Source organism: Schistocerca serialis, chromosome 9, assembly GCF_023864345.2.
Source record: "Schistocerca serialis cubense isolate TAMUIC-IGC-003099 chromosome 9, iqSchSeri2.2, whole genome shotgun sequence".
NCBI classification, from domain to species: domain Eukaryota; kingdom Metazoa; phylum Arthropoda; class Insecta; order Orthoptera; family Acrididae; genus Schistocerca; species Schistocerca serialis.
In genome coordinates, this window is record NC_064646.1 from 379,418,214 (window position 1) to 379,490,302 (window position 72,089).

Below are 72,089 nucleotides of genomic sequence, written 5' to 3' on the forward strand. Positions count from 1 at the left end.
CATCGACGGGGAACCATCGATTAGATCTGGTATGTAGCTTCTGACTCTCCAGATCAATGGTTCTAAAGAGATGATGAACAGTATCATCAATAAAGGGAAATCCGACGGAACATGGGATTGGGGAATGCTTTCGTGAGATGTCCATTTATTCACATATTGGAAACCATTTGGTAGCAGTAAGTCTATTGTTACTTCGCGAAATTTGAATTCCTATAACACATCCATAGGTATTTTATGGAAGGCTTTCTCTCAATTAACGTTAAGTAGCCCATAATGTTTACGCCTGATGCTGCCAATAGGAGAAGGTTGTAGATAGGATATTACCAATTCACCTCTGTTTACAGTTTTTCCGTTGCTTTGTAAGAAGGTAAATGCTTCACTTCTTAAGACGGAGAAACCAACAATAACTGGCTTCGCTTCTCATTCGGCAGGTACACGTAAGCCTTACATGTGATGATTTTCTCTTCTAGTTCGCTTTTCTGCAGTTCTAAAATTTTCTTTTCGATTTTCTTAAATCGCTTGCTCCGTCTTCTCCATTATCTATTTTCGGTTGCAAGTCGTGAGTTAGAAAGTAGTAATATTCGATAATCTCTCTGAGATCGTTATTTAGCTTGAAGGTTACTTTTTTATTGGTTCAAATGGCTCTGAGCACTATGCGACTTAACTTCTGAGGTCATCAGTCGCCTAGAACTTAGAACTAATTAAACCTAACTAACCTAAGGACATCACACACATCCATGCCCGAGGCAGGATTCGTACCTGTGACCGGAGCGGTCGCTCGGCTCCAGACTGTAGCGCCTAGAACCGTACGGCCACTCCGGCCGGCTACTTTTTTATGTACGAGGGCTATCCACAAAGTACATTACATTTTGGAATTAAAAATAAATAAAGTATTGGAAATGTTTTTTATTATATACAGATGAAAGCCACACTTAAATACTACTTTTCTACATAGTTGCCATTTAAATTAAGGCACTTATCGTACCGATGGACGAGCTTGGAAATTCCTTCGTCGTAAAATTCGGCCGCCTGCGCCTTCAACCACGTAGTTACCTCTTCTTGAAGCTGTACGTCGTCATCAAAACGCTGCATAGCCAACCACTTCTTCATTGCTGGGAATAAGTGGAAGTCGCTCGATGCCAGGTCGGGACTGTACGGCGGATGAGGAAACAACTCCCACTTAAAAGATTCGAGAACTTCACGAGTGGCATTTGCCGTGTGGGCCCGGGCGTTGTCGTGAATCAGCAAGTTCTTTGAGCCCAACTTTCCCCTGCGCTTGTTTTATATTGCTCTTCTGAGGTTGTGCAGCGTTTGGCAATACCTTTGAGAGTTTACTGTAGTGCCTCTTTCCAGAAAATCCACAAAAATCACACCTTTTCTGTCCCAAAAGACAGTCATTACGTGGTTGAAGACGCAGGCGGCCGAATTTTACGACGAAGGAATTTCCAAGCTCGTCCATCGCTACGATAAGTGCCTTAATTTAAATGGCAACTATGTAGAAAAGTAGTATTTAAGTGTGGCTTTCATCTGCATATAATAAAAAAATTTCCAATATTTTATTTATTTTTAATTCCAAAACGTAATGTTCTTTGTGGATTGCCCTTGTATTTTCTGGATACCAGGTTTCACGAGGTTTTTTTCACCAATCAACTGGATCACGAAAGAAACATTCTCAGTTGATCCCCAAATGGTAACGTGCTCCAAATTCTAACGCATTTTTTTTTTTTGAGTTATCAATTTTTTGACTTATTTGATGCAGTCCACCACGAATTTCTCTCCTGTGCCAATCTCTTCAGCTCAGAGGTCCGCCTGCTTAGCTGATTGGTTATGTGCTTGCCTCCGATGCAGCGGGCCCGGGTTCGATTCCCGGCCGTGTTGGACTAGGTGGTGTGTCCGCTAGTGGACTGGGTGTTATGTTGTCCTCATCATCATTTCATCATCTCCTGCACGCAAGTCGCCAATGTGGCGTAGACTGAAATAAGACTTGCACTCGGCGGCCGAACTTCCCCGGATGGGGCCTCCCGGCTAGCAATGGGACACGCTCATTTCATTTCATCTCAGAGTAGCACTTGCAACCTACGTCCTCAGTTATTTGCTGGATGTATTCCAAACTTCCTTTTCCTCTACAATTTTTACCCTTTAGCATCATGAAAGCTTTTCTGTGAAGTCCTTACATCCTATACTTCATTCCTTGCCTTACCAGTCCACCTAAATTTCAACATTCTTCTGTAGCACCAGATTTCAAATTCTTCGATTCTCCTATGCTTCGGTTTTCCCACAATCCATTTTTCACTAGCATACAATGCTGTGCTCCAAACATACATTCTCAGAAATTTCTTCCTTAAATTAAGGCCTATGTTCGACACTAGCAGATTGCTCTTGGCCAGGAATGCCCCTTTTGCCTTTACTAGTCTGCTTTTTGTGTCCTCATTGCTCCGTCCGTCATGGGCTATTTTGCTGCTGAGGTGACAAAATTCCTTAGTTGATCTACTTCGTGATTGCCAGTTATGATGTTAAGTTTCTCGCTGTTCTTGTGTCTGCTGCTTCTCATTACTCTCGTCCTTGTTCGATTTGCTCTTAATCCATATTCTGTACTCATTAGACTCTTCATTCCATTCGGCAGGTTCTGTAATTTTTCTGGACTCACTGAGGTTAACAATGTAAACAGTTGATCTCATCACTGATATCCTATCACTTTGAATTTTAATTCCACTACTGAACTTTCTTTTATTTCCGTCATTGATTCTTCGATACACAGATTGAAAAGTAGGAGCGAAATACTATAGCCCTGCCTTAGACCCTTTTTAATCCTAGCATTTTGTTCTTTTCATCCCTTCTCCCTGAACAATCCTACCGAGTCCTGTACTCTGCATCATTCAACGCTTGCTTTTCAGCCGAGTTCTGAGAATCAGCAGGTGGCCCACTACACCTCAGTGAATTCCACCAAAGAGGTAAGCTTACAGCTGTACTTCTTACTCCCTCTCAGGACACAACAATTTAAGGAGCATTTGTTTCAGTAGAGTGGTAAACTACGTGGATATCGATTAAATGGGCTCCAACACTATTTGCAACTTGTCGACCAATTTACTGGGGTCAGAACCTTGCTAATGTACCGAGTGAACCAAGACTGTTTCATATGTTTATTTCCAGTGATGCACTAGTAACAGCTCCACATTTCCAGAGGTTATTGCTACTGTTACAGACAATCGTCATCAAGAAAAAAGCATTTGCTAGTGGTAAGCATCCTAATCATGTTGTTATGCTAAATCCAGGCATCGGAAAACGTGGCAATGGATGGCGAAGAGAAGATAGTATTAAGCTTCGATTTAAAACTGCAGTGTTTGATCTTGCACACAAAGAAAATGTTAATACAGTTGAGAGAACTGACAGATACAAATGGTGTGACTGACTGATGTGGGATCGAAATCAGGACCTTCCGATCTATAGGCTAACACAGTTGTCTGCGCTACTTTGGTGGGAGCCATTAATAGACACATTTCAGTTTAAGCTGTATATGAGCACAGCAAAATGAATGTAGATCGGCACTACAGCTTTTGTGGAATGACGATCAAGGTATTAAAATGTACATATTTTATATGTTTCCGTATCATCCGATAACAGACGTTTTATGATGAGAAAGTATCATCACGGAGACAACTTGTACATTTCGCTACCCTATTAATGACTTCATGCTACAACTGAATCTATAGACTTGAGAGAAGTACCTCTACTACCAATCAAACCCATATGTCAGGATAATTTTGCAATTCCCAGCTATGGAGACGGCTACGGAGACAGCATGTACGGCTATGGAGACAACCTTTGAATCCATGGACCCTGCATGTCAGCAGGGGACTGTTTAAGCTGGTGGAGGATCTGTAATGGTGTGGAGCATGTGCAGTTGGAGTGATATGGGACCCCTGATAAACCAGATACAATTTTGACAGGTGACACGTACATAAGCATCCTGTCTGATCACCTGCATCCATTTGTGTCCATTGTAAGGTGTCAGAATAAATGGACAGATTCGCACCTTATATGAGACCTTTACAAATTGCAGTGAGATGGTGAAGATGACAACTAACACAAATCGGCGGTTATGAGAACATTTGCCTGTCAATATGTAATGCAAAAAGGGATGACAGTCATTCGATGGTAATTAACTCACCATTCCTATACAATGCATGTATTTGAGTGGAAGGTAGAACAGGGAACACGAATCGAGTCACTTTTAGCTTTGAAAAGCCAGCTCCACAATGGCATAACGAAGCCGCGCTGTGGGAGCTCCGCCAGAAACCACTTAAAGGGGTGGCAGGGAGGACAGCAACCCCAGGCCAGGTGGTTCAAGCCAGAGGACCACCTGTAGTGGGGCATCTGCGCAAGGGCAGAGAAGAAGCTTTAGGAAACTGCATTTTTGAATTCCAACAGGGTACAAACAAAAGAGTGACGCATTTTCGTCCAGCGAGTGTGACATATGGAAAGGTCAATGTCCTTTAGGCGTCTAGAACTGGCACACAACGCCCAATTGGCGAAAACGCACTAGGAAGGAGAAATATACTGAAGTTTCGATGCAGTTTGATATAAGGGATGTTGTGATTGTTAGAGTGTGTGTCTACAAAATAAGAGGAACGCTCCTATTGGTCGAAAACAGCTGTGACGTAAAAAAGGAACCCAAGTGGAGGGAGGCAGTTCTGTCTTGAGTATGACTAGAGAGAAATTTTTGAGTGGACTCTTCTCTGAACTGGCGTCAAGTGCAGAACGGAGCGTTTAACACTCTGTACGACACAGAGAAGAAATTTGTGTGGACACTGCGTTCACAGCGGCTGCACTCCAGCTAAAGAATTAGCTGTAGCAACGTTTAGCTCCAACTGTGGAGAAACGAGAACTGAGAGGGCACTATAATATGCGCGCTGCTCCAACCATGCGCATGTATATCGCCACATAATAAGACTAGGGCTGAGTACATGTTCTCTTGCATAACAAGAAACATAGGGAAAGTTTCTGCTGGAAAGTTCGGCAAAGGCCATATTAGTTTTGTAGGAATTTCAGTGGGAGAGAGTGCAACAAATTGCAGCTAAATGTAAATACCGCGTGCAGAGGCGTAAACTTTGTTGGTCCACCAGCTTTTGTGCACTGTAAACTCGAGCGGCCTTGGGTAATCTTGCACTCAAATTTGTCACTTGACTAACCATCCACCGTAGACTTGATTGTCATCCTAAATAGCACCGAACTTTGAACCGGAATCGGACGATTTTCATAGTACTGACCAACATCATAACGTATGTGTAGGAGCAGTTTTGTGAAGAAACGTCCAATTAAACTTTCATATTATTGTGCTTAGAATTAATGTAACGAAACTTCCAATTAAACTTTTATAATATCGTGTTTAGGATTAATGTACTTTAAGAGAGTTAATATTTAACACTGTTGTTGGTAAGATGCGTTATCCATTGCGCTGTTTTTATGTTGGCGAGTTGAAAACTGTGTGAAAGCTGCAATTTTGTGAGAAATAGTGCTACATTAAACTTGTCATTACATCTCACACAGTTGTTCTCAATTCTAGAATAACCAATCAAAAACAAACCACACCCTTACACCATTGTGCATTCCGTCGGACTTGGTCCATTTCAGCAGGACAATGCGACACCCCACATGTCCAGAATTGCAACAGAGTGGCACCAGAAACACTCTTCTGCGTTTAAACAATTCCTCTGGCCACCAAACTCCCCAACGATGAACATTATTGTGCATATCTGGGATGCCTTGCAACGTGCTATTCAAAAGAGGCCTCCACCTCATCGTACTCTTTTGGATTTATGGACAGCCCTGCAGGATTGATAGCGTCATTTCTCTCCATCACTACTTCAGACATTAGTCGAGTCCATGCCACGTTGTGTTGCGGCACTTCTGCGTGCTTGCGGGGGCCGTACACGATATTAGGCAGGTGTACCAGTTTCTTTGGCTCTTCGGTGTATTATAGTAATTCAGTCGCGCCTCAGTCATGCACTGTAATGTCGAAGTATTTTACTTCGTAAATTATGGAATATGTGCCGCCATTTTTAAGTAGGATAACTCTGCTGCTGATGGTCCTTCCACTATTCTGCACAGGCTTCGAATGACGAGGCCCACCAAATTTCTCTAGTAATAAAGGGAGAAAGGTGGGGGGGGGGGGGGGTGAGGAAAATGGGGAAGGGGAGAGATATCCCGCTTTGGCGGGACACGTGACTGGGATAAGTTTACTTCCTGACCTTTAATGTACCACATATAATTGCCCAGGATGTGTGGGCAGAGGGAGGGGAGTTCCCTCTGATCTTGCGATAAGCCATATTCAAGTGCCTGACGAGCGGGTGTGGGGGCATCAGATTACACTGTTATCTTATCTCGAGATAAGTGTCACTTTAAATCTAGAAATAATAATCGTCCTGTACTTACCTAATCTCCCATCACGTCGTTGATACCAAAATTTCAAATATAGTAAAAACTTTATACTACCAATGGCACACCTTTGGTTTAATCACGGGAGATTATGGCAACATCTCTACTATCTCAACATAGAATAAAGTTGTGAATGTGGCAGTAAGGAACACATTACCCATATTTTCTTCAGCTGTGACAGAAATCAAGAAACAAGCGTGTGATGTTCTCCGGCAATGAATTACCAACGAACATTCAAGCAGTTTTAGCGACAGGAGACCGAAAAGTGTATAAAATCCTATACGATTTTATAGGACAAGGACAAATTAGAGTATAGGGAAAGACTTTTTTGTGTACATTTTAATACAGTAAATGAATAAGTAGGCTTTGCGTTATCAATCCTCGTTTTATATTAATGTATGTACTTTGATTTTCTTGGATCGTAGACTTAATTCCAGGTAAAAGAATGTAAATCGTAGTTATTGTTATAATGTTGTATGTATCATTTGTTTCCTTTTAACGGTTTCAGCTTGTTACGCTCTTAAATGTAAAAAGATTCTTTCTGCGACTGACTGTGTAGGTGATGTCCATAGGCTTTTAATATAATTAAAAAAATGTGATTTTGTTCGCTAGTATCACTTAAAAAAGGTGTTATCACCATGAAACTCGCAGGAATACTATGAGTATGTGTCCTGCATAGAAACAGTGATTACGTAACATGTCAATGGCAATGGACATAATGAATTGCACATTTAATCAGTTTCGTTTTTCCCCGTGTTTTTGATGCATGCCAAGACCAGTTACAGGCTATATTTCCAGTGGGTAAATATTATGTGCGTTTAATGCTGCGGTTTACTTTGCCATTTGGATTTTCATGCATTCCATCCCATGGGCAGAAGGGTATCCCGGACCTCTGTTTGTGCTTCCACTTCTCTGACAAAGTCATTGGTAGATTAGGAGTAAATGCTTATACCAGCAGTATCTGGCCACAATAAATGATTACTCTTTATTCATAATCAGAGCAGCGATTGCGATGAAACACCAGACATTTTGATAAATGGTCAAAGATGCTCCCTTACATGACAGGACCATTTCGTTAATACGTGCATGAGTAACGCTGTTGTGGTATTTCCAATGAAACCATTTCACTGTGTAGTGATTCACTAACAACGGAGGCCAAAACAGTGACACTGGGGAGAGCAGTATGATACGTAAGGGGCAGTCAAATGAAAGCCAAACACCCACCGCAGTAGGACCACGGAATGGTTCCATTCAAAAGTTATCCTGTTGGGAGAAGAAACGATCAGTTCCTGTTTCATAGAACATGGTCGGCTGCTGATGGATCCATAGTCACACCATCCACTCGTGCACTTCCTCATCCAACTGAAACCAACGTTCACGTTTCTTTTTTTCTCCATGGCGCCAAAGATGTGAAAATCACATGGTGAAAGACGTGGGTGGTATGGAGGATGCTGCGGTGTTTCCCAAGCAAATCACTGAAGCATAGTCTTCGTCCGATTGGCAGTGGGGGCAGGCGTTATCGAGCAACAGGATGATTCCACCTGTCAGCATTCCTGGGCATTTTGATTTTATGGTGCATCACAGTTCCTGCAAAGTGTCTTCGCCCGCCGCCATTCTGCCAATCGGACGAAGGCTACGCTTCAACGATTTGGATGTGAAACACTGTGACATCCACTGTACTGCCCGGGTCTTTCACTGAGTGATTTTCACATCTTAGGCGACCTGAGGAGATTCGTGGATGGACGTCAGTTTCAGCTGGACGAGGAAGTGCATGAATGAGTGTGGTTGTGGCTCCATCAAAGGCCGACCACCTTCTATGAAACAGGAACTGATCGTCTCGTCTCCCAGCGGGATAAACGTCTTAATTCATGTGGTGGTTACTTTTAAATGGAACCATTCCTTGGTCCATTGTGGCGGGTGTTCTATTTTCATTTGACTGCCCCTCATAATATTCCATGTAACCTGTGCTTGTACACACTTAAGATATTTTATTTGTTCCATGTGTTGTACACGTCAGTCACTTTATGTGGGCAGTTTCTTTCTGCGTTTCATTAAAGGAACTATAGATGTGTTTCCTGAGCACATTACCTTAAAACGTCACGCTCCGACTTTCCAAGGCAGTTTCGTCATTCGGCGGATGGAAAGAGGTGCTAATCCATAACAGTAGAGACAGCCTGTGCATTCATTGTGAAAACCTGCAGGAAGCAGCGAGAATAGTGGGAGTGGTGTGCACATAAGAAGGTGGATGCATGATGGGTTGCGCAGAGAGAGGCTTCATCAGTGTGTTTTCCGTGGCTGCCACATGCAACATGCTCCAGCCATGGTCTGCCCTGCTAACTGGCAACGCTGCAGCAAGCGCTAGAGTGGAGTATTGTTTTCCTTCTGCTGACTCTCCCTAGAGCAATTTAATTTCTAGAACAATTAATATGCTCGAAAACTGTCGCTCCCGCATATTAACGTGACATTTCTCTTGCCTGCATTATGCTGTTCATAATGAACACTACACTGGCTAAGTGCCCCCACCACACGTGGACTAAAATGAAAATCAATGCCGAAACTTCTGCGCGAACCTCAAAGTGCCTGCAACAGCAGAGGCGGTAGGATGACGCTATTGGTTGCCATGTCAAATGGCACACCGCTCTTCATTACCGATTCTACGCATCAGGCTCCCCAGTCATCTCTTCAAGTGCCCCACACACGAGCAATAGGCTGTAGCGATCCGTCCGAAGCGATATCACTGCAATCGGCCACTCGCCTCGGTCCCACATACACGCGACTAACCAAGCAAATAGAAATGTGGCCAATAGCAGCACTATTGGGTACTACAACTACTGTTATACATTGTATGATGGAGAACTAGATTATATGAAATTACTAGAGTCGTGAGTATGCCTGTACAACAGATTTGCCCTAAACATTGAAATTAAAACACTGACTTGATGTTATTATATGTCATCCTGTTAAGAAGTTAGAAACCTTAATGATGCATAAAGTTATTTAATAAATAATTCAAGTCATCAGATGGGGCTTAGTATACTGTGACTATTATGTTTCATTAACAATTCGAAGTCATCAGATGGAGCCTAGCATATTGTGACTATTACAACGAATTCTTTTGCAGCACACGCTCTAAAATGCTAATCACTGCAAAATCAGAGGGCGTCGTTGTTGCTATATTTGTATTACATCTTAATATAAAAGACAAATGAGGTCTCAACTTCATTTCTCAAAGTTTTCTGTGGTCCCTGAATTCACATCATCTTCCTTTCAAGGATTAGGCTGTTGCCTGTTGTAAATCCACAAAAAATCATTGACCCTTTTTTCGATGTCTTCCAGTATCTCATTTCCCACGTGGCTTGTAGTCCAGGAGAATTCTGTGACCTGGCACTATCGTGAGTAGTTGTCTCCAATCTTTGCAATAATTTTGAATGCTTTCATTCATGTTGAAAATACTTAATTCTATTCTCCCCCCCCCCCCCCCCCCCTGAACCATGGACCTTGCCGTTGGTGGGGAGGCTTGCGTGCCTCAGCGATACAGATAGCCGTACCGTAGGTACAACCACAACGGAGGGGTATCTGTTGAGAGGCCAGACAAACGTGTGGTTCCTGAAGAGGGGCAGCAGCCTTTTCAGTAGTTTCAAGGGCAACAGTCTGGATGATTGACTGATATGGCCTTGTAACAATAACCAAAACCGCCTTGCTGTGCTGGTACTGCGAACGGCTGAAAGCAAGGGGAAACTACGGCCGTAATTTTTCCCGAGGGCATGCAGCTTTACTGTATGATTAAATGATGATGGCGTCCTCTTGGGTAAAATATTCCGGAGGTAAAATAGTCCCCCAATCGGATCTCCGGGCGGGGACTACTCAAGAGGATGTCGTTATCAGGAGAAAGAAAACTGGCGTTCTACGGATCGGAGCGTGGAATGTCAGGTCCCTTAATCGGGTAGGTAGGTTAGAAAATTTGAAAAGGGAAATGGATAGGTTAAAGTTAGATATAGTGGGAATTAGTGAAGTTCGGTGGCAGGAGGAACAAGATTTCTGGTCAGGTGACTACAGGGTTATAAACACAAAGTCAAATAGGGGTAACGCAGAAGTAGGTTTAATAATCAATAGGAAAATAGGAACGCGGGTAAGCTACTACAAACAGTTTAGTGAACGCATTATTGTGGCCAAGATAGATACGAAGCCCACACCTACTACAGTAGTACAAGTTTATATGCCAACTAGCTCTGCAGATGACGAAGAAATTGAAGAAATGTATGATGAAATAAAAGAAATTATTCAGATAGTGAAGGGAGACGAAAATTTAATAGTCATGGGTGACTGGAATTCGAGTTTAGGAAAAGGGAGAGAAGGAAACGTAGTAGGTGAATATGGATTGGGGCTAAGAAATGAAAGAGGAAGCCGCCTGGTAGAATTTTGCACAGAGCACAACTTAATCATAGCTAACACTTGGTTTAAGAATCATGATAGAAGGTTGTATACATGGAAGAACCCTGGAGATACTAAAAGGTATCAGATAGATTATATAATGGTAAGACAGAGATTTAGGAACGAGGTTTTAAATTGTAAGACATTTCCAGGGGCAGATGCGGACTCTGACCACAATCTATTGGTTATGACCTGTAGATTAAAACTGAAGAAACTGCAAAAAGGTGGGAATTTAAGGAGATGGGACCTGGATAAACTGAAAGAACCAGAGGTTGTACAAGATTTCAGGGAGAGCATAAGGGAACAAATGACAGGAATGGGGGAAAGAAATACAGTAGAAGAAGAATGGGTAGCTTTGAGGGAGGAAGTAGTGAAGGCAGCAGAGGATCAAGTAGGTAAAAAGACGAGGGCTAGTAGAAATCCTTGGGTAACAGAAGAAATATTGAATTTAATTGATGAAAGGAGAAAATATAAAAATGCAGTAAATGAAGCAGGCAAAAAGGAATATAAACGTCTCAAAAATGAGATCGACAGGAAGAGCAAAATGGCTAAGCAGAGATGGCTAGAGGACAAATGTAAGGATGTAGAGGCTTATCTCACTAGGAGTAAGATAGATACTGCCTACAGGAAAATTAAAGAGACCTTTGGAGAAAAGAGAGCGACTTGTATCAATATCAAGAGCTCAGATGGAAACCCAGTTCTAAGCAAAGAAGGGAAAGCAGAAAGGTGGAAGGAGTATGTAGAGGGTCTATACAAGGGCGATGTATTTGAGGACAATATTATGGAAATGGAAGAGGATGTAGATGAAGATGAAATGGGAGATACGATACTGCGTGAAGAGTTTGACAGAGCACTGAAAGACCTGAGTCGAAACAAGGCCCCCGGAGTAGACAACATTCCATTGGAACTACTGACGGCCTTGGGAGAGCCAGTCCTGACGAAACTCTACCATCTGGTAAGGAAGATGTATGAAACAGGCGAAATACCCTCAGACTTCAAGAAGAATATAATAATTCCAATCCCAAAGAAAGCAGGTGTTGACAGATGTGAGAATTACCGAACAATCAGTTTAATAAGCCACAGCTGCAAAATACTAACACGAATTCTTTACAGACGAATGGAAAAACTAGTAAAAGTCGACCTCGGGGAAGATCAGTTTGGATTCCGTAGAAATACTGGAACACGTGAGGCAATACTGACCTTACGACTTATCTTAGAAGAAAGATTAAGGAAAGGCAAATCTACGTTTCTAGCATTTGTAGACTTAGAGAAAGCTTTTGACAATGTTGACTGGAATACTCTCTTTCAAATTCTAAAGGTGGCAGGGGGAAAATACAGGGAGCGAAAGGCTTTTTACAATTTGTACAGAAACCAGATGGCAATTATAAGACTCAAGGGACATGAAAGGGAAGCAGTGGTTGGGAAGGGAGTAAGACAGGGTTGTAGCCTCTGCCCGATGTTATTCAATCTGTATATTGAGCAAGCAGTAAAGGAAACAATAGAAAAATTCGGAGTAGGTATTAAAATCCATGGAGAAGAAATAAAAACTTTGAGGTTCGCCGATGACATTGTAATTCTGTCAGAGACAGCAAAGGACTTGGAAGAGCAGTTGAGCGGAATGGATGGTGTCATGAAGGGAGGATATAAGATGAACATCAACAAAAGCAAAACGAGGATAATGGAATGTAGTCGAATTAAGTCGGGTGATGCTGAGGGTGTTAGATAAGGAAATGAGACACTTAAAGTAGTAAAGGAGTTTTGCTATTTGGGGAGCAAAATGACTGATGATGGTCGAAGTAGAGAGGATATAAAATGTAGACTGGCAATGGCAAGGAAAGCGTTTCTGAAGAAGAGAAATTTGTTAACATCGAGTATAGATTTAAGTGTCAGGAAGTCATTTCTGAAAGTATTTGTATGGAGTGTTGCCATGTGAAACATGGACGGTAAATAGTTTGGACAAGAAGAGAATAGAAGCTTTCGAAATGTGGTGCTACAGAAGAATGCTGAAGATTAGATGGGTAGATCACATAACTAATGAGGAGGTACTGAATAGGATTGGGGAGAAGAGGAGTTTGTGGCACAACTTGATCAGAAGAAGGGATCGGTTGGTAGGACATGTTCTGAGGCATCAAGGGATCACCAATTTAGTATTGGAGGGCAGCGTGAAGGGCAAAAATCGTAGGGGGAGACCAAGAGATGAATACACTAAGCAGATTCAGAAGGATGTAGGTTGCAGTAGGTACTGGGAGATGAAAAAGCTTGCACAGGATAGAGTAGCATGGAGAGCTGCATCAAACCAGTCTCAGGACTGAAGACCACAACAACAACAACAATTCTATTCTAATATCTTCATTTCTAACCATGTCTCTTCTTGTGCAGCCCATTGTCTTCCTGCTGTTTGATTTTTTTTTTTTTTTTTTTTTTACCCAGCTTTCGCTTCCACAGGATTACACAGGAATCGCCACCACTTTATAAAATTTCATGAATGTCTCTTTTTGTACTTTGTGGCCCAATGATCTGCTGGTGGTACCACAGCCAGATTGGGATTTGTGTATTTTATTTTCGATATCATAGTCCAAACCAAAACTTATATCACAGGCTAAATAAGAGATTTGAGAGACTTATTCCTGGATATTTTCCTCAGAATACAATTATTTTCTTTTTATTACTAGAAGTTTTAAAGTTCACTTCTTCCACATTTTCAATGTAAACATTCTTTCTCAATGAGGGCAAAGTGAATCGGAACAAAACTACACAACCCAATAACTAGACAGACAAATCACAGCCAGGCATCCATACTGATACACGTCGCAAGCTATTCATTAGACTGCATAAGAATTCGTAGCAATGCGTGACTGACTGGTGTGATCTGTGATTTTCCCACACACGTGCGATCTCCAGACAGATCGCACAACCTTGTAACAGATTCCTGCAATCCATCGCTTGTCTCTGGGGCACTTCTATAGTGGTGTGCACATAAGACGACTGGCACTGGGATCAGCAAAAGGGGCGGTGCACCACGTGACACACCAGCAACGTTCTGCCTGTGGTATGCACTTTGGAGTATGTGTAGAAGTTTTAGTTCAGATGGAAATGCCGTGTGGTTAGAGCCTCCCGGCGGGTAGACCGTTCGCCTGGTGCAGGTCTTTCGAGTTGACGCCATTACGGCGACTTGCGTGTCGACGGGGATGAAATGATGGTGATAAGGACAACACCCAGTCCCTGAGCGGAGAAAATCTCCGACCCAGTCGGGCATCGAACCCGGGGTAGTTCAGATATAGCAAGGGTACTCAGCCACAGCAGTGTTCACTATATGTTCCATAACGAAAATAAGACAAGTATTACGTTAAGAAGCGACAGAGAATATGTATATTTGTAGGAAGAGTCAAAAGTAGAAACAGCAGCCCACTGTGTCATTTATCCCAGCGTTGCCAGATTAGGAAACTACCGGAAAGTGTGGCGCGGTACACAGACTGAGAGCACACTGACGACATTGCAAAGTATTGTCCCGTCTCTCTCTCTGCACCGAACATCTCGTGCAGCCGCCTCTTTAGTTGCGCACTACCGTAGGAGGCGGTCAGGGTCTGGGGAAATGAGTGAGCGAGAGTTAGCTTTGCAGACGGACTTTATTAAGCCTGAGACCGGCGTGTGGCGGCTACTCGAGCTTGCTGAGGAAGGGCGCAATGGAGGCGGCGTCCTCGCAGTCGGGCACCATCTTGCCCTTGAACTTGAGGCACGCGTCGCCGCACAGCTGGCCCTCGAAGTAGGGCCCGAACATCTTCTTACACTGCGCGCAGTTGCGGATGCAGACGCCGACAGCGCTGGCCGCCGCACTCGGCGGCATGCAGACTGCTGCCACCAGCACCAACAGCGCCACCAGAGCCAGCGTCAACAGCCGGGGACGGCAGAGGGCCATGCCTGCAACAGCAACGCTCTGTACCAGACCTGCGCTCTGCGCACAGAAATGTATCTGCTGGCAAATCAAATTAAATCCTTGTATTTGTCTGAAGACGACATTGCTGTTGCAAGATGCATCATCTGGTGTAAGTTACACTACTGTCCATTAAAATTGCCACACCACGAAGATGACGCGCTACAGACGCGGAACTTAACCGACAGGAAGAAGATGCTGTGATATGCAAATGATTAGCTTTTCACACCGTTCACACAAGGTTGGCGCCGGTGGCGATACCTACAACGTGCTGACATGAAGAAAGTTTCCAACCGATTTCACTTACACAAACAGCAGTTGACCGGCGTTGTCTGGTGAAACGTTGTTGTGATGCCTCGCACCATCACGTTTCCGACTTTGATACAGGTCGGATTGTAGCCTATCGCAATTGCGGTTTATCGTATCGCCACTTTGCTGCTCGCGTTGGTCGAGATCCAATGACTGTTAGCAGAATATGGAATCGGTGGGTTCAGGAGGGTAATACGGAACGCCGTGCTGGATCCCAACGGCCTCGTATCACTAGCAGTCGAGATGACAGGCATCTCATCCGCATGGCTGTAACGGATTGCGCAGCCACGTCTCGATCCCTGAGTCAACAGATGGGGGCGTTTGCAAGACAACAACCCTCTGCACGAACGGTTCGACGACGTTTGCAGCAGCATGGACTATCAGCTCGGAGACCACGGCTGCGGTTACCCTTGACGCTACATCACAGACAGGAGCGCCTGCAATGGTGTACTCAACGACGAAACTGGGTGCACGAATGGCAAAACGTCATTTTTTCGGATGAATCCAGGTTCTGTTTACAGCATCATGATTGTTGCATCCGTGTTTGGCGACATCGCGGTGAACGCACATTGGAAGCGTGTATTCGTCATCGCCATACTGGCGTATCAACCGGCGTGATAGTATGGGGTGCCAATGGTTACACGTCTCGGTCCCCTCTTGTTCACATTGACGGCACTTTGAACAGTAGACGTTACATTTCAGATGCGTTACGACCCGTGGCTCTACCCTTCATTCGATCCCTGCGAAACCCTACGTTTCAGCAGGATAACGCACGGCCGCATGTTGCAGTTCCTGTACGGGCTTTTTTGGATACAGAAAATGTTCAACTGCTGCCCTGGCCAGCATATTCTCCAGAACTCTCACCAATTGGAAACGTCTGGTCAATGGTGGCCGAGCAACTGGCTCGTCACAATACGCCAGTCACTACTCTTGATGAACTGTGGTATCGTGTTGAAGCTGCATGGGCAGCTGTATCTGTACACGCTATCCAAGTTCTGTTTACTCAATGCCTAGGCGTACAGGCGTATCAAGGCCGTTATTACGGCCAGAGGTGGTTGTTCTGGGTACTGATTTCTCAGGATCTATGCACCCAAATAGCGTGAAAATGTAATCACATATCAGGTCTAGTATAATATATTTGTCCAATGAATACCCATTTATCATCTGCATTTCTTCTTGGTGTAGCAGTTTTAATGGCCAGTAGTGTATGTCCAATGTTACTTTGGAATATATTCTTACAAATTTAATTTACACAAATCTCAATCTGTACTTGTATATTACACAGCTTATATTGTACAGCATTTAGTTGACATTATAATTAAATTATTAACTCGTTTACACTATTAGACATGCATTCCTCATCATTATAGTTGGCGATTCTTTTTAGCCATGATTACACCACCATTTTAAATTCATTGTGTGGCAGTTTCTTAACACTTTGATATACTGTTCAGAAACACCATGCCAATGTATGAACAATGATTTTTAGACTTGGGTAGTCTAGTGCAGGGGCCATTTATCAGATAACTGTGAGCCGTGCACGCCACGCGTTTATCCCATTTATTATTTGTCATCTTCTATTACGGTACTGCCGCCTCGTTTTCTTATTCCATTTACTGGCGTCACTAACTTCCTGCCTTACTTGCCCGTGAGCGGCAGCAGCAGTGTGCATCGATAAGTGCACTGTCGTACCATCTCTGGAGCGACCGATAGTATTTCCGGGTCGTCGTGTGTCTGCGACTCAGATGGAGACGGACCAGCAGTGCAGTCGGGACGCAGCAGCAGTGAAGTCGGGGACGGAGCGCCGGTGAGGCGCCTACAGCCAGTGCTCGCCGACCGCTGGTGACACACATGAACTGTCCGATGGAGGGAGATTGGAGCGGGACGACCGTTGGTTGGTCGTTCGGTTGGTCGTCTCATCGGCCGACGTATATTTGGTCCTTTCACCGTTTCCGGGCCTGGGCAGTTGGTCGCTTGGCGTGGAGCAGCGAGGAAGTCTCCGTGGCGCGTGTCTGGCCGGCGCCGCTGTCGGGGTCCACTCGCAGTCGGAGTGTGAGGGGCTGTTCCCATTGCTACGAGGAGCGTGGCTCACCGATCCCGGGCACGAAAATTAAGTCGTTACTTTATCTACCAGCCAGCCCCAATTGTTCAGATTGTGTTGTTTGAATTTCGTTGTGGGTTGTTGGGACATCCTGTGGCTTGGTCCGACGACTGTCTGTCGGTTGGGTTCTCGTCGTATCGTGAATGGTTGCCCCGACTGCTTGTCTCATCTATGCGAGCGTTAGTGTTTGAATTCCAGGCCGACCCTCGAACATCTGAGCGCCCTTGGGTGTACTGCCCTTTTTTTTATTTGTTCTTTTTGTTTGTACTTGTATGGCTTCTAGCCGATTTTTTTAAATAATTAAGGTTGTTTTGCCATTAAGACGTAAAATTATTTAGGCCTTCAGCCTAAATTATTAAACTGTTTCACGTAAGGCCTTTGGTATTTAGGAAAAATTAATGTTATGGAGTTTTAAGTGTTAGGCCTTCAGCTGATTTTAACTTGTTTGTTCTTGAAGTGTCTGATTCCTTGGGCCTTTAGCCTAAATAAGGAACTGTTTTAAGATAAGGCTTTGCCTTTAAATTTCTGATTATGTTTGCGTTTTAAGTTATTGGCCTTCAGCCGTTTTTAAAATTAAAGTGGCTTTCAGCAGGTAATTAAGTCCCAAAGATTAAAGCTGTGTGTTAAAAATTTTTTTTTGGCTCTTGTGATGTTTGATCAAATAATAAAATTGTATGTTCGAGTGTAACTGACAGCCCCTTATTTTGGTCGCTTTCCACAATTTAAGCTCTGTCCTGCGGGTTTAGCAGGGCGTATCAAACTGTTCGTAATTTCATCAGTGTGGACATTAGCCCTAGTTTTATAATTCTCTTTGCTACAGACAGGAGCTTGAAGTATGTACAAGCTGGAAACAGAAAGTATTTTGTTTTGCAAGAAGTTGTGTTTTGTAGGCCAAAATGCTTCTTATTACTTTCTTCTGCCAGAAGAAGACAATGTTAGCTCCGACAGAGTTTCCCCACAGCCCATAGTTCAACTATGTACGCAAAAATGCATAATAGGCCTTCACAAGGAGGTCTTGATTGACACAGCTTTTTAATTTTCTTGTCGGGGCCAAGACTCTAGATGATTTATTGTAAACCTTTTTTGTTTGGGTATTTCAATACAAACTTATTGTCTCTAGATGGATGTCTAAAAATTTCAGTACCCATGTGTCAATGGTTTACACGCCAAAAGACAGACTGGGAAAGTCGTTAACATATACTAGTATAACGAACAGGAGAGTTTACATTCAGAAAATAAGTTTTTTTTGCTTGAATTTATGATTTTTATATTTTTGGTTATACGAGTGATTCTATTTACTGCCAGGAACTTGAATGTGAATTGCAGAGTAGTCAGGTAGATGTAGATGTCCTAATCACCAATGTATGATACATCTTGACAGTGGCAGTTCATGGGAAAGGAATAGATATTACTAAGTAGTAGTACTAGCATTAGAAATTTATCGGAGATAATTCAGATACTATAGAAATCAGGCAAGGAAAGGGACTCTCATCTCTAACTTTCAATTGTGACTTGGGAAAGTGATACACGATTGGCGAAAAGGAATGAGGGCCAAAGGTGTTGCAAATGGATTCAAGTTTGGCTATAGGAACATGAATTTGACAGTTGACTTCCTAGCCTTTGCAGATGATCTAGGATTTTTTCTGATTCGCTAGACACAGCTGCAGAACATATCAGTGAATTGGAGACACAAGCAGCAAAGATGATACTCAAGATCTCCTTCCAGCAAACTCAATTACTTACAAATATCAAGTCACCGCCCAGATTACTAGAGAGCGTTACTATTTGGTGTGGTTCAATGGCCATGGGCAAGCCATTCAATTGGGTGCCACTGCAGCAGGTTGCGTGTCCCTAATTTACTCTAGTTATCCAACAGCGGAAAGGGGTCCTACACTCTAACGTGGAATTCAAATCATACATCGTTGAAATGTGAAGGCTAGAATAAAGACAAACTGAGAAATTTCCTAAGTCTGAGCGGAATTCTATTCTGCAACCTCTCGGTTTCCAGATACGCGCTTTACCATTAGACCATCAATCCCGACAGTACTAGAGGGAGACGAAGGAGGAATCAAACGGGCAGAGAAACTTAAATATCTAGGAGAATGAATACAACCCGATACCTCTGAAAAAGAAGCCTTTGCATGAGGGATCAGAAAAATCGAAACAGCAAGCCTACCAGCCAAAAGAGTCTATAAAATAAATCAGTATCAGATGATGACAAGATGCGAAATCAATGCACAGTAATAAGATCGGAGGTCCTTTATGTCGCAGAATGACTTGCTATGGATAGAAACGGTGTGATGAGAAATTAGAAATATGAGTCAAATCTTGAGGAACATCTCAGGTACAGAAAAGAAAATGATAAATGCAAGGGGCCCTGAACTCTGCGGACATGCAGCTAAGATCATAGACACAAGTAGGAAGAAGATTTTCTTTTGTGGGCACATGCCATTATGAGTCCTTCAAGGTTGAGCAATCGGATCTTCCGTTACTTTCTAAGAAGGAAACCAAGGATGGTTGATTCGCAAAGACGTGCAAGAAGTGGGGATAACGCTGGAGGATATCCATTAACCCATTCAGCTCAACAATAAGCTGTAAAAGCGCCTCGGTTTCCAAGAAAAGCCAAAGTAAAAAAATAGGAAAACCATAGGCTGAAGCGAAGAAGGAAAGTACAGGAAACGAATATGGAAATACTGGGCCCAGACATTAGGAAAAGGAAAAGTGCAGTCGAACTAACACAGTCCGGTGAAGTCAATATGAAAAGAACTACAAGCAGAGTATTAGTAGTTTTACTGATCCGTGTTTCTTTACAGCGATTTTGTTAAATCTTTCAATACAAATACGGTGTTTATATTTGCACGTATTACGAGAGAGTGCAGGGAAGTAATGTCTCCGACGTTTTCAAGTGAGAACTTCTTAACCTTTTTAAACAAAACAAACATTGATGACATTCTACATCCTTATTCTTCACGTCTACATATTTGCAGCCCTCTGCCGGTAGAGAGCTCCGAATTGTATAATATGACAGTATGTAACGTGACTATGCCGGTGCGTGCGAAATAGCATGCTGTAATCAAGTTCGAATTCGAAGAGTTCGTCCGCACATAAAACACCCTCGTCTTCAGCGTGATAATGCCAGACGACACGCGAGCGCTGCTAGGTCTGCGACAATTCGACGCCTTGAGTTCACTGTCATCGATAGTCCTCATAAAGTCCCTACTTGGTCTCAGCAGATTTTCATCTATTTCCAAAACTTGAAGAACACCTACGAAGCTGTGCAATTAGAGATTGACAAAAAAGTCAGATACTCTCCAGCGACACTATCCATAAACCGATCTCTCGTTGGGAGAAATGAATAAGTCTCCAGGGTTACTATTTTCAGAAATAAATACAGGGCGTTTCAAAAAGAAAGAGCAGATTTCAAACATTTATTTCTCAAAAATTACAAATGATAGAAACACAATTCAAACGTTTCTTGTCAGAGAAAGGTTCAAAGTTTTTCAATGGTCCGCGCAGAAGTTCCATGCAAATCCGCAGTGGCGCTGGCGTTTGTTTGTAGGAAAATGGCGACGACACCACAGGAACGATCATTTTGTGTGCTGCAATTTGCAAAGTTAGAGTCCATTGTTGGTGTGCAACGTGCATTCCGCCGTCAATTCAACAAACAGCCGCCTCGTCATAAGCAAATTTATGAGTGGCATCACAGATTCGTAGAAGATGGTTGCATCTGCAAGCGAAAAAGCACGGGTCGTCCACGCACATCGGATGAAAATGTCGAGCGTGTCCGTGCAGCTTACGAAAGGAGCCCTAGAAAATCCACGACACGGGCAAGTCACGAACTAAACATGTCTAAAACAACGGTATGGCGCGTTCTGAGTAAGCGTCTGCACATGAAGCCGTACAAACTGCAGTTATTGCAAGCATTGCGTCCTGACGACCACAACAAAAGGTTCGAATTTTCAACTGCAATTCTACAGGACATGGAAGAGGACAATTTTGCCGAACGATTAATTTTTTCAGATGAATCAACGTTTCACATTTCTGGTAAAGTTAATCGGCATAACGTACGAATTTGGGCGAGTGAAACTCCGAGGGACGTTATTCAACATAAAAGAGACTCACCAAAGGTTAACGTCTTTTGTGCAATTTCGGTAAACAAAGTTTATGGACCTTTCTTTTTCATGGAGAAAACTATCACAGGAACCATTTACCTGGACATGTTAGAAAACTGGCTATTTCCTCAACTTCAGGAAGATTCAAATCACTTCATCTTCATGCAAGATGGCGCCCCACCACACTTCTCTGAACCTGTACGACGGTACCTAAATAACACCATTCCAGGACGGTGGATTGGAAGAGCAGGAGCACAAGATCAATGTCATCGTCTGTGGCCTCCCAGGTCACCAGACCTTACTCCCTGCGATTTTTATTTGTGGGGGTACATAAAGGACTGTGTTTATGTCCCACCTATGCCCGCTACTCTTCAAGAGGTACGACATCGAATTGTTGCGGCCGTGAATTCGGTAACTAAAGACCAGTTGCGTCGTGTGTGGCAAGAAATGAGATACCGGTTTGATATTTGTCGTGTAACAAATGGTGCTCATATTGAGGTACAGTTTTGATATTTGTTGTGTAACATTTGGTACTCATATTGAGTGAAGGACCGTTGGAATTGTGTTTCTATCATTTGTAGTTTTTGAGAAATAAATGTTTGAAATCTGCTCTTTCTTTTTGAAACGCCCTGTATATAGACGTAAAGAAATAAAGATGTAGAAAGCTAATAACGTTAGTTTAATTTAGGAAGTTTTAAGAGCTTTCAATAAAAAAATTCGTAGGCATTACTTTTCAGCATGCCGTGGTACAAAAGGTTACTCCCTTGGTATGTGGTAGGCTCGAATCGATCTTTTAAGATCAAACATATTTGCTTAGGACCTGATGCGCCGTTCCTCGCTCACTATATGAAGACAGTAATGCGGTCGGGAGAAAGTAAAGCGCCTGCCACAACTGCTCAAGAGAGAGTATATACCCTCCAGCATTGGTCTCTGATAGACAGGACACGAGCGGGTCGACGTGGGAACACATGGATGTCCAATGATCGCTTAGTATGGGCCAGAACTTTGGCTGTTTAGTTCTGGAAAGGAAATTTTCTGCTGAAGACGTCGCTGAGGGTCTTGGAGTCCATCCTTTGGCTCGTGTAAGGACGCTGTCAGACGAGACGCTTGGAATAGCACCGTTGGAACCGCACCATGGCCATTGCTTCTGGTGAGGGTTTCTGTTCAAAGCTCATGATGGTGTAGGTCGGTGATTCCTACTTAACTCCTGGTCGTGCTCGCTTTACCGTGACGCAACTACTGGTATTAGCGTTTGCTGATCTGCTCCGTGTGTCTGTGACTCGTCCTGATTAGCGGTTAACTTGAAGCTAACTTTAAGGTGTGTTTTACACGCTATATATATATATATATATATATATATATATATATATATATATATATATATATATATTATTTCATTATATCCAGTCGCTGTGTTACAGAGACCTTTTCGCTGTGTGTGTGTAATTGGAGTTTTGATGTGTTATTGTACCAAGAGCTGTTCACGTAATTGTTTATCACTGTCAAGCTTCTGTTTCCATTAAGTGAGGCACAACCATTGATGTACCGTCGACAATCATCTTGTATTCTGTTCTGTAGAGGCTGATTCTGCCTTCAATTATTTGTTTCTCTTTTAAAAGTTATTAAATTACGGAATTTTGGTGTAGCAAAACATTTATATGACCTTGTCAGATTTTAAGTCATTAGAGATTAAATTCGTTCCTTTTTTTATATTGATTGAATTTAACGTAGAGATTAAGATTTGTTTTGATATTTTATCTTATGAGCGCTGTTTTTCTAAACTTGATACTTCAGAGTTGCTGTAACAAGATTTCACGTAAAATTAAATTCTCACATTGCGTTAGATCATCCACGACATTAAATTCAGTGCATGTACATTCGAGTCAGTTAAAGTCTAAGATAAATAGTACGGATTCGATCCATGGTATCTCTTTAAAAGTTATTTCACTTTCATGTGTTGCAGTTGCAGTAGTGTTAAAGTGCCATATTTCCTTGTAATACGTATCTGGCTAAAAATAAATGTTTTGTATACATTAAAGATTTTGTTCTGGGTAGCCAGGCCTTACCACTCCCAAGCAACCTCTGCTTTTGCTTTTCGTCTGAATGATCAATTAAAACGGCTCACCTGTGTTACTTAATTTTCTAGTTGCACTGCACCTGAATGTTTTGTGTACGTCTTGTAACATCCAGATCAATACCTATGCACTGTTTGCGCCTTTACTCCCTTTGTTTCCATCTGGTGTTTGCTTCTTCTCGTATCCACACTGACTGGAATTCCTTCACGTGAATGCCGTGAGAGATCATCTTACATCTCTTTCCGAAATATTGTGTTTGACATTTTTCGTCCGGTCTCATCTAGGAACACTTATAACGCATTCACAACAACACTGTTGAAAAAACATCGAGTGCCAGCTTCCGAAACCATTTAACGGTGTTTTTCTATGGACTGCTATACCCTCATCTGATAAGAAAGGGCAATAACAGTTTTTCCCTTCTTACATTCAGTAACAATTTTTTGTTTCCATAGACCCGTTTTTTGGCTGTCACGTTTTCCATTTCATTCGAATGTTTGGTGTGAAAAAACGAAATTATCTCTTTTGTCTTTTCATTTCAAGACGGTAGCTAACTATTCTCTTTTGCAGTCCCTTCCCAGCGTTTGAATCTGGTCGTTACAAATTCTCTGCGAATTATTTTGCGATTTAATCGAAGATTTCCATTTTTTATTATGAGTTTGCTTGCCAAATCTACACTGGTATACCTATTTTCGGTACATAATGTACAGCTTTTACTGAATACGTCTTAACACAAATGTATCACAACTTTTGGTAGTGTGGTGTTTCTCCGGTGAAAATACCAAAACTGTAGCAGTACCATTATCGCAGCATAGTTTAAACGTTTCAATGTCATACTAGTATCTCTTTTGTTTAAAATACTGCCAGAATATATTTCTCCCTCTGAATAGTATTAGAGACTCGTCGATACAGTATTTCGGCAGGATCATAACACTTTTTTTTATTTTTTGTTCAGTTTGTCGATGGTGAATTGAATTTCTGAGAGACGATGTAAGGCCTCAACTTTTGTATTGTCTGTGAAATACAGCATTCACTACAAAATTTCGAAACAATTTCTACTCGTTAGCTTTCCTGGGAATATTTAAATAAACAGTGTATCCTGGGACCAATATAAATGTGTGGATCGAGATTTCTTCGCCTTTCTCACCCATTTGCACATTTTTATCAATAGCTTTGGTACCGGTACCATGTGCACTCGTAAAATGTACAACGTTCTGTTGGTTGTCTAGAGGATAAAACCACGAACTTTGATCACTTATTCAACCATCAGATGAATTCTCGTTTCGGATTATGACGCATTATTCGACGACGTTTACGTGATGTAAGTGACGCATTTGCTGAATCACTGTCTCCTCCTCGCGACATTTTTGCTGCTACGAGCAACAAAGCTTTCTGACAATAATCGTTTTAAACGTAGTCCTTTCCAACATAGTTGTCGCTTTATGTAACTGGTCGTTCCTCGGAGGTTCTCTTCTTACAACACCACGTCTGTTTATAATCCGACTCAAAACGGTCAAGCAGTGTACTTCATTTTGTTTACTTAACCAGCTCGGCGATAGTTGCAGAGCGAATATTATTTTCCACGGTAACTCCTGTACACTAGGCTGGAACCATTGTGTGGCCGTCGGGCGTGTTGCCAGCCCGCAGGCGCACCGTTAAGCATCCGTTTATACGCGTAACACACGCACAAGTGGTCGCCGGCATGAGGAACTGCCTCGGTGGAAAGGACAGTAAGATCGGCTCCGCTCTAACGTGTTAAAAATAAATACGAGGGGCGTTTGAAAAGTCGTGCAAAAATAAATACTACCAACGTGTTTGGGATGAACCTTTTTTATTTTTCGGCATAGTCTCCTTTTAGACTTATACACTTCGTCCAACGCTCTAATTTGTTGACCCCTTCCGAATAATAGATATTGCCCAAATCTGCAAAATAGCTATTAGTTGCTGCAATCACCTCCTCGTTTGAATAAAATCTTTGTCCTGCCAGCCATTGGGGAACAAATAGTAGTATGAGAGAGCCAAGTCTGGAGAATAGAGGGGATGTGAAACGAGTTGGGATCTTATTTCCATTAATTTTGTGACCACAACTGCTCAGGTGTGTGCTGGTGCATTGTCGTAATGGAAAAGGACATTTTTGCGGTCCAATCGCCGGCGTTTTTCTTGCAGGTTGGTTTTCAAATCGTCCAATAACGATGAGTAATATTCACCTGTAATAGTTTTACCCTCGTCCAGATAGTCGATGAGGATTATCCCATGCGAATCCCAAAAGACAGTCGCCATAACATTTCCGGCCGAAGGACTGGTTTTCGCCTTTTTTGTGCAAATTCTCCCTTGGTAATCCATTGTTTAGATTGTTGTTTGGTCTCAGGAGTATAGTAATGTATCCACGTTTCATTCACAGTGACGAAACGACACTTAAAGTCCTGCGGATTCTTCCTGAACAGCTGCAAACGATCCTTGCAACACTTCACACGATTCCGCTTTTGGTCAAGCGTGAGTAGTCGCGGAGCCCATCTTGCGGATAGCTTTCTCATGTCCAAATGTTTATGCAAAATATTATGTACCCGCTCATTCGAGATGCCCATAGCACTAGCAATCTCACGCACCTTAACTCTTCTGTCATCCATCACCACATCATGGATTTTATCAATGATTTCTGGAGTCGTAACCTGCACAGGGCGTCCAGAACGTTCAGCATCACTTGTGCCCATATGGCCAATCCGAAAATTTTTAAACCACTTATAAACTGTTCTAATTGCAGGTACAGAGTCACCGTAATGTTTATCAAGCTTCTCTTTAGTCTCCTGAGGCGTTATGCCTTTCATAAAAAAATGTTTAATCACCAGATGAAATTATTTTTCGTCCATTTTTTGACAATCACTCGACTTCCTTGATTCACACGAATGCCAAACACAAAGAAATAGACCAATATGGTTGAAACTTGGTGTGTGCTCTTTCCAAAGACGCTAATAACTAAACATGACCTCGATACGCGCCATTGGTGCCATCTCTCGGACTTTCATGGACTTTTCAAACACCTCTCGTAGAAATATCGTGATCGCGAAATTCATTGTACTTTCTTTTAAAATACTCATAAATAGTACGTAGTAAATGGTAGGTCCAGAATGGAAGGGTCGAGAACAACCAGTACCTTGGACCTCAATCCACTACACAAGGTCAGGCAGCTAAGACAGTCCACCCCAAATTCAAATAAAAGCGAGCTAGAGTTATAACGTGAGTCAATGCAGAAATATTATTTTAGCTTCTGAAGGGCAGCTGAAAATAAATTTATGTGCCATATGCAATGCAGTAAAGTTAGACTTCAGCTTGTCAAATGATAAAAAAGTCGCAGGCACAGCGAGCATACCAAAAAACAGCCCTGAGAAACCGCTAGTGGCAAGAGGTAATGGAAATGGGCAAACTAAGAAGTAAAACTGATAAAAGCTTCAGGACTAAACAAAAGTCTGATAATGTACATTCGTTAAAATTATAAAAGGTAGTGCCTAGAAGTAGTCTGCAACATCTCCAATACACAGGTAAGCGAACTGAAAGCAGCATATCAAAACTCTTCATAAAGGTTCGGGCATAACAGACTAGCCGAAACCGAAGCAAGAAAAAAATTGGAGGCAGGGAGAGGAGCAGAACTCTGTGAGGATAAAATACCTATAATACCTTTCGGGGAGTAGGAAAAAAAATATGGGTCCATTAGAGAAAAAGCTAATAGGAACCGTAAATCGGGGAATATAAATTACAAAACTTACTTCCGAACATCAAGAACTTTGCTATATTCACCGCTATAACTTGGTCAAAACCGCACCTCAATGTATTTATTCATTCTAGACATCTTTGCCCCCCCCCCTCCCCCCCCTGAACAATGGACCTCGCCGTTGGTGGGGAGGCTTGCGTGCCTCAGCGATACAGATAGCCGTACCGTAGGTGCAACCACAACGGAAGGGTATCTGTTGAGGGGCAGACAAACGTGTGGTTCCTGAAGAAGGGCAGCACAGCGTTTTCAGTAGTTACATGGGCAACAGTCTGAGTGATTGACTGATCTGGCCTTGTAGCACTAATCAAAACGGCATTGCTGTGCTGGTACTGCGAACGGCTGAAAGCCAGGGGAAACTACAGCCGTAATTTTTCCCGAGGGCATGCAGCTTTACTGTATGGTTAAATTATGATGGCGTCCTTTTGGGTAAAATATTCCGGAGGTAAAATAGCCCCCATTCGGATCTCAGGGCGAGGACTACTCAGGACGACGTTGTTATCAGGAGAAAGAAAACTGGCGTTCTACGGATCGCAGCGTGGAATGTCAGATCCCTTAATCGGGCAGGTAGGTTAGAAAATTTAAAAATGGAAATGGATAGGTTAAAGTTAAATATAGTGGGAATTAGTGAAGTTAGGTGGCAGGAGGAACAAGACTTCTGGTCAAGTGAATACAGGGTTATAAATACAAAATCAAATAGGGGTAATGCAGGATTAGGTTTAATAATGAATTGGAAAATAGGAATGCGAGTAAGCTACTACAAACAGCATAGTGAACGCATTATTGTGGCCAAGATAGATACGGAGCCCACGCCTACCACAGTAGTGCAAGTTTATATGCCAACTAGCTCTGCAGATGACGTAGAGATTGATGAAATGTATGATGAGATAAAAGAAATAATTCAGATAGTGAATGGAGACGAAAATTTAATAGTCATGGGCGACTGGAACTCAACAGTACGAAAAAGGAAGAGAAGGAAACGTAGTAGGTGAATATGGAATGGGGGTAAGGAATGAAAGAGAAAGCCGCCTAGTAGAATTTTGCACAGAGCATAACTTAATCATAGCTAACACTTGGTTCAAGAATCATGAAAGAAGGTTGTATACATGGAAGAAGCCTGGAGATACTGGAAGGGCTCAGATAGTTTATATAATGTTAAGACAGAGATTCAGGAACCAGGTTTTAAATTGTAAGACATTTCTAGGTGCACATGTGGACTCTGACCACAATCTATTGGTTATGAATTGTAGATTAAAACTGAAGAAACTTCAAAAATGTGGGAATTTAAGGAGATTGGACCTAGATTAACTGTAAGAACCAGAGGTTGTACAGAGTTTCAGGGAGAGCATTAGGGAACGATTGACAAGAATGGGGGAAAGAAATACAGTAGAAGAAGAATGGGTAGCTTTGAAAGATGAAATAGTGAAGGTAGCAGAGGATCAAGTAGGTAAAAAAAGAGGGCTAATAGAAATCCTTGGGTAGCAGAAGAGATATTGAATTTAATTGATGAAAGGAGAAAATATAAAAATGCAGTAAATGAAGCAGGCAAAAAGGAATACAAAAGTCTCAAAAATGAGATCGACAGGAAGTGCAAAATAGCTAAGCAGGCATGGCTAGAGGACAAATGTAAGGATATAGAGGCGCATATCACTAGGGTTAAGATAGATACTGCCTACAGGAAAATTAAAGAGACCTTTGGAGAAAAGAGAACCACTTGCATGAATATCAAGAGCTCAGATGGAAACCCAGTTCTAAGCAAAGAAGGGAAATCAGAAAGGTGGAAGGAGTACATAGAGGGTCTATACAAGGGCGATGTTCTTGAGGACAATATTATAGAAATGGAAGAGAATGTAGATGAAGATGAAACAGGAGATATGATACTGCGTGAGGAGTTTGACAGAGCACTGAAAGACCTAAGACGAAACAAGGCCCCGGGATTAGACAACATTCCATTAGAACTACTGACAGTCTTGGGAGAGTCAGGCCTCACAAAACTCTACCATCTAGTGAGCAACAAGATGTATGAGACAGGCGAAACACCCTCAGACTTCAAGAAGAATATAAAAATTCCAGTCCTAAAGAAAGCAGATGTTGACAGACGTGAAAATTACTGAACTATGTGTTTAATAAGCCACGGCTGCAAAATACTAACGTGAATTATTTACAGACGAATAGAAAAACTGGTAGAAGCCGACCTCAGGGAAGACTAGTTTGGATTCCGTAGAAATGTTGGAACACGTGAGGCAATAGTGAGCCTATGACTTACCTTAGAAAATAGATTAAGGAAAGGCAAACCTACGTTTCTAGCATTTGTAGACTTAGAGAAAGCTTTTGACAATGTTGACTGGAATACTCTCTTTCAAATTCTGAAGGCGGCGGGTGTGAAATACAGGTAGCGAAAGGCTGTTTAAAATTTGTACAGAAACCAGATGGCAGTTATAAGAGTCGCTACAGTCGCAGGTTCGAATCCTGCCTCGGGCATGGATGTACGTGATGTCCTTAGGTTTGTTAGGTTTAAGTAGTTCTAGGGGACTGATGACCTCAGATCTAAAGTCCCATAGTGCACAGAGTTTTGAGTTATAAGAGTCGAGGGGCATGAAAGGGAAGCAGTTTTTAGTGAGGGAGTGAAACAGAGTTGTAGCCTATCCCCGATGTTATTCAATCTGTATATTGAGCAAGCAATAAAGGAAACAAAAGAACATTCGGAGTAGGAATTAAAATCCACGTAGAAGAAAAAAAAACTTTGAGGTTGGCCGATGACATTGTAATTCTGTCAGGGACAGCAAAGAACCTGGAAGAGCAGTTGAACAGAATGGACAGGGTCTTGAAAGGAGGATATAAGGTGAACATCAACGAAAGCAAAACGAGGATAATAGAAAGTAGTCGAATTAAATCGGACGATGCTGCGGGAACTAGATTAGGAAATGAGAAGCTTAAAGTAGTAAATGAGTTTTTCTATTTGGGGAGCAAAATAACTGATGATGATAGAAGTAGAGAGGATGTAAAATGTAGACTGGCAATGGCAAGGAAAGCGTTCCTGAAGAAGAGAAATTTGTTAACATCGAGTATAGATTTGTCATGAAGTCGTTTCTGAAAGTATTTGTATGGAGTGTAGCTATGTATGGAAGTGAAACGTAGACAATAAATAGTTTAGACAAGAAGAGAAGAGAAGCTTTCGAAATGTGGTGCTACAGAAGAATGCTGAAGATTATATGGGTAGATCACATAACTAATGAGGAGGTATTGAATAGAATTGGAGAGAAGAGAAATTTGTGGCACAACTTGACTAGAAGAAGGGGTCAGTTGGTAGGGCATATTCTGAGGCATCAAGGGATCACCAATTTAGTATTGGAGGACAGCGTGGAGAGCAAAAATCGTAGACGGGGACGAAGAAATGAATACACTAAACCGATTCAGAAGGATGTAGGTTGCAGTAGGTACTAGAAGATGAAGAAGCTTGCACAGGAGAGAGTAGCATGGAGAGCTGCATCAAACCAGTCTCTGAAGACCACAACAACAGCAGACATATTAGGGGTGGACTGTCTTACCTGCATCACCATTTGTAGTGGACTGAAGTCCAAAGTACAGGCTGTGTTCGACCCTTCCATTTTGAACCGTACTAGCCTGTTACAAGTCACCTCGTATAAGCAGCAAAATGTGTCTGTGTCCCAACAAGCATGTACGATGTTCCTCAACACCGTGTGGCGTAAGGTAGGCCGAGGATGAAGTCTGAACCCAATTAGATGGTTTGTTTCACTACTTTCTACGTCTATTTACGAGTATGTTAAAAGAAAGAACAATCAATTTCACGATCACTATATTTATATTCATTTTTAATACGTTACAGCGGAGCCGATTTTACTGTCCTTTCTAACGAGGCAGAAGTCTCGCGTGCCGGCAACCACTTGGCGTGTGTTACACGCATAAACGGGCGGGTAACGGTGCGCCTGCCGCCTGGCAACACACCCGACGGCCGCACGGTGCTTGCCACCTATTGCACAGGAGTTACCGTGAAGCATAATATTCGCTCTGCAGCTATCGCCGTTAAGTAAACAAAATGAAATACACTGTTTGACCGTTTTGATTTGGAGTATAAACGCACGTGGTGTTGCACGAAGAGAACCTCCGAGGGACGACCAGTGGGGGGACTAGTTTTAAAGCTATTATTTTCAGAAAGCATTGTTGCCCGTAGCAGGAAAAATGTCGCGAGGAGGAGACAGTCACTCAGCGAGTGCGTTACTTGGATCGCGTAAACGTCGCCGCGTAAACGTCGCCGCGTAATGAGAATTCATCTGATGGTTGAATACGTGATCAAAGCTAGTGGTTTCATCCTGGAGGCAACCAGCAGAACGTTGTGAATCTTACTAGCGTCCACGGTACCAAAGTAAGTAATGAAAACGTCCAAAAGTGTAACAGAGTCGTAGTTATGGAAATCTTCTCACAGATGAAATATTTGAACACATAAGCGAACAAACAAATATTTGTGCTACACAAATGACAATGGTTTTTAAAGGTTTTAATCAATGGATGAAATAAAGAATTGGCTGCATTAATTTTTCCACATATCAAAAAAAGTTTTGCATCACCTCGTATATCGTGTCTCCCTACCACTTTCGCGCAACGACGCTCTGAGCGTGTTTTTTAGGGAATTGACTACCAGAACCCTATCATAGTCAGATACGGAATGTCGCACACACATTTCCGTTCAACTGGCGACTCTGCCAGAATTTCGCTTCGTTGGGCGATTTTGCAGATGGAGATGCCTCACCTTACTGCATTTGCAAAATTTTATGCTTTAACACGTAGTAGTTGCTCCATAACATTTTCTGTTTCTTCGTCAGGGGGCGCCGGCCGGCGCAGCTCCGTCCAGTTCACCCTCTCGGAAGTAACTCTCTCCTAACTTCTCCTTACTACAATTTACCGAAGTTGGTTTAAAAAAAAACTATCGGGCTGTGTTTTCATCTGACCAATCAGGGTCTCAATGTTAACCTTAAGCTCCGCCTACAAAAATTCTGTCTATCCAATGAGAAACGTTATACTTTTCGTGGTGGGGTAATGTTTTTAAAGTTTGCAACGTAACAGAGACGCGAAAAAGTCTCACGCTAAAACTTGCGGGTGGTGTAGCCCTTTTTGTGTTATCGTAAGATCTATACTGTTCTTCTGGAGGGCTCTAGCTTTTAACATGGGCTGGGGGGTGGTCCTAACGTAACAGAGACGCGAAAAAGTCTCACGCTAAAAACTTGCGGGTGGTGTGGTCGTAGCGGTTAGCTGGCGACGTGGGTGTCCATCCCTTATCGTAGGGCCTTCTCGCTTAACACGGTTCTGCTCTCGGCTTCTGTTCTCGTTTCTCCCCTCGGAACTGCGTCTGTCTCACGGTGGTAAGGTATGACATGCATTTAGGCATTCTTGTGTTAGTCTGTGGTATTCCATTTCCTCACTCGTTACTCGTACTACTTTGGTTAATTTAATGTCACAATTTATTCGGAGCTATGTGACATACTACTGGATTTGCTTATCATGTCAGGGTTTTCATGGAAGGTGTTGGATTTCCCTGACACCTTACACTCGTTCCGAGTGTTCCGGAACCTGCACAGAAAATGGGAATAGAGATCAACATAAACATCATTTCCGCCCTTTTTAATGCTCATGAAAATCACAAATTGCATGTTGTACCACCATATAGCGAGACATTCAGAGGTGTTCATCAAGGCACTGTTGGTCCAGATTGTCCCACTCCTTAACGGCGATTCGGCGTAGATCCCTCAGTGTGGTTGGTGCGTCACGTCGACCATACATCGCCCTTTTCAACCTATCCCAGGCATGTTCGATAGGGTTCATGTCTGGAAAACATGCTGGCCTCTCCAGTCGAGCGATGTCGTTATCCTGAAAGAAGTCGTCCACAAGATTTGCACGATGGGGGCGCGAATAGTCGTCCATGAAGACGAATGCCTCGCCAGTATGCTGCCGATATGGTTGCACTATCGGTCGAAGGATGGCACTCACATATCGTTCAGCCGTTACGGCGTCTTCCATGACCACCTGCGGCGTACGTCGGCCCACATAATGCCACCCCACAACGGCAGGGAACGTCCACCTTGCTGCACTCGCTGGACATTCTGTCTAAGACGTTCAGCCTGACCGGGTTGCCGCTAAAAACGTCTCCGACGATTGTCTGGTTGAAGGCATATGCGACACTCATCGATGAAGAGAACATGACTCTAATGTCCATTCGACATGTTGTTGGGCCCATCTGTACCGCGCTGCTTGGTGTCGTGGTTGCAAAGATGGACCTCGCCATGGGTGTCGGCAGTGAAGTTGCGCATCCTGCAGCTTATTGCTCACAGTGTGAGTCGTAACACAACGTCCTGGGGCTGCACGAAAAGCATTATTCAACATGGTGGCGTTGCTGTCAGGGTTCCTCCGAGCCGTAATGCGTAGGTAGCGGACATCCACTGCAGTTGTAGCCCTTGGGCGGCCTGAGCGAGGCGTGTCATCGACAGTTCCTATCTCTCTGTATCTCCTGCATGTCCGAACAAAAAATGGTTCAAATGGCTCTGAGCACTATGGGACCTAACATCCGTGGTCATCAGTCCCCTAGAACTTAGAACTACTTAAACCTAACTAACCTAAGGACATCACACACATCCATGCGCGAGGCAGGATTCGAACCTGCGACCGTAGCAGTCACGCGGTTCCGGACTGAGCGCCTAGAACCGCGAGACCACCGCGGCCGGCATGTCCGAACAACATCACTTTGGTTCACTTAGAGACGCCTGGACACTTCACTTGTTGAGAGCCCTTTAAGGCACAAAGTAACAATGCGGACGCGATCGGACCGCGGTATTGACCGTCTAGGCATGCTTGAACTACAGACAACACGAGCCGTGTACCTCCTTCCTGGTGGAACTGATCGGCTGTCGGACCCCCTCCGTGTAATAGGCGCTGCTCATGCATGGTTGTTTACATCTCTGGGAGGGTTTAGTGACATCTCTGAACAGTCAAAGGGACTCTGTGATACAACATTGACAGTAACGTCTATCTTCAGGAGTTCTGGGAACTGAGGTGATGCAAAAACTTTTTTTGATATGTGTAAATAGTCCCACCCACAGGGAATGAGCGTGGGGAGGGAGGGGGGGATGCAGAAATTAATTAATTTGACCACTACCTATGTTCGACGTAACTGCGAGTATTTACGATTTCTATATCAAACATTGTCCTTGAATGAATTTGAAATGTAAACTTTTCGGTTAAGTCACCATCTAAATTATATCGAATTTCGTCTAAACCGTGGGCGCGAGGCGATATCGTCCGTCGACTTGGCGCTTGCATGTATCCTATTTCAGGTCCAGATGGCTTGCAGCGCCGCCATCAAAATCAATTTCGCCTCTGTCATGTGCACGATGATCTTTCAGTGTCTCTTCCTCCAAATTCACGGCTCCAGAGGACAGCGCGGCCACAGCAGACGCCAGAGGGTGTTATCACGACACCGTGTGACGAACCCACGGAGACGGAGTCTTCGTCTCCTACGCCTTCTCTCGTCCTAGCATGGAGCTGGACCCGCCCACACCGCAGCAGGCGCCGCCTTCTTCATCTGGTTCCCGGCATCAGTTGGTGGACGCGCACCCTTCTGGGGGTTTTCCGGGGGACGTTTCCGTCAGAGCGCAGGCCAGATGGCGGGGTACGGCCGGAAGCTTGACGTCCCCTGCAGCCACAGCTTCCGGCCCGGTGACGCGCCAACACTCCTGCCTCCCCGCCGTGGTCGCACTTCCTACATGACGACGGTCCGTCGCTTTGTGAGGGACGAATGTTCCGGGGTAACGATAAGCGACGGCACGAAGACGAAAAACGCAAGAGCAAAGAAGGCTGTGAGACCACGTCAGCCAATAGCCCGCTGTCAAGTTCCGCACCACGACAGGAGCGCCCTCTAGCCGAAGAGAATATAAGCGCTGCTCCTGTCAGCCTCGGCTGCTCAGCATAGTATTACCACAATACTAGACGGACATTAGTAGCAGAGTACAAGACTGTCACAGTTGTAAACCGACACTACGATAGCAATTATTAGTGATCCATATCCATTGTTCACATGGACATTGTCTATAGTGAAGAACATTACATGTTTGCATTTCGTCCATCGCTTGCGACACTGTCGTAAATTCAAAGTTAAGTATTGCAAATCTTCTTTGTTGTAATAAAAACTATTAATGTGATTTGCTTGAATTGTTGAATAGCATTCCGAGAACCCTGCATCCTTTAGGCACCTTATAACAGACAAGCGAGTAGAACCCCACATTTTCTAGTGTATCCTGCTTCATAACACTTTTCTTAAAATTCACGTCTTTCGTATCCTACAATACAGGAAAGCAGTCCAAACTTTGAATTAACAACAACGTTCATTCACAGTTCCTCGCGTATTTCTCAGCTTTCGACTCAGTTTCGTATCGATTCTGAACCCTCTGAGCGAAATGACACAGTGGTTCACCCAATGGACTCGCATTCGAGGGACGACGGCTCAAATCCGCTTCCTACCATCCAAATTTATGTTTTCCTTGATTTCCCGGAATGGTTCCTCTGAAAAGGCACGGCCGATTTCCTTACCTATCCTTGAAACATCCAGAGTCTGTGAACCATCTCTAATGACAAAGATGTCGGCAGGACGTTAAAACCTAATCTTCCTTCCTTCCGTTTTTCGCTCTTGAACACACAAAACTGCTGGAAGTTTGAGAGAAAACTTGACGAAATTTGCGGATGCTGACTTGCACAAGTGACCTGCGGAAGATTAGTTTATGGTAGACACACTCTGTTGGAAGCGACTCACCTACGACTCACTACTTTGCTTTGGCCTTTCTCTTTGGATATTCAACGCTTAGCTGACTAAGTCTTGTGCGCCGTACTAGTTTCCGATTTGCGTGTTATTATCTTTCGTGAATCAAATGGTTCAAATGGCTGTGAGCACTATGGGACTTAACATCTGAGGTCATCAGTCCCCTAGAACTTAGAACTACTTAAACCTAACTGACCTAAGGACAACACACACATCCACGTCCGAGGCAGGATTCGAACCTGCGAGCGTAGCGGTCGCACGGTTCTAGACTGAAGCGCCTAGAACCGGTCGGCCACTCCGGCCGGCGAGGTGTGCTGTTACAGAAGAATATTGAAAATTAGGTCGACTGTACGGCAAGGAGTGAGGAGGTTCTCTGCAGAATCTGCGTGGAAAGGAACACATGCAAAACACTGACAAGAAGTAGGAAAAAGATGATAAGACATGTGTTAAGATATGAGGGACGGCCCCACGGTAGTAGAGGGGGCTGTAGAGGATAAAAACTGTACGGGAAGACAGAGACTGGAATACAGGCAGAAAGAAGGTATCGTGTATGGACGTACCCATAACGACGCCATGAATGAATTTGCTGAATCTATTGGTTTATCAACAAAGATCGTCCAACGTGTCTACAAAAAATGTTGCAGCACTTTCATCCACGTAACAGGTAGTAAGAACAGTGGTCGTGTACAGATCCCAACCGACAGGGACTGGAGGTAAATGTCACGCCTTGTCAGTGAAAATCGATTTCAAACCCGACAGTAGTTGCTGCTGTCATTTAATGCAGGTACATCTCAACCAGTTTTTGAATAAACTTTGCGAAGGAAACTGCAAGCAGTGGGTATTTGGAGACGACTATCTCGCAAAAGGCCTTCTCACACTGTGGCACATAAGGCTGCACGTCTTCAGTGGGCCAAACAACACAGAAACTGGACAGCAGCTGACTGGGGGGTGTGTAATGGGATCCGTCGAGTCGCGACTTTGCCTCACCGTGTCTTCTCGTGCATTCATTTGCGCACCATCGACTGAAGCATTCCCTCACCATTTCCTTCAACAGTGTTACTCCTTTCTCATTATCGTGGATAAATAGACTGATTTGCTGTCGGAGTTTCTGACAGGTGCATTTCTAACGGTCTCAACGAAAGATGTGCGGGTGGCACAAAGATTGCTGCCGAACAGGGCGTTCTTTGAAGGACCCTTAGACATTTTATTCATGCTCATGTTATGCTGCACTCTTGCATGATCGCGTCACGGGAGGGCGGAAAACGAGAGGTTTGAAAAAGCGTAAATACCCTTTATTGCTTCGGATCACTTTAGAGTTTCATCGATTTAATCTAGTGGTTCCCACCTGTACACAAGAGCGAAAATGGCGGTCGTGATGCTCTCCAAAGGGGCGCGATCACGTTCAATGGGGATGCAGTCACATTCTGTCCTTAAAGAAGGACTAAAAGTCCGGGGGGTGCCAGCAGTGTCAAAGACTACGAAGAACATCTTCCTGTTGCACATCTCACTGTGAACTGTTGTTTTTGAGAGTGAATCAACGACTTGGGAAAGGGGTGGTTTCATTGACGCCCTTTAAGCTAACGGCTGAGGCATTTTCCTTTCGATTCTTAGCGGTGGTGCGCCTGAAATGTTTTCCCCGACCACGCATAAAAAATCGGAGAGATTTCAATGTTGGGTGTCGCGGTTTTGACCTCCATCGTAGAGACGTCAAAAGAAAGGGTGATATGTGGGTAAGGGGGACTGTGACGATCATCTCATTGCATGGCAAGTCCATGGTGCCGTTGGCCAGAATTGTGAAATTTGGTGCCACTTTGACATCATTAAGCCATCTTACAGCTCACATAAACTTGCGAGCTGTGGCATTTTTTTTCCGTATATGTCGATACGATGCTGACTGCAGCGCCACCGAGCCCGAGGGTGATGTTGCAGAGCGTCACACTTCTGCGCTATTACGGAGGAAGGTTCTAGGCACCTTTGAGAGAATTTTCAAACTTATGCATCGAAATAGTAGGCAAGTATGGGATTTCGAAGAAACGATCCTTTAATCCTGTTGCGCAATGATGCTTAATACATTAGCCTTAATCTGAGGCAGAAATTTCTGAGTGATGTGAATGTAATAAAAGAATTCTACCGTTAATTCAGCCCATAAATCCATGGCAATTCAGTAAAGGTAGCCACTGCACCCTTGCTACTTAACGCCTGTTTGACAGAGTGCACTACGACAGAAATGTGGCAACACATTAATACACTACTGGCCATTAAAATTGCTACACCAAGAAGAAATGCAGATGATAAACGGGTATTCATTGGACAAATATATTATACTAGAACTGGCATGTGATTACATTTTCACGCAATTTCGGTGCATAGATCCTGAGAAATCAGTACCCAGAACAACCACCTCTGGCCGTAGTAACGGCCTTAATACTCCTGGGCATTGAGTCAAACAGAGCTTGGATGGCATGTACAGGTACAGCTGCCCATGCAGCTTCAACACGATACCACAGTTCATCAAGAGTAGTGACTGGCGTATTATGACGAGCCAGTTGCTCGGCCACCATTGACCAGACGTTTTCAATTGGTGAGAGATCTGGAGAATGTGCTGCCAGGGCAGCAATCGAACATTTCTGTATCCAGAAAGGCCCGTAGAGGACCTGCAACATGCGGTCGTGCATTATCCTGCTGAAATGTAGGGTTTCGCGTGGATCGAATGAAGGGTAGAGCCACGGGTCGTAACACATCTGAAATGAAATGTCCACTGTTTAAAGTGCCGTCAATGCGAACAAGAGGTGACCGAGACGTGTAAGCAATGGCACCCCATATCATCAAGCCGGGTGAGACGACAGCATGACGATGACGAATACACGCTTCCAATGTGCGTTCACCGCGATGTCACCAAACACGGATGCGACCATCATGATGCTGTAAACAGAATCTGGATTCATCCGAAAAAATGACGTTTTGCCATTCGTGCACCCAGGTTCGTCATTGAGTACACCATCGCAGGCGCTCCTGTCTGTGATGCAGCGTCAAGGGTAACTGCAGCCACGGTCTCCGAGCTGATAGTCCATGCTGCTGCAAACGTCGTCGAACTGTTCGTGCAGATGATTGTTGTGTTGCAAACGTCACCATCTGTTGACTCAGGGATCGAGACGTGGCTGCACGATCCGTTACAGCCATGCGGATAAGATGCCTGTCATCTCGACTGCCAGTGATACGAGGCCGTTGGGGTCCAGCACGCCGTTCCGTATTACCCTCCTGAACCCACTGATTCCATATTCTGCTAACAGTCATTGGATCTCGACCAACGCGCGCAGCAGTGTCTCGATACGATAAACCGCAATCGCGATAGGCTACAATCCGACCTTTATCAAAGTCGGAAATGTGATGTTACGCATTTCTCCTCCTTACACGAGGCATCACAACAACGTTTCACCAAGCAACGCCGGTCAACTACTGTTTGTGTATGAGAAATCGGTTGGAAACTTTCAACATGTCAGTACTTCGTAGGTGTCACCACCGGCGCCAACCTTGTGTGAATGCTCTGAAAAGCTAAGCATTTGCATATCACAGCATCTTCTTCCTGTGGGTTAAATTTCGCGTCTGTAGAACGTCATCTTCGTGGTGTAGCAATTTTAATGGCCAGTAGTGTAAATAACAAATAACATTTATGAAGAGTATGCTACAAAATTGTACTTAAGTGTGGTACAATTCGGTACGTGGAACTTGATGTCCTAAATGACATCTAATAATTTTGCTCTGACTTGGCAGTTTATGGTTTATAACTGATAGTAACGCTGCGAACAATCTTTAGACCAATTATACTGCAAGTAGCGACTGCTAAGTGGGTAGGTAGTGTAAGATGGCTATTTTTTGATGATGTTATTGGATGTGTTACTTTTGTAAAGGAAAATGATAAATTTGAAGAACTGTGGTCAGAGAAACAGTTGTTAGGCAACAGTATATGTGCGTGCGATGGCAGCAGCACTGTGGAGTCGTAGAATCTGTGACAGTCAGTATTGAAAAGCTGCGATCTGACGCAGACGGAGATTTGTTGTGTGTACAGTGGAATGCTTTTGGAACTGTGAGTTGCAGATTTATTATGAGGAGGAATGATGACTCAGAACAATTGTTGGATAGTGTACGGACATAAAAAAGTTTTTTTGATGGTGAAGAAAGTATTATTTGACGAGGTAAAAAGTTTAGTTTTGTTTTTGTGGACTTGTATTGTTGGTCCTCTTCACCCTCGTCACAGTCGAGTTTTTTATGATTATTCTATTGATTGATCTTCTGAGTTAATTTACTGTACTATGGAAGTTATTAGCTTAAAAGAATTTTCAAAATAGAGTCTATAATTTTTTTAAATATTAGTTCCTTCCTAACTGAAATTTCAGAACTTAAATGTTGAGTCATGTGTTTCATTGGCATTTTGTGTCAATATTATGAACCCAATTTCCCTAGACCAACTGCAGTTGGTTTTTAGCTGTATTTTTTAGCTGTTGCCGAGTCTTGGTGTGTTGCTGTTTCTGCCAGTACTTCATTTTGCAGATGAGAGTCATAATATGTGATTGTTTTAGTTTCCTTTCCACGATATAGGTCCTGTCAGTTTCTTTATTTTAACAGGGCCATATGTCAGTGCAGAAACTTTCGTGTGTTTCAGGTTACATTCTTATACATGTCGATATTACAGTTTGGTTTGTTTTTTATGCAGTTACACTTTCTTTTCTTCTTTTCATACAGTTCGCAGTGACCAAGTCTACTGCGCGTGAAATTATTGGCTTGCTTATTTGTCTGCTTATGAATGAGATCGGTTTTCACACACACAGGATTCTTTTCAATTTCATGAAAGTGATGTGACTTAGAGCTCAGTAGCACGTTTAGGTTGTCAGTTCACATTCTCAAGTTTATATTTACGATAACACACACCCAAGTAAACGCTACTCACTTATAGTAGTCTTCAGAGAACTCCACTGAGCGGGTTGCAGGCACTGAGCTGCCCTGTCTAACTGCTGGTTCGTAACTAAGTGTCCAAGGTGCATTACGTTTTCGTGCCTGCCGGTGGAAGAATTTCCCTGTCTGCTATTACAAGTGGTAAGTGAAGTAGTCCGCAGTTGAGATCATTCCCTATAAATTGTGAGCACCATCGGCGGACGTATAAGATGTGCTGGAGGAAGTGACACAGAAGTAGGAAGAGGTCCACGTTCGTGAGCACCATCTGGAGGCTGCTATGTGCACTCGGGAAGTGCCAGGCGAGTAGCTGCTTTCTGTAATTCCTTCATGAAAGAAGATGAAGTAAATATTCCAGAATTCGAAACCAGAACAGCTGTTAGCATGAGAGACACAAAAGTAGATATCTTAGGTGTAGCTAAACAAATCACTTAAGAAAGACAAGTCTTCCGGTCCAATTTGTATACCAATCAGGTTCCTTTCAGAGTGCGCAGACACAATAGCGCTTTTCTTAGCAATCATATACAATCGCTCACTTGACGAAAGGTCTGTTCCTAAAGACTGGAAAGTAGCCCAGGTCATACCAGTGTTCAAGAAAGGAAATAGGAGTAACCCATTGAATTACAGACCCATATCACTGACCTCAATTTGCAGTAGAATTTTGGAACATATACTGTACTTGAACATCATGAATCACCTTGAAGAAAATGACTTATTGATACATAACCAACACGGATTCAGAAAATATCGTTCTTGTGCAACACAGCTAGCTCTTTATTCCCATGAAGTAATAAGTGCTGTCGACAAGGGATCTCAGATCGATTCCATATTCCTAGATTTCCTCACAAGCGACTATTAATCAAATTGCGTGCATATGGAGTATCGTCTCAGTTGTGTGACTGGATTCGTGATTTCCTCTCGAGAGGTCACGGTTCGTAGTGATTGACGGTAAATCATCGAGTAGAACAGAAGTGATATCTGGCGTTCCACACGGTAGTGTCATAGGCCCTCTGCTGTTCCTGATTTACATAAATGATCTACGTGATAATCTGAGCAGCCCACCTAGATTGTTTGCAGATGATGCTGTAATTTACCGTCTAGTAAAATCATTAAACGATCAATTCCAATTACAAAATGATCCAGAGAGAATTTCTGTATGGTGCGAAAAGTGGCAATTGGCACTAAACAAAGAAAAGCGCGAGTTCATCCACATGGGTACTAAAAGAAATCCGATAAATTTTGGGTTTACAAATCTATGGGCTGTCAATTCGACTAAACACCTAGGAATTACAATTACGAGCAACTTAAATTGGAAAGACCACATAGATGATATTGTGGGGCAGGCGAAACAAAGACTGCGCTTTGTTGGCAGAACACTTAGAAGATGCGCCAAACCCACTAAAGATACAGCCTACATTACTCTTGTCCGCCCTCTGCTGGAATATTGCTGCGCAGTGTGGGATTCCTACCAGGTAGGATTGACGGAGGACATCGAAAAAGTACAAAGAAGGGCAGCCCGTTTCGTGTTATCGCGCAGTAGGGGTGAGAGTGTCACTCATATCATACGCGAGTTGGGGTGGCAGTCACTGAAACAAAGGCGGTTTCCTTTGCGGTGACATCTATTTACGAAATTTCAATCACCAACTTTCTCTTCTGAATGCTTAAATATTTTGTTGACACCCAATTACGTTGGGAGAAATGATCATCATAATAAAATAAGAGAAATCAGAGCTCAAACGGAAAGATTTAGGTGTTCCTTTTTCCCAAGCGCCATTAGAGAGTGGAATGGTAGAGAATTAGTATGAAAATGGTTCGATGAACCCTCTGCCAGGTACTCAAGTGTGACTTGCAGAGTAACCATGTAGATGTAGATGTAGCTGTGCCTGTGTAGTGCCTGCCTCTCACCGTATTTGCGTACACCTCTTTCTCGGTACATAACACTGACAGTGTGCGTCTGGAACACAGCATTGTACAGTAGTGAATCATGGACTGTGGAAAACCGGAAAAGAATAGAATCGAAGGGTTTAAGATGTGGTGTTATACGCTGGAGTGACGAAGGTCGTGGAATAGCTAGATACACCTTTACAAATGGCAGTAGTATTATATACACAAGCTACGAAGGGGCAGTGCATTGGCGGAGCTGTCATTTGTACTCAGTTGATTCATGTGAAAAGGTTTCCGACGTGATTATGGTCGCTTGATGGCAATTAACAGAGTCTGAACGCAGAATGGTGGTTGGAGCTAAACGCATGGAACATTCCATTTCGGAAATCGTTAGGGAATTCACTATTTCGGGATTCACAGAGTCGAGAGCGTGCCGAGGATACCACATTTTAGACATTACCTATCACCATGGACAAAGCAGTGGCCGACAGCCTTCGCTCAACGACCGAGAGCAGCGGCCTTTGCGTACAGTTGTAACAGAAAAGCAACACTATGAGAAATAACCGCAGAAATCAATGTGAGACGTGCGACAAACGTACCCGTTAGAACAGTGCGCCGAAATGGGCTATGACAGCAGGCGACTGACCGTGAGTGCTTCTGCCAACAGCACGACATCGCTGGCAGCACAGCTCGTGGGCTTGTGACCATAGTGCCAGTAGTGTCAGTGTCGTTGTAACTGCCGTCAGCTTCACATCTGCTGTGCAGCGAGCTACGTTAATTCAAGTATTAACTGTAGTTTTCTTCCTTGTCACTTCTTCTTCCGTGTGTTTTTGCTTTTAGGAGTCTTTAATTTTCGAGTACTAGTGTAATAGTCTTCCATAGATTTCGTGTTTGTTTTGAATACAGTCAGAGAGAGCCCCTTAAGTCAGCTGTGATGCCAGTAGTGCTAGAAAACGCTCATAAGAGGAAAGTCCGCTGGACCTGATGGGATACCACTTCGATCTTACACAGAGTACGCCAAGGAACTTGCCCCCCTTCTTGCAGCGGTGTACCGTAAGTCTCTAGAAGAGCGTAGCGTTCCCGTTTACAAGAAGGGACGTCGGACAGATGTGCAGAACTATAGACCTATATCTCTAACGTCGATCAGTTGTAGAATTTTGGAACACGTATTATGTTCGAGTATAGTGACTTTTCTGGAGACTAGAGATCTTCTCTGTAGGAATCAGCATGGGTTTCGAAAAAGACGATCGTGTGAAACCCAGCTCGCGCTATTCGTCCACGAGACTCAGAGGGCCGTAGACACGGGTTCCCAGGTAGATGCCGTGTTTCTTGACTTCCGCAAGGCGTTCGATACAGATCCCCACAGTCGTTTAATGAACAAAGTAAGAGCATATGGACTATCAGACCAATTGTGTGATTGGATTGAAGAGTTCCTAGATAACAGAACGCAACATGTCATTCTCAATGGAGAGAAGTCTTCGGAAGTAAGAGTGATTTCAGGTGTGCCGCAGGGGAGTGTCGTAGGACTGTTGCTATTCACAATATACATAAATGACATTGTGGATAACATCGGAAGTTCACTGAGGCTTTTAGCGGATGATGCTGTAGTATATCGAGAGGTTGTAACAATGGAAAATTGTACTGAAATGCAGGAGGATCTGCAACGAATTGACGAATGGTGCAGGGAATGGCAATTGAATCTCAGTATAGACAAGTGTAATGTGCTGCGAATATATAGAAAGAAAGATCCTTTATCATTTAGCTACAATATAGCAGGTCAGCAACTGGAAGCAGTTAATTCAGTGAATTATCTGGGGTAGGCATTGGGAGTTATTTAAAATGGAATGATCATATAAAGTTGATCGTCGGTAAAGCGGATGCCAGACTGAGATTAATTGGAAGAATCCTAAGGAAATGCAATCCGAAAACAAAGGAAGTATGTTACAGTACACTTGTTCGCCCACTGCTTGAATATTGCTCACCAGTGTGGGATCCGTACCAGATAGGGTTGATAGAAGAGATAGAGAAGATCCAACGGAGAGTAGCGCGCTTCGTTACAGGATCATTTAGTAATCGCGAAAGCGTTACGGAGATGATAGATAAACTCCAGCGGAAGACTCTGCAGGAGAGACGCTCAGTAGCTCGGTACGGGCTTTTGTTGAAGTTTCGAGAACATACCTTCACCGAGGAGTCAAGCAGTATCTTGCTCCCTCCTACGTATATCTCGTGAAGAGACCATGAGGATAAAATCAGAGAGATTAGAGCCCACACAGAGGCATACCGACAATCTCTCTTTCCACGAACAATACGAGACTGAAATAGAAGGGAGAACGGATAGAGGTACTCAAAGTACCCTCCGCCACACACCGTCAGGTGGCTTGCGGAGTATGGATGTAGATGTAGATGTAGATTGGTTGGACTTTAGATGACTGGAAAACTGTGCCTGGTCAGATGACTCCTCATTTCAGTTGATAGAGAGGTTCGAGTGAGGCGCAGACCCAAATTCTCAACAAAGCACTGTGCAGGCGGGTGGTGGCTTCATAATGGAATGGGCTGGGTCCTTTAGTCCAATTGAACCGATAATTGACTAGAAATGCTTATTCTCGGCTACTTGTAGACTATTTGCAACCATTCATGGGCTTCATGTCCCAAACAACGATGGAATTTTTATGGTGGACAATGCGTCAAGTCGCTGTCCCACAGTTGCTAGCGGGTGGTTTGAAGAACATTCGAGCGAATGATTTAGTCATCCACAACGCCCAACATGAAGCCCATCGAACATTTCTTGGACGTGATAGAGATGTCAGTTCGTGCACAATATCCTGCACCGGCAACACTTTCTCGATTATGGGGGCTGAAGAGGCAGCATGGCTCAAAATTTCTGTAGGGCACTTTCAACGACTTGCTGATTACAAGCCACGTCGAGCAGCAGCACAAAGCGGGGCTATTGGAGGTCAAGCACAGTATTAGGAGGCATCACACGCCTTTTGTTACCTCAGTGTAGAAGGGTGTTGAAGATTATGTACACCGATAAATTAGCAAATAAGAAGGCTCTCTCCAGAATCGGCGAAGAAACAAACGTACTGAAAATGCTGGCTGGAAGAAGGGAATAACTTCCATGGTACTAGAGGGAGCTTTAGAGGATGGAGAATTTAAGGGAAGGCAGAAATCTGAATATAGCAAACAAAGTGTAAGGAGGTCGGGTGCAAGTGCTGCTCTGAGATCATTGTGATAGCCTGAACGTGTTCAGGGGAAAGTTAGCCGGTCTCTACAACAGCAAAGCACAGAATGATGAACTTCAAGCGCGTAGGCCCGCTGTAGCGAGAGCTTTGTCCTTTGAATAGGTACATTCACGTTCCAGTGCAAAGCAAGAGTTAAAAGTGATCGCGGAAACTGCTTTCGTGGTCATCCACGACGGATTGCTGTTAATGTCATCATATTTATTGACGATGAGGAGAAAGGAGTAGCAGTGCTGGAGGAAACGGTGATGGAATGCTCAAGAAAAATATCAAAGTTGTGTAAGTCAATGGTACGCAAGTGATTGCACGAGGAGACACGTTGCTCAGTGGAACGGTTTTCAAGTATCTACAGCGAAAAAGTAAAAGAGATAAGTTACACACAATAAATATCCCATTTACGATATGGATAAATGTGTTACCCGCCAGGGTAGCCGAGCACGCTGACGCGCTGCTTCCTGGACTCAGGTAGGCGCGCCGGCCCCAGGTCGAATCCGCCCGGCGGATTAACGACGAGGGCCGGTGTGTCGGCCAGCCTGGATGTGGTTTTTAGGAGGTTTTCCACATCCCACTAGGTGAATACCGGGCTAGTCCCCACGTTCCGCCTCAGTTCCACGCGTCGCAGACATTTGAAACACGTTTGCACTATTTCACGATTTACACTAGACTCAGACTGCTGGGGTACACTAATTCCGTCCTGTAGGATACGGGGTGGCAGCAGGAAGGGCATCCGGCCACCCCTTAAATTTAACATACCAAAACCGTTTAACCATGGCCGACCCTGCGTAACAGCGGAACAAGGCGCAAGCGACAGAAATAGATATGGACAAATCTATAATTTCTGCGATGTTGTGAACAATACAAGGAAACACCAATATTGCCAATACTTCACAGCTTTTCCTGCTCAGAGCTGGACGTCGAGGCCAGCATGAAAATTCTGAGAAAAATTATTCTGTCTCTGAGGATTTGGTATTAGAAGCTGTCAGAACAAGTCATAGTGTGCGAACAAGAGGACAGTTTCAAAAAACTCATGCTACTTTTGTAAGTAGCCTGTTTAGGTTTTTATTTTGGTAACGCCATGTAACGCTCTATATGAAAATCACTGACTGTGTGCAGTCTGTGGCTAGTGGGCATTGTTGCATAGGTCGCTATTGTAGTGTTGGGCAGTTGGCTGTTAACAGCGCGTAGAGTTGCGCAGTTGGAGGTGAGCCGCCAGCAGTGGTGGATGTGGGGAGAGAGATGGCGGAGTTTTGAGAGCGGATGATATATATATATATATATATATATATATATATATATATATATATATAGATATATATATATATATATATATATATGGTGTTACAAAAAGGTACGGCCAAACTTTCAGGAAACATTCCTCACACACAAAGAAGGAAAATATGTTATGTGAACATGTGTCCGGAAATGCTTACTTTCCATGTTAGAACTCATTTTATTACTTCTCTTCAAATCACATTAATCATCGAATGGAAACACACAGCAACAGAACGTACCAGCGTGACTTCAAACACTTTGTTACAGGAAATGTTCAAAATGTCCTCCGTTAGCGAGGTTACATGCATCCACCCTCCATCGCATGGAATCCCTGATGCGCTGATGCAGCCATGGAAAATGGCGTATTGTATCACAGCCGTCCACAATACGAGCACGAAGAGTCTCTACATTTGGTACCGGGGTTGCGTAGACAAGAGCTTTCAAATGCCCCCATAAATGAAAGTCAAGAGAGTTGAGGTCAGGAGAGCGTGGAGGCCATGGAATTGGTCCGCCTCTACCAATCCATCGGTCGCCGAATCTGTTGCTGAGAAGCGTACGAACACTTCCACTGAAATGTGGAGGAGCTCCATCGTGCATGAACCACATGTTGTGTCGTACTTGTGAAGGCACATGTTCTAGCAGCACAGGTAGAGTATCCCGTATGAAATCATGATAACGTGCTGCATTGAGCGTAGGTGGAAGAACATGGGGCCCAATCAAGACATCACCAACAATGCCTGCCCAAACGTAGAGCAATGAGTCGCATGTCAACATAAGCACCGAAGTAAACATCACCTTCCTTCAATTGGGCCAACTGACGGTGAATCGAGGAAGTACAGTACATACTGACGAAACTAAAATGAGCGCTAACATTGAAATTAAGCGTTTCGGGACATATGTCCACATAACATCTTTTCTTTATTTGTGTGTGAGGAATGTTTCCTGAAAGTTTGGCCGTACCTTTTTGTAACACCCTGTATATATATTATGACTTTTGAACACTATTAAGGTAAATACATTGTTTGTTCTCTATCAAAATCTTTCATTTGCTAACTATGCCTATAGTTAGTGGCTTCAGTAGTTAGAATCTTTTATTTAGCTGGCAGTATTGGCGCTCGCTGTATTGCAGTAGTTCGAGTAATGAAGATTTTTGTGAGGTAAGTGATTCATGAAAGGTATAGGTTATTGTTAGTCAGGGACATTCTTTTGTAGGGATTATTAAAAGTCAGATTGCGTTGCGCTAAAAATATTATGTGTCACTTTAGTGATGATCAGAATAAGTAAAGAGAGAAAAGTCTGAGTACGTTCAGTTTTGCTCAGCTGTTTGATAATCAAATAACGTAAGGGGTTTACCAGCACAGTAATTCAATAATTTTTCTAAGTGGACGTTTCACTTTGGATTTTATGAAAAAAATGAGCGTCAGAAATAAAGCGTCCAGTGGTTTATTCATCATTCTTTGAATAATGTTGTCACAGTAAAAAATGTAAAAGTCATATGGCATTGTTAGCGGAGATATCTCACGGGGTGGGGTTAGCCGCCTGTCGGAAACGGTGTTCTTCCTCCGTGTACATGGCCCCTTCCCTTCCGCACATGTGAGAGTTGGGTCGTACGTGAATTTGTAGAATGTACAGGGGGTAGACAGAAATATGGAAACATCAAAAACACAACACATTAGAATGCCCATCACGGTGTTGGAAAACCGTTGGCATTCAAAACAGCTTCTAGTATCCTCGGGAAGGGTAAACGCGGGATCTATAATATTTTCAAAGGTGTCTTATAGCATTCTTGATGCAAAATAGCAGCAAGTTCAGTTAACGATGCCGGCCACAGTGGCCGAGCGGTTCTAGGCGCTTCAGTCTGGAACCGCGCGACCGCTACGGTCGCAGGTTCGAATCTTACCTCGGCACCAAGTTTTCCTGTTAAGGGTGTTTACATCAATGATGAGTGGTTTTGGAATTCTAGCTCGCCCTCTGACTCCCTGCTTCAGGAGCTCTCTTCGTGTAGTTATGGTACTGACAGCACTCGCAAGTGCGACATTGAGTTCTGTAGTGACTTTGGCAGCTGTCGTCTTCTTATTTATCGTCGCAATCGTCTTCAATAGCCGTCTGTCACGATCATTCAACACGCACTTCCATCCAAGTTGTGACATAGTGGATGTCGTTTTTACTTTTTCCTTGTATGCGGGGCCGGCCGCTGTGGCCGAGCGGTTCTAGGAGCTTCAGTCCGGAACCGCGCTCTTGCTACGGTCGCAGGTTCGAATCCTGCCTCGGGCATGGATGTGTGCGATGTCCTTAGGCTAGTTAGGTTTAAGTAGTTCTAGGGGACTGATGACCTCAGATTTTAAGTCCCATAGTGCTCAGAGCCATTTGAACCATTTTGAACCCTGTATGCGGTATTAATCTTCGACACGATGCCTCTTGAAACATGAAACACTTCGATCAACTTGGTTACGAAGTATCCACCATACGAGTAACTACTGTCTTCCCACGCGCTCTAAGGGACTGAAGTCCGGTACAATGCACGTACAACTACACAGAACACTGTTATGAACACGACTGATATTTGCAGCGTATTGAGGACATGGAGCAAGTGCAGTTCGTTATCAAATACAACAGTTCAACCGGCTGTCTTGTCTAGCATCTGCGTTTGTTCAAGGACGCATATCTAGCGGTGTGGTACTTTTATCCATTTCCTGTAGGAGAGTGTAAAGGATGCCTGTATAGTGTAGTACTGTGTTTGTGTTTTACGACGATGGTGAGAGGACGGAATGGGTGAAACCCAGTGCTAGTAAACAGGGTGGTACACTGATCGTGACCCGGCCAAATATCTCACAAAATCAGCGTCAAACGAAAACAACTACAAAGAACGAAACTTGTATAGCTTGAAGGGGGAAACCAGATGGCGCTATGGTTGGTCCGCTAGATGGCGCTGCCATAGGTCAAACGGATATCAACTGCGTTGTTTTAAAATAGGAACCCCCGTTTTTATTACATATTCGTGTGGTACGTAAAGAAATATTAATGTTTTAGTTGGACCACTTTTTTCGCTCTGTCATAGATGGTGCTGTAATAGTCACAAACATATGGCTCACAATTTTAGACGAATAGTTGGTAACAGGTAGGTTTTTTAAATTCAAATACAGAACGTAGGTACGTTTGAACATTTAATTTCGGTTGTTCCAATGTGAACTTATCATTTTTGAGAACGGATGCTGTTACAGCGTGATTACCTGTAAATACCACATTAATGCAATAAATGCTCAAAATGATGCCCGTCAACTTCAATGCATTTAGCAATACGTGTAACGACATTCCTCTCAACAGCGAGTAGTTCGCCTTCCGTAATGTTCGCACATGCATTGACAATGCGCTGACGCATGTTGTCAGGCGTTGTTGGTGGATCACGATGGCAAATATCCTTCACCTTTCCCCACAGAAAGAAATCCGAGGACGTCAGATCCGGTGAACGTGCGGGCCATGGTGTGGTACTTCGACGACCAATCCACCTGTCATGAAATATGCTATTCAATACCGCTTCAACCGCACGCGAGCTATGTGCTGGACATCCATCATGTTGGAAGCACATCACCATTCTGTCATTCACTGAAACATCTTGTAGTAACATCGATAGAACATTACGTAGGAAATCAGTATACATTGCACCATTTAGATTGTCATAGATAAAATGGGGGCCAATTATCCTTCCTCCCATTATGCCGCACCATACATTAACCCGCCAAGGTCGCTGATGTTCCACTTGTCGCAGCCATCGTGGGTTTTCCGTTGACCAATAGTGCATATTATGCCGGTTTACGTTACCACTGTTGGTCAATGTCGCTAAATAGAACGCGTGCAGAAAAATCTGTCATCGTCCCGTAATTTCTCTTGTGCCCAGTGGCAGAACTGTACACGACATTCAAAGTCGTCGCCATGCAATTCCTGGTGCATAGAAATATGGTAGGGTGCAATCGATGCATCAACACCGACGTTTTTGAGATTCCCGATTCTCGCGCAATTGGTCTGCTACTGATGTGCGGATTAGCCGCGACAGGAGCTAAAACACCTACTTGGGCATCATCATTTGTTGCAGGTCGTGGTCGACGTTTCACATGTGGCTGAACACTTCCTGTTACCTTAAATAACGTAACTATCCGGTGAACGGTCCGGACACTTGGATGATGTCGTCCAGGATACCGAGCAGCATATATAGCACAAGCCCGGTGGGTATTTTGATCACAATAGCCATACATCAACACGATACCGATCTTTTCCGCAGTTGGTAAACCGCCCATTTTAACACGGGTAATGTATCACGAAGCAAATACCGCCCGCACTGGCGGAATGTTACGTGATACCACGTACTTATACGTTTGTGACTATTACAGCGCCATCTATCACAAAGCGAAAAAAGTGGTCCAACTAAAACATTCATATTTATTTACGTACTACACGAATACATAATAAAAAATGGGGGTTCCTATTTTAAAAAACGCAGTTGATATCCGTTTGACCTATGGCAGCGCCATCTAGCGGGCCGACCATAGCGCCATCTGGTTCACCCCTTCAAGCTAGACGAGTTTCGTGCTTTGTAGTTTTTCATTTGATGCTTATTTCGTGAGATAGTGGGCCCGGTCACTATCAATGGACCACCCTGCGTAGTCTGCTCCTCTCGAGAAGCACCGAGAGTGCCTTCAAGGTTGACGTCCCCATCCGACTGATGGATCGCCATCAACAGTATCACATGTCCTCAATGAGGAGGGGGAGAGGCTTGGAACTTAATCCATGAAACAGACGCAAAGACTGGTGGTCAGGAATGTAACGCCATCATCTCTCATCCCATTGCAGGCCAAATAGTGGCAGTGATAATTTCACCTAACGCCAGGATTCCAATAGGCCTACCTCCGAACCGTGCGTCAGCCGCACAGACGTGCTTTAGCACGGCTACTGACACGGGAAGGGTAATTAGTTTAAGAAATGAAACACTAAAATAGTATAACAGATATGCTGTTTACTCGGGAACCTGGCTGATGATAAAATGAAGATAGAAGTTACCAAATGCAAAATGACACTTACAAGAAAAGCTTACCTGGATAGGATTAATATGTTAAATCGAATATACGAGGTGGTTAGAAACGATCTGGAATGCTTGTATTGTTGTTGCAGGATATGTTGTGCTGAGAAATAATTGTTAAGAGAAAATTCGAAACGTACCTCCGTTTCCTAGTTAATTAGCATTTAAGTTAGCCGATCATGCTGTTGCTGAACAGATTCAAACGGTCTGCCATATACAATCACTCTTAGTTGTCCTTAGTTGTACTCTATTAGCGTAGATGACAGCGTACGTGACTGCTCAGGCATTGGATCAGGCAGAGTCTTACTACTATCCAATTCCAATTTTTGTATCGCTCTCTTGTTCGGTTTTAGGAAACCAAACGAAGAACACGTTTGGCGACACCGTCTCTGTCGGTCCGCTTGAGTTAGTGTAGTTGGCTAACTTTAAAACTAATTAACTCGGAAACGGCGCAACATATCGAATTTTTTCTAAGTAATTACTTTCAGCACGATCTACCCTGCAACACTGTTATAAGGTTTTCAGATTGTTTCAGACCACCCTGTACGCTTAAGTGTTTGGAAACATATTCTGAAAGTATTTTTCTGGAGTGTGACCCTATACGGGCGTGAAACATGGACAATAATCAGTATGGACAATATGAGAATTAAAGCTTTTCGAATCGTTGTATTAGAGAAGAATGACGGAGACTGGATAATGAATCGGATCGAGGAGGTAATAGCTGTATGGCACCACTCGGCTAAAAGGAGAGTAGGTTCACACTGTTGTTTGATGAACAACATACAAGGATAGTTAATTAGTTACATGTTCCGTAGATCTCTTGGACGATTCTTTCATGGAAGTGATGCGAACGGAGTCAGTTTACAGGATCAGTGTTCTAGGCTTGGACATTACTGTTCTTCTCAAATTGCGATTGTTTATTTATTACGAATTTCATTAGCGAATACATGAAGTAGGTGGATGAACACCACATATTATTCTTATTGCTCGCTTTTGTTCAGTCATTACTGTCTTTCTAAGTGATGAGCTACCCTAGAAAATTACTCCTTAAAATATTATTCAGGAGAAATATGCAAAATACGTCAGGAGGTCGATACGTTTTGTTTCTAAGATTAGCAATTATGCGAAGAGCAAAAGAAGTTATTCTTAATTGTTTGACAGGCTCAATATTATGCTTCTTCCAGTTCAAGTTTTCATCAATATGTTTACCGAAAAATTTGGAACGTTATTTTCTATTTACTGACTCATGCTCATGTCTTGCATCCGTTGTTGGAATGACTGTTTATTGTAAAAAATGAATGTAGTGTGGTTTCTTTTAAAAATATTAGTTAGCAGAGCGGTCTAAGGCGCTGCAGTCATGGACTGTGCGTCTGGGCCCGGCGGAGGTTCGAGTCCTCCCTCGGGCATGGGTGTGTGTGTTTGTCCTTAGGATAATTTAGGTTAAGTAGTGTGTAAGCTTAGGGACTGAAGACCTTAGCAGTTAAGTTCCATAACATTTCCACACATTTTTTTAAAAAAATATTAGGGAGAGTCCATTTTCAGAGAACTACTTAATATTTTTTTGAAAAATATCATTCACCAACTCTTATGTTGCTTTCTCTCTAATGGGATTTATTGTAACACTAGTACTGTCTGCAAAATGTATCATTTTTCCGTGCAGAATGTTAAGTGGAAGGTCAATCACATATATGAGGAATAGGAATGGATCGAAAATTCAACCCTGTGGGACTCACATTGTGATTATTTTATTTCTCAATCACCAAAATTTTTTACCATTCCGGCACTGTCTGAATTTTTCAGCACAACCTTTTCCACTTTGTTTTGTAAGTATGATTCATAGCAGCTGTGCATATCGCCGCCATGCTTACCAAGTATTGGACCAAATTTCTGATTGTATTGAGGACTTTCTTGAAGGTAGAACTCAAATCGTCGCTGTTATCGCATCAAAATCGACAGGCGTAAAAGTGCTTCCAGTAGTACGCCAAGGAAGTATGATAGGATCATTGCGGACTGTAAATGATCTGGTGGCTTGGAAGCTCAACGAGAATGTACGCGGACGGTCTAATTGGCTATAAAAGTGTACCAAGCCAGAAGACTATCCTGAGCAGCAGGAAGACCTGTAAAGGATCGACCATTGCTGCATGCACGGGCAGTTGACTGTGAGCGTAAATACATGTAACGTACAGTGCGTAATAGTTGAAGAAATCCACTACTGTTCGATTACATCACTAGCGACAAATCACTGGGAACAGTAACTACCATAAAATACCTAGGAGTAACCTAAAGTGAAATGACAACATACTAGGTCAGTTTGAAAAGTTCCCCGAATCACCACCAAATGTTAACGCTCGAGAAACGAGGTTATCTCATAACAGTTCATCATTTACAGTTTACACGTGATGCTTCAGTGCTCTGGGTATAGGTCTATGGTGACAACATCTCTCTATTGTTGATACTGTGTGGAAGGAAAAATCGAGATTCGTACAGTGATTTCCAAGAGGACAAACAAGTTTAAATTTGGTAGGGACAGTTTAGATGATGATCCGCGTAGTGGTCGGCCATGATATGGCACTACCCCATTAAGTTGCAAAAATGCATAAAATGGTCATGGATGATCTCCGACTGAAAGTGAGAGAAATTGGAGAAGCTGTAGGGGTATCGCCTGACAAGGAATAACACTTTACAATAGTGGAAATGAATATGTGAAAATTATCTGCTCGGTGGATGTCGCAACTCTTAACGCGGAACCAGAAACATCAGAATGGGAATGTCCGAACGATGTTTAACCCGACTTCAGAGAAACCAACAAGAGTTTTTGCACCGGTTTGCGACTACAAATGAAACTTGGGTCAAATATGGTACCCCAGAGATAAAAGAACCGTCAAACCAGTGAAAACCTGTTAGTTCATCACCACCAAAGAATGTAAAGGCAATGCTGTCGGTCGGAAAGGACGTGACGTAAATTTTCTAGAAAGCGAAAAGGATCTTGCTGATATTATCTTTCTACTAGTCTACGGGACAATACTACGTTAATCTCCTGGACCAACTACTGCAAAAGACAACAGATTTGGCGACGAAGAAAGTCATTTTTCAACAAGACAGTGAGCGCCCGCAGACAAATATCGTTGCCATGGCAAAGATACATTATCTAAGATACGAATTGTTGTCACACCGGCCTTCGTAATCTGGTTCCATCAGACTTCCACATCTTTCCCAAACTCAAAACTTTCCTCGGTGGACGGAGATTCTCTTCAAACGAAGAACTGACTGCGGAAGTTGACGGGTATTTTGTATGCCTGGAGAACTAGTTTTCGAGATGGGATCAAGGCATTGGAACGTCGCTGAACCAAATGCATTAGTGTACAGGGAGACTATAACGAAAAATAAAAAAGTTTCGCTGAGGTAGGTCGCGTCTTTCTATTCCGTTCCGAGAAATTTTCAAATTGCGCTAGTAAAACAAACTGTAGGAAAATCAGATGCCTGGCCGAGGCTAATTCGAAGAATCACGAGACAAAATTCGTCCACGAAATATGTGGCCTATGAAATATTTATTTTTGGCGGTTCTTGAGCATTGCTCATCGGTATGGGATGCTTACGGGGTTGGATGAATAGAAGAGACAGCACGAAAACCGTGGAAGAACGGCGCGGGATGGTTTAGTCGGTGTAAGAACTTTACGGAGATGCTCAACAAACTCCAGTGGCAGGTGCAACAGGAGAGGCACGGTTCAACACGGAGAGGTTAAGAATACACCACTGGCCATTAAAATTGCTACACCACGAAAATGACGTGCTACAGACGCGAAATTTAACCGACAGGAAGAAGATGCTGTGGTATACAAATGATTAGCTTTTCAGAGCATTCACACAAGGTTGGCGCCGGTGGCGACACCTACAACGTGCTGACATGAGAAAAGTTTCCAATCGATTTCTCATACACAAACAGCAGTTGACCGGCGTTGCCTGGTGAAACGTTGTTGTGATGCCTCTTGCAAGGAGGAGAAAGGCGTACCATCACGTTTCTGACTTTGATAAATGTCGGATTGTAGCCTATCGCGATTGCGGTTTAGCGTATCGCGACATTGCTACTCCGTTGGTCGAGATCCAATGACTGTTAGCAGAATATGGAATCAGTGGGTTCAGGAGGGTAATACGGAACGCCGTGCTGGATCCCAGCGGCCTCGTATCACTAGCAATAGAGATGACAGGCATCTTATCCGCACGGCTGTAACGGACCGTGCAGCCACGTCTCGATCCCTGAGTCGACAGATGGGGACGGCCGGCCGGTGTGACCGTGCGGTTCTAGGCGCTTCAGTCTGGAACCGCGTGACCGCTACGATCGCAGGTTCGAATCCTGCCTCAGGCATGGATGTGTGTGATGTCCTTAGGTTAGTTAGGTTTAAGTAGTTCTAAGTTCTAGGCGACCACAGAAGTTGTCCCATAGTGCTCAGAGCCATTTTGACAGATGGGGACTTTTGCAAGACAACAACCATCTGCACGAACAGTTCGACGACGTTTGCAGCAGCATGGACTATCAGCTCGGAGACCATGGCTGCGGTTACCCTTGACGCTCATCACAGACAGGAGCGCCTCAGCGACGAACCCGGGGGCACGAATGGCAAAACGTCATTTTTTCGGATGAATCAATGTTCTGTATACAGCTTTTGGCGACATCGCTGTGAACGCACATTGGAAGCGTGTATTCGTCGTCGTATCACCCGGCGTATCACCCGGCGTGATGGTATGGGATGCCATTGGTTACACGTCTCGGTCACCTCTTGTTCGCATTGACGGTACTTTGAACAGAGGACGTTACATTTCAGATGTGTTACGACCCGTGGCACTACCCTTCATTCGATCACTGCGAAACTGTACATTTCAGCAGGATAACGCACGACCGCATGTTGCAGGTCCTGTACGGGCCTTTCTTGAAACAGAGAACGTTAGACTGCTGCCCTGGCCAGCACATTCTCCAAATCTCTCACCAATTGAAAACGTTTGGTCAGTGGTGGCCGAGTAACTGGCTCGTCACAATACGCCAGTCACCACTTTTGATAAACTGTGGTATCGTGTTGAAGCTGCATGGGCAGCTGTACCTGTACACGCCATCCAAGCTCTGTTTGACTCAATGCCCAGGCGTATCAAGGCCGTTATTTCGGCCAGAGATGGTTGTTCTGGGTTCTGATTTCTCAGGATCTATGCACCGAAATTGCTTGAAAATGTAATCCCATGTCAGTTCTAGTATAATATATTTGTCCAATGAATACCCGTTTATCACCTGCATTTCTTCTTGGTGTAGCAATTTTAATGGCCAGTAGTGTATTTGTGCCTGGCAGAAACTAGAACCCTCATCTCCTGCTTGACGATAGAGGCCGCCTTGACAGCCTCGGTCACCCGAGCACTCTCCCCTGGCCGACCCAGACTTCCATACGTCACCACATTCGTCCAAATCCTACACTTGCACAGATACCGCGAGTCCCGTACGGGGAAGAACTGCAGGACGGGGGCGAGTCCTGTTTTGGTAGCTCAGACGGTAGAGCACTTGCCCGCGAAATGCAAAGGTCCCGAGTTCGAGTCTCTTTCCGGCACACAGCTTTAATCTGCCAGGAAGTTTCATATCAGCGCACACTCCACTGTAGAGTGAAAACCTCATTCAAAACCCGTACGTTTAAACTCGAAGGCCAGTTATTAGGCATGAAATACTAACTTGTAGAGCCTGTGTTGTTGTAATGGTCTTTAGAATGTCCTGTACGGGACTCCCAGTGCCAGTATACGATATAGACGAAAGGTGTCACGTACGGAAGTATGAGCTGGTCTAGGGAGCACACAGTGGTTGCTGTGGCGGTTAAAGCGACAGATCGCGTTAAGGGGAAACGGCAGGGCGACGGTCGAAAAAATTCGAAATTTTATATTACGGAATTCGAATGTATATACATTGAAGAATTATTCCTCAAAATATTATGAGCGAACCCCGTAAAGTAAAGAAGCGTGCACGACAAATGGTTCAAATGGCTCTGAGCACTATGGGACTTAACATCTGAGGTCATCAGTCCGCTAGAACTTAGAACTACTTAAACCTAACTAACCTAAGGACATCACACACATCCATGTCCGGGGTAGGATTCGAACCTGCGACCGTAGCGGTTGGGAGGTTCCAGAATGTAGGGCCTAGAACCGCTCGGCCACCACGGCCGGCGTGCACGACACGGCTCGGCGTTAGAGAACCGGTTTCGCGCTCACTCTCCGTATTTATACCGATTTGAGTAAATCTGATTTACTGGAATGCCGTTTGGGCGGTTTTACTCAAAATGTGGACGAAAGTTTCAATAGTCTCATTTGGAGATGCGTTCAAAAAATAACATCCGGCAGAAACGAAATTGTCAACATTGCTTCAAATTTTGTTGTATATCTACTCAATGTAGGCCATACTGCATTAATGCACGTACTAAATGCCCTTCAAATCAAAATCAGCGATGAAATGCGCCGGTTCTGTAAAGACAGAGACGCTAGCGGCCATGCGATCAGCGACGAAAAGGGCTTTGTGGACAAAAATGAGGACTTATCAGGTCAAAGTAATTGAAAGCGGTCATCCACTACCCGGGGAGATAGTTATTATGGACCAGGCATCAATTATATCCCACAAGCTTCAGGTATCGCCCGCTATTTTTTGTTTAAACGCGTTTTTCTCAAAACCATGTTTTTCGGGATGGTCACGCACACTACCACTTTCATCCAATTTTAACGATTTTTGGTTTCTCTTGAAGCAAATTGAATTCTCTTCAGTTCATCGTAGTCGATGTCGATGTATAGTATTTTTTGGCCAAAAAAGAGGGGTCCAGAAAATGGCCATTTTTTTCAAATATCTATAGCTTTCCCATATATATACATATTTGAAAATCTCTGCGATGAACTAGAATTACAACTGTAAGGATAAGGGTGATATGTCAATTTCATGTTTCAGATAACCGCAATCGGAGTTACAGCGACAACCGTCGATCTACGTCCTTTGAGAGCTGCCTCGGGAAAATCCCATTTACACAGTGAAGATATTAATATTTTTCAATAAAAAATACCAACAAAAACTTCAATGTACGTTTTATTCATTGCAGCAAATCTCATTTGTTTACTACACTGCAGTACAGAGAAAAAAATCCTGAACCTGAGCAATATTTTCGTCCGTCACCGTGTCGTTCCCTCTTAAGAGGAGATGTGGTCTCGCGTCCCGGCCAGGGACAAATTTTCTTTGGCCACCAATGTTTAGCGCAGCCAAAGTTTAGCGAGATTCACAAATGCGAATATGATTCTCGTATCACGCATGCGTGTCTGAAGGACGCTACAAAGTACATGAGAACAACATAGGCACTGCAGTTTACGAGTTTACAATTGAAATTACGAGGGAGTACGTCCAGGGAAGACTCGGAAACATTACTTCGTGTCACATGCGTCTCTTGAAATCGCTACAACGAGAAAACCAGAGAAATTAGACCTAATACGGAGACTGACAATCAGTCATTCATCCCACGCGCCGTTCGCGAATGCAACAGAGTTCTACCAGAAATAGCTTCCAGGTAGCTAACAGAGTGTCATTTTTGCTGACCATCCCACGTGGACAGCTGGACTTACCTACAGGAGAAGATCACCGTGGAGTCGTGCTGTCGTGTGTCGTCACCAGCTGCGACCCACGTCTTTATAACGGCGCGTCCTACACCACCCCCACCCTAGGAGCCCATTGTGGAGCCCGCCTCGCCGCGTCTTCTGCGTCCCCCCTTCCCCTCCCCTCCCTCGTCACCCATCCCTTATCAATAGGAGCGCTTGTGATGCTTCCCCGGATTGCTTGCCGCTGTCACACGAAAACACACGCCACGCCCCTGGCGCGTTGTTATAGAAGCGCTGCAGGGCCGCTGTATTCACACAGTCGAACCCTCATTTCGGTTTATTTCTCGAGCATAAAAGGCGCCTCCTCCTGGAAACTGTGCTCTCGGCGAAACATTTCACGTGCAGCCTAGGAAATTACCGGACACGTGTTTCTTCACAGAAACCAGCACCGATACCGAAAAGAAATTCATCGTACAATATCCAATTCGCGCCCTTCACATACGACATTCCACGTCGCAGTGCAACCAGACATTGTGTCACACTCATTACACTGAAGAACACGATCCACCAAGCCAGATTTTCTTCACTTCTTACTAGCAGGTCATTTCTATTAAGACTACATGAGTTAATGTAATTTACTCAAGAGAAATTGTCTATGTTTTTGAAAATTTTGCTTCTTGCATCTTTTATTAAGAGAAACTTAGTGTTTTCATCGTCTTTCCTTTATAACTGGCATTTTCTGCAATCAAATTCAATAAATTTGTTGTATTTCAAATTATACTTTGTAATTTGTACTCGGAATATTTTCTTACAAATTCCGTGACAGTGTATTGGTACTGATCCTACCCATACATGATGAGTGGAGTTTTGTCGTCAGTTTTATTAATTTTTACCTCAGTACAATAACAAAACTAATAATTGTTGTCGACAAACGTGATGTGACATTTACGAACGAAATGTATTTTATATCGGAAAATAATTGCAGTAGGTATCATTAAATGACTCCTGAGTGTCATCTCTGGGCATTCGCCATATGCAGTTTTTCTGTTAACGGTAGTGGAGAGTTTGTGGTTAGCCATGGCTGGACTCAGTCATGTGCAGCAGTTTTTTTTAATGTCGGCAATGTTCACGTGTTTATGAAGATAGAAATAATAATAAACGGCTTAGCTTAGAATCAGGCAGAATGATACTAATCATTTAAAGCAATGTGGACCACCACGTATGAAGGTCTCGTTCTATGGTGGTACAAAATGCAATGTGTGATCTTCATGAGCAATAAAAAGGGTGGAAATGATGTTTGTGTTGCTCTCTATTCCAATTTTCTGTACAGGTTCCGGAACTGGATCGAAAGTGATGCAAAACATTTTTGATGTGTTTATTTCCATCACCAGAAGCTGTTGTTAAATAGTTCATTTAGCTTATTCAACGATTTCTGCTGAAAAAGTATTTTAAGGTTCTCTAATTTATGTATACCGCGGTTCGAGCGCGTTCGCATTGTTGCTTTGTGTCAGGAAGGGCTCTCAACAAGGGAAGTGTCCAGGCGTCTGGGAGTGAACCAAAGCGATGTTGTTCGGTTATGGAAGAGATACAGAGAGACAGGAACTGTCAAGACATGCCTCGCTCAGGCCGCCCAAGGGCTGCTACTGCCGTGGATATCGGCACCCTGACAGCAACGCCACGATGTTGAAAAGTGCTGTTCGTGCAGCCACAAGACATCGTGTCACGACTCAAACTGTGCGCAATAGGCTGCATGATGCTCAATTTCACTCCCGACGTCCATGGCGAGGTTTACCTTTGCAACCACAACACCATGCAGTACGGTACAGATGGGCCCAATAACATGCCAAATGGACCACTCAGGATTGGCACCACATTCTCTTCACCGATGATATGCCTTCAACTAGACGTGTTTGAAGGCAAACTGGTCGGTCTGAACGCCTTAGACACACTGTCCAGAGAGTGCAGCAAGGTGGAGGTTCCCTGCAGTTTTGGAGTGGCGTTACGTGGGGCCGACGTACGCCGCTGGTGGTCATGGAAGGCGCCGTTACAGCTGTACGATACGTGAATGCCATTCTCGGACCGATAGTGCAACCATATCAGCAGCATATTGGCGAGGCATTCGTCTTCGTGGACGACATTTCGCGCCCCCATCATGCACATATTTTGAATGATTTCCTTCAGGATAACGACATTCCTCGACTAGAGTGGCCAGCTTATTCTCCAGACGTGAACCCTATCGAACATGCCTGGGATAGATTGAAAAGGGCTGTTTATGGACTATGTGACCCACCAACCACTCTGGGGGATCTATGCCAAATCGCCGTTGAGGAGTGGGACAATCTGGACCAACAGTGCCTTGATGAATTGGTGGATAGTATGCCACGACGAATACAGGCATGCATCAATGCAAGAGGACGTGCTGCTGGGTATTAGAGGTACCGGTGTGTACAGGCATGGTTGAACAACAGCCATGTACCTCCTTCCTGGTGGAATGACTGGAACTGATAGGCTGTTGGATACCCTCTGTCTAATAGGCGCTGTTCATGCAAGGTTGTTAACATCTTTGGGAGCGTCTAGTGACATCTCTGAACAGTCAAAGGGACTGTGTCTGTAATACAGCATCCACAGTCTGGACTGTAATAAAATGCATTTATTCACGATCGCGATTCTAGCTTATTATGCTAGTCTCAAGTACCAACCGCACACAATCCCAGTTCGTAAGATGGTGGATCTGTTATCCAATTAGTATAATTTACTACCAGCTACTTTTAGCCATGTTCCCTTTATAATTTATTATTCAGTTAGCGTAATTTAGACCCAAAATTGGGTGCCAAAGGTTTTTTCCCGCAACTACCATACACACACACACACACACACACACACACACACACACACGCACATTTGAAATGTATCTCTCAGTGCTTTTAGTTCATTTATGTGCATTAGAACCATCTTGACTTTTTTCATTTATTTGAAGTGGAACTGCCAATGTGTTTTACTTTGAGGATTCAAGGTATAGTCTACATCTACATGGTTACTCTGCAATTCACACTTAAATGCCTGGCAGAGGGTTCATCGAACCATTTTCATACTACTTCTCTAGCATTCCACTCTCAAATGGCGCAGGGGAAAAAGGAACACCTAAATCTTTCCGTATGAGCTCTGATTTCTCTTATTTTATTATGATGATCATTTCTCTCTACGTAGGTGGGTGTCAACAAAATATTTAAGCATTCAGAAGAGAAAGTTGGTGATTGAAATTTCGTAAATAGGTCTCGCCACAAAGAAAACCGCCTTTGTTTCAGTGACTGCCACCCCAACTCGCGTATCATATCAGAGACACTCTCACCTCTATAGTGTGATAACACGAAACGAAATGCCCTTTTTCGCACTTTTTCGATATCCTCCGTCAATTGTACATAAAAACAAGAATATATAATAATAAATTTTCTTCATTTATATAATATATATATATATCACTGTGTATGTATGTCTGGACTCTCCTTCTAAATCCCTAGGCGATTACAACCAGATTTTGCACAGAATCAGCAGACCTAATGAATATCAGAACCGTCATTTTTATAACATCCAACCTTCAACAGGAGTGGAGATATGAGCAAAAATTTATCTATCCAACCTGTGGCATATAGTCTGCACTTCATGACAGGCAAGCTATGTGGGAACAGTATTGACTTGCCAAATCAATCTGATTTGCAGGGCAGCCTGCATGTCAGGGGCAAGATATAGTTTTCTGGGCCCCAACATGTAGGATGCCCATGTGTGATGTGTTGAAGTGGTATCAGCCTGCTTCATTGACTTGCTTTGCATGGCAGTCTCTATCTCATGGGAAAGTAAATGATTTTAAAGCCCATGATTTGTAGCTTGCCCTGCATGATAAGCATGTTGTGGTGGTAGTATTAGTCTGCTTGATTGAACTGTATTGCTGAGCTAATATGTACCATTGAGCATGACACTGGACAGGTTGAAATTGTGGGCTAGAGGATGGATACAACAGGGGGGGGGGGGGGGAACTGGACAGGGAGGAATGGGAGATGCGGGACGGCAGATTGGAAACGAAGAGTCAGAGGCAGACATGGAAAGACAGAGGGGAAGGAGGAGGGAGTGGAGAGGAAGATGCGGTTACAGAGAGGGGGTGGAGGAAATGGAAAAAGAGAGCTGGAGGAGGAAATGAAGAGACTGTGGGCGTGGGAAGGAGGAGACAGATCGGTAGAGGTGGGAGGATAAGATCGACAGACAGAGGGAAGAAGATGTGGAGACATGGAATGGAGGAGAAGGTGTATTCAGTATGTGTGTTGAACACACACATTTGCGAAGCCATGAAGGAAAGGCTAATATATATATATATATATATATATATATATATATACTCCTGGAAATGGAAAAAAGAACACATTGACACCGGTGTGTCAGACACACCATACTTGCTCCGGACACTGCGAGAGGGCTGTACAAGCAATGATCACACGCACGGCACAGCGGACACACCAGGAACCGCGCTGTTGGCCGTCGAATGGCGCTAGCTGCGCAGCATTTGTGCACCGCCGCCGTCAGTGTCAGCCAGTTTGCCGTGGCATACGGAGCTCCATCGCAGTCTTTAACACTGGTAGCATGCCGCGACAGCGTGGACGTGAACCGTATGTGCAGTTGACGGACTTTGAGCGAGGGCGTATAGTGGGCATGCGGGAGGCCGGGTGGACGTACCGCCGAATTGCTCAACACGTGGGGTGTGAGGTCTCCACAGTACATCGATGTTGTCGCCAGTGGTCGGCGGAAGGTGCACGTGCCCGTCGACCTGGGACCGGACCGCAACGACGCACTGATGCACGCCAAGACCGTAGGATCCTACGCAGTGCCGTAGGGGACCGCACCGCCACTTCCCAGCAAATTAGGGACACTGTTGCTCCTGGGGTATCGGCGAGGACCATTCGCAACCGTCTCCATGAAGCTGGGCTACGGTCCCGCACACCGTTAGGCCGTCTTCCGCTCACACCCCAACATCGTGCAGCCCGCCTCCAGTGGTGTCGCGACAGGCGTGAATGGAGGGACGAATGTAGACGTGTCGTCTTCAGCGATGAGAGTCGCTTCTGCCTTGGTGCCAATGATGGTCGTATGCGTGTTTGGCGCCGTGCAGGTGAGCGCCACAATCAGGACTGCATACGACCGAGGCACACAGGGCCAACACCCGGCATCATGGTGTGGGGAGCGACCTCCTACACTGGCCGTACACCATTGGTGATCGTCGAGGGTACACTGAATAGTGCACGATACATCCAAACCGTCATCGAACCCATCGTTCTACCATTCCTAGACCGGCAAGGGAACTTGCTGTTCCAACAGGACAATGCACGTCCGCATGTATCCCGTGCCACCCAACGTGCTCTAGAAGGTGTACGTCAACTACCCTGGCCAGCAAGATCTCCGGATCTGTCCCCCATTGAGCATATTTGGGACTGGATGAAGCGTCGTCTCACGCGGTCTGCACGTCCAGCACGAACGCTGGTCCAACTGAGGAGCCAGGTGGAAATGGCATGGCAAGCCGTTCCACAGGACTACATCCAGCATCTCTACGATCGTCTCCATGGGAGAATAGCAGCCTGCATTGCTGCGAAAGGTGAATATACACTGTACTAGTGCCGACATTGTGCATGCTCTGTTGTCTGTGTCTATGTGCCTGTGGTTCTGTCAGTGTGATCATGTGATGTATCTGACCCCAGGAATGTGTCAATAAAGTTTCCCCTTCCTGGGACAATGAATTCACGGTGTTCTTATTTCAATTTCCAGGAGTATATATATATATATATATATATATATATATATATATATATATATATATATGTGTGTGTGTGTGTGTGTGTGTGTGTGTGTATACGCTAGCAAATATGTCAATACTTTGCAAAATATGCAAGGGAAATGGATTGTTTGTTGTGGTCTTCAGTCCTGAGACTGGTTTGATGCAGCTCTCCATGCTACTCTATCCTGTGCAAGCTTCTTCATCTCACAGTACCTACATCCTTCTGAATCTGTTTAGTGTATTCATCTCTTGGTCTCCCTCTACGATTTTTACCCTCCACGCTGCCCTCCAATACTAAATTGGTGATACCTTGATGCATCAGAATATGCTCCACCAACCGATCCCTTCTGCAAGTTGTGCCACAAATTTCTCTTCTCTCCAATTCTATTCAATACCTCTTCATTAGTTATGTGACCTACCCATCTTCACCACATTTATACACATACCAATCTCCTTTTCCTCCTCTCTCGGTCCAACATCTCCTTCACTTCGTGTTGCACCTTCAAAAAATGTTCAAATGTGTGTTAAATCGTATGAGACTCAACTGCTAAGGTCAACAGTCCCTAAGCTTACACACTACTTAACCTACATTATCCTAAGGACAAACACACACACCCATGCCCGAGGGAGGACTCGAACCTCCGTCGGGACCAGCCACACAGTCCATGATTGCAGTGCCTAAGACCACTCGGCTTATCCTGCGCGGCTTTTGCACCTTCCCTGCCACCTTTTTCACTCCACCACTTCCTGCCTCCTCTCTCTATCCACCTCTTCCTCACACATATCAGTTCCCTGTCTCTCTGTCTGTCTCATCCTGCACCCCATTCTATGATAATTTGTATCCCCCAATCTCTGTCCATCAGATCTTCCCCACTCTCTGTGAACTTGACCTTGTTTATTATTGCTATTCTGGTCTTCAGGCCAAAGACTGGTTTGATGCAGCTATCCATATTACTCTATCTTGTGCGGAGCCTCTTCATCTCTGAATAACTACAGAAACCTATATCATTCTGACTCTGCTTACTGTATTCATATATTCTATTCTATGATTTTTACCACCCAGACTTCCCTCCAATACTAAACTGGTGATCCCTTGATGTCCCAGAATGTGTCCTATGAACCGATCCCTTCTTCTAGTCAGGTAGTGACACAAATTCTTTGTCTCCCCAATTCTGATCAGTAACTCCTCATTAGTTGCATGATCGACTCACCTAATCTTCAGCATTTTTCTGCAGCAACACAGTCCCTTTGACCTTCAGAAAGGACTTCGTAATACTTCGTTGTTAACAAATTTCTCTTCTTGAGAAATGCTTTTCTTACCATTGCCAGTCTACATTATGTATCTACATCTACATCTACATCTACATTGATACTCCGCAAGCCACCCAACGGTGTGTGGCGGAGGGCACTTTACGTGCCACTGTCATTACCTCCCTTTCCTGTTCCAGTCGCGTATGGTTCGCGGGAAGAACGACTGTCTGAAAGCCTCCGTGCGCGCTCTAATCTCTCTAATTTTACATTCGTGATCTCCTCGGGAAGTATAAGTAGGGGGAAGCAATATATTCGATACCTCATCCAGAAACGCACCCTCTCGAAACCTGGCGAGCAAGCTACACCGCGATGCAGAGCGTCTCTCTTGCAGAGTCTGCCACTTGAGTTTATTAAACATCTCCGTAACGCTATCACGGTTACCAAATAACCCAGTGACGAAACGCGCCGCTCTTCTTTGGATCTTCTCTATCTCCTCCGTCAACCCGACCTGGTACGGATCCCTTCACTGATGAGCAATACTCAAGTATAGGTCGAACGAGTGTTTTGTAAGCCACCTCCTTTGTTGATGGACTACATTTTCTAAGCACTCTCCCAATGAATCTCAACCTGGTACCCGCCTTACCAACAATTAGTTTTATATGATCATTCCACTTCAAATCGTTCCGTACGCATACTCCCAGATATTTTACAGAAGTAACTGCTACCAGTGTTTGTTCCGCTATCATATAATCATACAATAAAGGATCTTCTCTACTTCGGCCATCATCAGTTATTTTGCTCCCAAACAGCAAAACTGATCTACTACTTTAAGTGTCTCGTTTCCTTATGTAATTCCCTTAGCATCACCTGATTTAATTCGACTACATTCTATTATCCTTATTTTGCTTTTGTTCATGTTCGGCTTACATCCTCCTTTCAAGACACTGTCCATTCCGTTAAATCGCTCTTTTAAGTCCTTTGCTGTCTCTGACATAATTACAATGTCATCGGCAAACTTCAAAGTTTTTACTTCTTCTCCCTGAACTTTAATTCCTGCTCCAAATTTTTCTTCGATTTCTTTTACTGCTTGTTCAATGTATATATTGTATAACATCGACGATAGTCTACAGCCCCGTCTCACTTCCTTCTCAACCAGTGCTTCCCTTTCATGCCCGTCAGTTCTTATGACTGCCGTATGGTTTCTGTACCAGCTGCAAGCAGCGCTTCGCCCCCCCCCCCCCTTCATTTTCCACCTGTTACCTTCAAAATTTCATAGAGAGCATACCAGTCAACATTGTCAAAACTTTTCTCTAAGTCCACAAATGCTATAAATATAGCTTTGCTTTTACTTAGCCTATCTTCTAAGATAAGTCATAGGGTCAGTATTGCCTCGCGTGTTCCTACATTTCTCTGTAATCCAAACCGAATCTCCCATGAGGTCGGCTTCTACCAGTTTTTCCATTCTTCACCAAAGAATTCGTGACAGTATTTTGCAACCGTGACTTATTAAAATGATTGTTCGAAAATTTTCACAAATGTTAGCAACTGGTTTCTTTGGAATTGGAGTTACTATTTTATTCTTGAGATCTGAGGGTATTTCATCTATCTCATACATTTTGCGTGCCACATGGAAGAGTATTGTCTTGGCTGGCTCTCCCAAGGCTATCAGTAAATGGTTCAAATGGCTCTGAGCACTATGGGACTTAACTTCTGAGGTCATCAGTCCCATAGAACTCAGAACTACTTAAACCTAACTAACCTAACGACATCACACACATCCATGCCCGAGGCAGGATTCGAACCTGCGACCGCAGCGGTCGCGCGGTTCCAGACTGTAGCGCCTAGAACCGCTCGGCCACTCCGGCCGGCAGGGCTATCAGTAGTTCTGACGGATGGACTTAGATCTTTCAGAGCTTCGTCAAATTCTTCTCACAGTATCATATCTCCCGTTTCATCTTTATCTACGTCCACTTCCCTTGCTGTAATCTTACTTTCATTTCCCTTGTATAGACCCCCTATATTCTCCTTCCACGTATCAGCTTGGCCTTCTTTGCTTAGGACTGGTTTTCCGTCTGAGTTCCTGATATTCATACAGCTGCTTCTCTTTTTGTCAAAGGCCTCTTTAATTTTATTGTGGGCGGTGAAATATGCTTCTATATCCTATCATTTATCCTCTAGCTATTCCTGCTTAGCAGTTTTGCAATTCCTGCCAATCTCATTTTTTAAAAGTTTATATCCCCTTTCGCCTGCTTCATTTGTTGCATTTTTAAATTTTCTCCTTTCATCACTGAAATCTCTCTTGTGTTATCCTGGGATTCCTACTAGGCCTTGTCTTTTTACCCTTTTTGATTCTCTGCTCCCTTTACTATTTCATCGCTTAAGGCTGCCCATTCGTCTTCTACTGTATTCCTTTCCTCTGTTCTAGTCAACCTTAATATAACGCTCTCTTTGAAGCTACCAAAAACCTTTGATTCTTTCAAGTTATACAGGTCCTTAATTTCCAACATTAATCCAAAATCTTGAAGTTTCATCTACAGTTCATAACCAATAAATTGTGGTTAGAGTGCCCTGGACATGTCTTACAATTCAAAATATGGGTCCTAAATCTCTGTCTAACCATTGTATGCCGGCCGCGGTGGTCTCGCGATTCTAGGCGCTCAGTCCGGAACCGCGCGACTGCTACGGTCACAGGTTCGAATCCTGCCTCGGGCATGGATGTGTGTGATGTCCTTAGGTTAGTTAGGTTTAAGTAGTTCTAAGTTCTAGGGGACTGATGACCACCGATGTTAAGTCCCATAGAGCTCAGAGCCATTTTTTTAACCATTGTATAATCAATCTGATGCCTTCCCAGTGTCTACAGGGCTCTGCCACGTATACAGCCTTCTTTTATGACTTTTAAACGAAATGTCAGTAATGATTGAATTAAGTTCTGTGCAAAATTCTACCAGGCGGCTTCCCCTTTCATTCCTTTTCCCACGTCCACATTCACCAACTATGTTTTCTTCTGTTCCTTTTCCTACTATCGAATTCCAGTCCCCATCGAGAATAAATTTTCATCTCCTTTAACTATCTGAATAATTTCTTTTATCTCATCATTCATTTCTTCAATCTCCTCGTCGTCTGCGGATCTAGTTGACATGTAAATGTGTACTACTGTGGTAGGCGTGGGCTTCGTGTCTGTCTTGGCTACGAAAATACGTTCCCTATGCTGTTCATAGTAGCTTACCCGCATTCCCGTATTCTTATTCGTTATTTAACGTACTCCTGTATTGCCCCTATTTGATTTTGTATTTATAACACTGTATTCATCTGACCAGAAATCCTGTTCCTCCTGCCACCGAACTTCACCAATTCCCACTACATCTGTCTTCAGTCTCTTCATTTACCTTTTTAAATTTTCTAACTTACCTGCCCGATTAAAGTCTCTAACATTCCACGCTCCGATCCGTAGAGTGCCAGTTTTGCTTCTCCTGATGACGACACCCTCCAGAGTAGTCCCCCCCCCCCACCGGAAATGCAAATGAGGAACTATTTTGCCTCCGGAATATTTTACCCAAGAGGGCGCCATCATCATTTAACCATACAGTAGAGCACCATGTCCTGGGGGGAAAATCACGGTTGTAGTTTCCCCTTGCTTTCAGCTGTTCGCAGTACCAACACAGCAAGATCATCTTGGTTGACATTACAAGGCCAGGTCAGTCAATCATCCAGACTGTTGCCCCTGCAACTACTGAAAAGCTGCTGCCTCTCTTCAGGAACCTCACGTTCCTCTGGACTCTCAACAGATACCCCTCCGTTGTGGTTGTACCTACGGCACGGCTATCTGTATCGCTGAGGCACGCAAGCAACCCCACCGACGGCAAGGCGAATGGTTAATCCGAGGGGGGGGGGGGGGGGGGTGTTTATTGTTATTGACAACGAAACCTTGATTGCAAAGTGAAGTCGCTTAAAATGAATGGGTAAATTGGTTGGTATAAATGGTATAAGGGAGACCTCTCCTTGTGCTGGGTCAGCGACGAAAGAAGTTTCAATGACTATTTCATACAGAATTTAATCTGCAAACGGATAGGATTACAAAGACGAAACCTTGATTGCAAAGTGAAGTCGCTTAAAATGAATGGGTAAATTGGTTGGTATAAATGGTATAAGGGAGACCTCTCCTTGTGCTGGGTCAGCGACGAAAGAAGTTTCAATGACTATTTCATACAGAATTTAATCTGCAAACGGATAGGATTACAAAGTTTCAGACAGTTTACATTTTGTAGTGATATGCTAATCGCAAGCCAATATGCCATAAATACAGCTTTGCCGTTTTCTGTTAAAAACGAATAAGGACATAGTATATACAGGGTGGTCCACTGATCGTGACCGGGCCAAATATCTCACGAAATAAGCGTCAAACGAAAAAACTACAAAGAACAAAAGTTGTCTAGCTTGAAGGGGGAAACCAGATGGCGCTATGGTTGGCCCACTATATGGCGCTGTCGTAGGTCAAACGGATATCAACTGCGTTTTTTAAAGTAGGAACCCCATTTTTATTACATATTCGTGTACTACGTAAAGAAATATGAATGTTTTAGTTGGACCACTTTTTTCGCTTTGTGATAGATGGCGCTGTAATAGTCACAAACATTGGCTCACAATTTTAGACGAACAGTTGGTAACAGGTAGGTCGTTTAAATTTTTAAAAAAATGTAGATGCATTTTGTGGTGTCACCGCCAGACACCACACTTGCTAGGTGGTAGCCTTTAAATCGGCCACGGTCCGTTAGTATACGTTGGACCCGCGTGTCACCACTATCAGTGATTGCAGACTGAGCGCCGCCACACGGCAGGTCTAGTCTAGAGAGACTCCCTAACACTCGCCCCAGTTGCACAGCCGACTTTGCTAGCGATGGGTCAGTGTCTATACACAGTCTCATTTGCAGAGACGACAGTTTAGCATAGCCTTCAGCTACGTCATTTGCTACGACCGAGCAAGGCGCCATATTCAGTTACTATGAATGTATTCTGAACAGATAATATTGTGAATCATGTACCGTCAA

The 72,089-nt window shown here is 43.8% G+C and overlaps 1 protein-coding gene across 1 annotated transcript; it reads right to left on the reverse strand.

The window, feature by feature from the left end:
* Nucleotides 1-14,473: 14,473 nt before the first annotated feature.
* On the reverse strand, nucleotides 14,474-60,042 carry LOC126419829 (eclosion hormone-like). The gene is made up of 2 exons (XM_050087061.1): nucleotides 60,009-60,042; nucleotides 14,474-14,784 (listed from the first exon to the last, which is right to left on the reverse strand). The coding sequence occupies exon 2, from the start codon at nucleotides 14,780-14,782 to the stop codon at nucleotides 14,522-14,524; it is 261 nt and encodes an 86-aa protein (XP_049943018.1). The 5' UTR covers nucleotides 14,783-14,784; nucleotides 60,009-60,042; the 3' UTR covers nucleotides 14,474-14,521.
* Nucleotides 60,043-72,089: the final 12,047 nt, after the last annotated feature.

Excerpts from the sequence above, each read along its gene's own strand:
- LOC126419829 (XM_050087061.1), bottom strand. The coding sequence starts at position 14,782 with ATGGCCCTCTGCCGTCCCCGGCTGTTGACGCTGGCTCTGGTGGCGCTG.